A 72,089-nucleotide genomic window follows, 5' to 3' on the forward strand; every position below is an offset into this window, starting at 1 on the left:
CTATAGGATGATCATGGAAGATGCATCATTTGATTTATGCACCTGTATGCAAAGGCAACTTCTGGTGAAACTGAAGTCGATTAAAGAAGACAACGCCTTGAGATTTAAGTTTGGACAACTATTGGTTGGGTTGTTCTTCTACTTCCAAGGTTACTTCCCAAGAGTCAGAGATATTCAGTGGTCTACCGACCAACCGATTACAAAGCAAATCAAGGAAAGCCTTCAAGCAGTTGGAACCGGTTATCCAGAAGTTCTGAACAAATACTTTGATGAGTTCAGATGCAAAATGAGCCAAAGAGTGAGAATATCGGGTGATATTGTCAAGAAATATGAAGATGACATCTGCTTCACCATCAAAGTTGATGAGTGCATAATGGAGGCGGTTGAGCCTAGATAGGAAGAAGTGGAACCCATGGGATATGAGGTAATGTATGACATGCTAGATGGGTATGCCTCTACCCTACTCGCCTTGCCCCTTGACCCAAAGGAAAAGAGAACCGACACCTATTTGGAAACGGTTACACCGGTTGAAGAACCTTTAGTAAAGAAGGGAAAGGCAATGCCTTCAGTATCGGCACCGGTTACTGCATCAAGTCCCAAAGTGACCAAGCGATCACCAGCAAAGAAGAAACCAAAAGTTGCACCCGCCAAAGTGTTTGAGAGAAAGTGGAAGACAAAAGGCAACACATCGAACTCAGAGGACACTATGTCTAAAGAATAGCCTAAGAAAACTAGGCAAACGAGGAAAAAGACAAAGACAACCAACAATGAACCGACAACATCTGCACTGGTAAATATTGATATTTCCTCCTACAAACCTTTGACACATTGTCAAAGAACTATTAAGAATATTAGAAGAAAAGTGCTTGGTGATTTGAAAGAGTGCTTTGATGATTTTAATGATGATGAAAAGGAAGAAGTTGAATAAGAAGTCATTAATTATTTATGTATTAATGATCGGTGGCCATCAGAAATTAAATCTGAGACACTTGATTCTTTATATAATTCTTTAGATAACAAGTGGCGCATTGCCATAGAGAAGGAACAGGGAATAAGAGAGGAAGTATTTGCACAATACTTTCCTGATGTGCCTAAATCAGAACTTTATGAAGTGGTGGAAAGATATAAGGGCCTCTTCTTCATGAGAAGAAGGAGACTCCTGTTGCTAGAAGGAAAAGTCCCAAAAGTGGTAAAAGATACCCACTCCCTTGCTCAATTCACTCTAAAGGTGCACCAAGTGGCAGAAGCCAACATGAAAGTTGAGCAAGAACGAGAAATCAATAAACCGGATGAGGCGTATGACAGTGAAGGAGTACCGGTCACTGATCAAATGGAACCCATTGATGTTGATGCCTTGAACAGTGAAGATGTTACTCCGGGTACATCAATAGAAGTGGCAGGACAGGAAAAACACGCAGAAGAAGAAGAAGAAAAGAAGAAATAGGAAGAAGAAGAAGAAAAGAGGAAACAAGAAGAGGAAAAGAGAAAAGAAGAAGAAAAGAGGAAACAGGAAGAGGACAAGAGAAAAGAAGAGGAGAATAATAGACAAGAGGAAGAGAAGAATAAGAAGGAAGCAGAAAAGAAAGAAGAAGAGAAACGGAAGGAAGAAGAAAAGAAACAGGAAGAGGAGAAGAAAAAGGAAGAGGAGAAGAGAAAGGAAGAGGAGAAGAGGAAGCAGGAAGAGGAGAAGAAGAAGAAGGATGAAGATGAAGAGAAGTAGAAAGAAGAGGAGAAGAAGGAAGAAGAGAAAACGAAGACAAAGGAAGCAGAGAAAAAGAGGCAGAAGAGGACAAGCTAAGGGCTAAAGAGAAGGAGGAAGCGACACAGTGCACTCAAGTGGAGACCCCAAAGGCAACCAGTAGTCAACCAAACCGGCTGACATTAATAGTCCCATTGACCTCCAATCTGCAAATGAATCAGAGTTGTTGTAAAGCATTAAGCTTGCTCAAGAACGCCTAGAGTTGATAAGGAGGAAGAAGGAGCAAGATGTGATCCAAGTTGCGGTGGACACTCTTACCGGTTTGATACCTGGTACCAACCTCCCTAGTACCAATTCCTCTCTAGCTCAATTGAAGCTCTTATGCACAATTGTGGAGGATTAGGTACAAAGCTTGGAAGAGGTTGCTGAAGATCATGCCAAAAAGAAGCATCAAAAGGCTTTGAACACTGCCTTGGTGAAAAAGTTAAATGAGCTCCGGTCCGATCTGTAGAAGGCACATAAGGACATTAAAGATGTTCTAGATGACAGGAATCTATTACTCAACAAGATATGTCAACCCCATCTATTTTGTGATGATGTGCTTGCTCAGAAAGACAAACTGCAAACTGATTTGCAAACGTTCATAAGCACCTTCAAGACGCCATATGATTCCTTTACCACTTATGGGAAAACCGTTCACCGATTTCAACTTCAGGCTGCAAAAATTGATTTGGTGATCAGCAACCAGACCAGGGATTTGCAGGAACTACAACTGGTTCTACTACCAAGACTGCAAATACTTCAGAAATGCTATCTCAATCTGGATGCCTTGATGGTTACTCAAGAGATGAGTACCTTGGACGCCATGGAGGAACAGGTATCCCAGATGCAAACGGAGAGTGAGGTTGCTACCTCATTGCTTGAGTCATGGTCCTTATCCATGAAGCAATTTATGCATGACTTTAAATCTATTTTTGACAAGTTTCACTCTTTATTGTCATAAACATTTATTCAGCGAATAGAAACAGGGGTTATTCAGTTGTGTTTTGTCATTGTTGGCAAAGGGGGAGAAGTATTCTGGTATTTAAAATTTTGATGCATGCTATGTATACTCTCATGTTTATCTCTGTAAGGAAGTAGTATACATTGTATTTTCTACAAAAGGGATAGTGTCTATAGTGTATATGCTTAGGGGGAGTAATTTTGATTATGGCATTTTTTTTTTGTAAAACACTTAGATGTCAAAATTTTTCCTAAGTGTTGCCATCAATGCCAAAGGGGGAGATTGTTGGCATTTTTTATGATTATGTTGTGATTGTCATTGATGGACACACACTTGCTATGAGATCACTTTTTGAATGTATGAATTATGCTCAACTGGTATTTGTTCCAAACCGGTATTATGTTGTAGTCTTTAGGCTATCGGTGTTTTGCAGAGTGTTTACCGATCTCAAGCAGCATGAAGACCTCAAGCGGTTCGAGGATCTTAAGCGGAATGGAGCAAAGGAACTAAAAGCAACAGTTATCTTTTTCCCAGTCTTCATTTTTGTCAACCGGTAATTTGTTTAATAATTAAACCGGTATTACTCTGAGTTACCAACCGATAATCGGTAAAGTTGTATAAACTGGTAATACTCTGTGATGAGTTACCAACTGGTATATTTTTGTGATACCATCCACCGACACTTTGATGGTGATTTTATGCCGTGTTACCAAAAGTGTCTAGATACACTAAACCTAGGAACTTGCAATGTAATCCTATTGGACCGACATGAAATCAGATTCCTTTTCAAGGACATCATGTCTAGGGTTTTAAGAGTGTGGAGTTGTTAGGGTTTTTGGTGGTTGATGAGTTTTTTGTATGAGCGATCTTAATAGAGAAGGTCAAGTCCGTGTGTTGTAACCAAGTGTGGATTTACTGAAGACTGAAGTAATGCTGAAATGCATTAGCAATGAGCTATCATGGATCTAACCAAGTAGACTGTGCTATTTGCTAGATCATTCACTTGTTGACTACTCACATCTTCGACAAGTCTGAAACCCTTAATCGGGTAGGCCCAAAAAAGCCTTTGTAAATCCTCTAACAAGGTGGTTCACATCTATGGATCTGAAATCCTCTCACAAAGTAGTCTTTAATCGGACTTATCTCCTAATAGAGATTGAGATTCCTAATAGGATCTGTTCTGGTAAAGAACATTGTATGACCTTAACCGATCTAGTTACTATTCTGCAAATAGTTACTTGTGAGTTTCATCTCACCGTGGTTTTTCCCATTTGGGTTTCCACATTAAAATCTCTTGTGTTATGGTGATTGTGCTTCTGTGGGTGAATGCCTTACTTGCTATTTGGTTTGCATTTGTGTTAACTCGTTTGTTAGTTAAACTGTTATACCGGTTTACTGCTAGACTGTTAAAGTGTTTGAATTCAATATTTTTTGGTATACTAATTCACCCCCCCTCTTAGTATTCACCATCCACCAAATAGAACAACCAAACTGCTTCTCTACAAATGTCTTGAAGATTTGAAATGAATCAAAGACATTAGACTTGTACTTAAGAAAGTACACCCATGTGTGTCTGGAGAAGCCATCAATAAATGTGAGTACATACTTGGCCCCAGAAAAAGGAGTAGGGAATGACATGAGGTCATTGTGAATCCACTCCAAAGGTGCCAAAGCACGAGGGGCTCTTCCCTTTGGAAAGGGATCCCTGTGATGCTTGCCAAGCACACAACCATGACAAACACCATCAGTGTAAGAAATTTGTGGGTGCCCAAGAACAAGTGCTTGTGTACTCATCTACTAAAGATATCTGTAATTGACATGGCCCAAGCGCTCATGCCAAATCTTACTCACTGAATCTACATGTGCTATAAGAGATTAACCTGTACCCACAGAGGGCTCAAATCCATCAAATCTGTAAAGATGAGATGTAGTATCAACACTCCCAGTAGCCACAACCAAATCAGAGTCATGGAGGTCCTGAATAACCACATCATGTGGTGAGAACTCAATTATCTTACCAGAGCCAGAATGGCAAATCTAATAAGTGGACAGGTGGTTCGTCGAGATGTCAGGAACAACCAGAACATCCTGTAGAGTACCCCCATCCAAAGAGAAAAAACCTGAACCCAAGACTGAAAGCAAAACAGAGTCACCCACTGCAATCTGTGAAGTACCACAAGAGGCAAGAGAAGTAACCAACTGCTGAGTGTGAGTCATATGGTCAGAAGCACCAGAATCTAAAATCCAAGTGGACCCATAGGGCGAAGCTCGAGCGGTGAGAACATGACCTTTCCCTATGGAAGGAGAAGACTAGTGAGGTGAGGAGATGTGATGTTGCTACATGGCTTCCTCTAAAGCTTCTAAGTGTTTCCAACACCTAGAAATTGGATGTCCTTCCTTGCCATAAAAACTGCAAGTATCTCCTGATTTCTTCTTAGTCTTGGAGGAAGACTCACTAGACTGTGAAGATTTCTCTTGTTTCAGATTAAATGGTGGTTTAGAATCAGATTTAGGAGGTGGCTTGGAGGAATGCTCACTACCTGAAGAATTCTTCTTTGGCTTCAGTTTCTACTTTTGCTTCTCCTTGGATGACTGAGAAACCAATGCTTTGTTCTTGGACCCTGAGAGCATGTCCAGCTGAGAAAGGTGAGACTTCTCATGAGACAAACACTCACAAAACACATCAAAGGTAGGCATGGTAAAACGAGCACCCAAGCCATCCATGGTGGAGTAGAAAGTAGAGGCAAAAAACTCAAAAGGACCCTAAAGCTTCGAAATGATCAAGTGAATGCACTCTGGGTCTGTCTTGATCTTTCCACACCCCTAGAGAACAGATCTGGTAGTCTTGAATTTGTTCAAAAAATCCTCAATGGTGGGAAAGGAATCAGGTGACAAGGAAACCAACTCTGCCTCAATCTGTAATACTTGGATCTCATTAACTCTCCTGAAGAGAGTCTCAAACTTCAACCACATAGCTCGAGGAGTGAACAAAGCATGAAAGTGAAACAAAAGACTGTCAAAAACATGTAATGAGAGAAAACCCATGGCCTCATTCATCTTGTTTCTGTGCTGAAGAGTCTCAAAAGGATGCTGCAATAGAGGCTGAACCTCATCCAAACAAGACCACAACCCTCATGCCCTGAGAAGCCTCATGATGTGAGGCTTCCAGGTGTGATAGTTGTGTGATGTCAACAACTCAACTGAAGAATCTGCCATGAAACTCTGCACTTGTACCTACTTGTGTTTTTTTATTATTATGTGATCTTTCAGAATAGACAGAAGATGCAGAAGGATTTATTTGTTTTGAGAGTTTTGGTGTTCTATATTTTTGATATAAATGACAGAAAGTGAGAAAAAAACACACCCCACAAGAGATAAACCCAAACCCTAGTACATAGTAGTGAGAATGAAGCAGTGCATAAGCAAAAAAAATTCAAACTGAAATCTCATGTACTTGATGAAATATATGAGAAACAAGATAACATATCTAAATAGATCATGCTGAGAGATTTCTAGCGCCTATTCATTTTCAAAAAATGGAGTTCGTTTGCACATTCTTCGGCCCCAAAAGTGTAGAAAAGTGACCCCAATTTGACTAGAAAAAAGTACAGTCAAATAGAAAAATTGGAAAAAAATTCCAATACCATGAGGTCTGGCTCGGAGCTAGCTTTTTGATGCCTATTTGTTTTTGAAAAAATGACTCTGTATGCGCAAGATATGAAGAAAAAAAAACCCCCCCTACAAAGGCAAGAGAGAGGTTGTCTGGTGGTAGGGCCGGGCGGAGGTGGCCCGGGGGCAGTGCTCCGGTGGCAGAGGAGTGGAGCGATAGAGTGGGTGATGTAGGGGCGATGGTCGGGCAGTGCAGGGGGCAGTGGTCGGGAAGCGGTGGGCGATTTTCGGCGGGCACGGGCGGGAAAGGCCGGTGGGTGCGGGCGGTGGCGCAGGGCCCAAGCTGGCAGGGCCGGCAGTCGGTGGGGCCCAAGATGGCAGGGTTGGTGGCTAGTAGAGGTATGGGTCTGTTACAGGTAGAGGGCCCACGGTACCCTACGTACCGTGAGTTGACCCAAAAAAAATTGTTTTTTTAAAAAAACAAACAAACTTTTGCCAAATTTGTTGAATGATTTTTTATTTTTTTTAAGAAAAACAAATTTCGGCCTGCATGCCATAAAAAGGCAAAAAGTTAATTAATTTTAAAAAAAAAATTCTCGAACTGTGTGCTAGGGTCGTACGACCTGGTACAAAAAAAACCAGATACTCAGGTGTCAAAAATGATCAAGCTTTATCTGACCATAGGGGTTTTTGGGCCTTCTGAGCATGATGGTGAGGTCCATTTAGGCCCAAAGTGCACTAGAATAAAAGGCCTATCCCTAGGTGCACAAAAAAAACTTCTGAAACACCAGATCTGCTTCCAATGCAAAAAAAAAACTCAAAACAAGAACAGGTAGCTACAGATATGAAGCTCTGATACCATGTGAGAGTTGAGAAATACAACACCACCGGAGCTCAAATGATCTCTGCAAGCTGAATAAACCTGTTACAAGGAGAAGCAAGGAAGCAACAGAGAAAATCATAAACACAGGAAAATGCTCAAGAATATGAGAGCTCTGTATTCACAAAAATGTGTAATAAAATAATGATACAAAAGAAAGAATTCAACCTCTAATAGGTCAAAAAACCCTAAAAGGGAAAACCCTAGGCTTGCACATAATAATTAATAAAAGAATTAATTATTATGCACCTAATGTTAGGTTAAGTGTAAAAGAGATAAAGGGGAACTTAATTAATTAAACAAATATCGTTTAATTAATCAAGTAAAGACCCGATTACTCTAACAGTTGTTGTAACCGGTTACTGGAACCAGTGGACCTCTTGATCCTGCAGGGATATTTCTCCTTTGGTTCCATGCATGTCTCTGACTTCCATATGCTCTATTTCCACTTCCATATTGAGCATAGCTGCTACATTGGTTGTCATGTGACCAAACTTTCTTGTTCCTACATTCATGACTTCTATGCCCAAATCCATTGCAGACATAACATACATAATTTGCATTTCTTGAGGCAAAAAATGAACTCTTCTTATTATGCATTGGAGCAGATCTATGCATGTTTCTGCAACTTGACATACTATGGCCATATGCATTACCTCTTGGGCAGACAAAATTCTTATTTCTAGACCTCTTTATGCATTCATCTACCCTATGACCATAATCTTTGCAAGAGAAGCAGTAGCCGGTAAATGATGGCAAATGACTTACAAATTTATTCTGCCATGCATGTGGAGATCTTACCGGTTTAGTATTTCCATTTCTACTCCTCTGGGGATGGATCTTGGATTTTCCACGCTCTACAACTCTTCCATCCGATCTCTTCTTTTCCCACATTTGCTTTATCTTGTGGGCGGTAGTATTTCCTTGTCTTCTACCAGTAGGGGGTCTTCTATGTTGTCTTCTTCTATTCTTGCTTCCTTCTCCCATCTTTCCTTTTCCTTTGGGATCTGTATTGTTTCTCCTTCTTGCAACATCGGTCTTCATCCTTGAATCCATGTTCTCACTGGTTGTGGGTAGATCATTCTTATTTTGTGGAGAGTTCTAGACAGTGAAGGTCTATCCCTTGTTATCTCCATTTGAGAAGACAAACAAAATATCTTTGTGGGAGACATTCTTGCTGGTGGAGCATTCACCGACACCACTTCCTAATCCTCTGGTATCCTTGGAATACTTTTGCTTCTTCAACATTTTGTCCAAGGCATAACTGCTACCTTCAAACCAGATTCTTACCTTGAGCTCATCCTGACATTTCTCAAGGTCATTTTGGAGATTCTCTATTTCTTCTTCTAGCTGCTGAAAATCTTTATTCTTGGCCTCTAGCTCAGATGATAGATCATTACACCGACACTCCTTGGTGTCTTCTTGTTGAGTCTTGAACTTTGAGATACATTTCTCAGATTCTTCAAGGCATCTGATCAACCGGTTTTGTTCCACAATTGTAGCATTCTCAAACAACTTGTATTCATTCCTCACTCTACTAACTTCTCCGAGTGCACTTACAAGTTCTCCTTCAAGATCAACTTCTTCTTCATCTTCTTCTTCACCCTCACTATCATTGTCAAACACATCTTGGCAGTAGGAGTGATTTGCATGATCATTCTCAGAAATGTGTCTCTCATCTTTTGATTCTTGAGCCATGAAGAGGTGAGTTTCTTCTTCATCATTGTTGCGGCTGCTAACAGATCTGCCTTCATCATTTGCAAACACATGAGTTGCATTTCTCATCTTGTCTTCACAAACTAGTTCTGCAGTGGTAGGCTCATTTCCATAGAGCTTCTTTAATCTGTTCCATAGAATTTTTATTGATCTGCATCTGTCCACCTGTGAGGAGACATCACTAGATAACCCACAAAGTATAGCCTTCATTGCTAGATCATTACACTAGTATCTTCTTTCTGCATCTAAATCGATGGGAGGACTGACTTTACTAGGGCAACCATTAACAACCGACATCCACACATCAAACCCTAAAGAGGATAGGTAGACTTCCATCCTACAGCTCCAAACTGAAAAATTTGAACCATCAAATACATGAGTAGGGATTGACACTAAACAAACCATTTTGTTCAAATACCAGAATCTACCCAAGCTAGAGAAAGCTTATCAACCGGGAACCTAGGCTCTGATATCAATTGTTGAACATTAGATGCCACTAAGAGGGGGGATGAATCAATGGTTTGCAAATCTTTTCCCTTTTCTATTCTATGTGTGTATACCGGTTAACAGATCTAACATAAATCAAACATACCGGTTAGATGGAAAGATAACACAAATGCAACCACACATAAAAGGGACATCTCATAACACTAGATGTACGAGGAAAACTCAAGATGGGAAAAACCTTGGTGAGAAGTTTTGCTGGAGTCTATTGCTCCAATCTAGCTTCACAATGAAAACCTTAGTTACAACATTTAGGGCACCAACCCAAGGAGTACCACTCCTTCTTTAGGGAACCAAACCAAGGAGCACCAACCCTTGCACTGAGCTCCTACTCAGTGATCTATGATGAACATATATTAAAATAGAAGTAATTATCCTTGTTACAAAAGAACTTTATAACTCTCATGCAAGTCTCTCCACCGGTTCTCCTCTATCCAATTAACAGCCAGTTCTTTGCTCACCTCTTTGCTGCAACCTTATCTCCCACTACAACTCATTCTCTACTGCAACCTTACCGGTTCAACCTTTGGTTCTTCTTTGTCGGTACTCTTCTCTTTCTTGGTTCTCTTCTATCACACTGCTGCTAACCACCACCAGTCTTCTTCACTCTATCAGTCCTTTGCTATCTGATGACTGTTGCTTCTTAGGCTACCAATTCTTCATAGATTATGACTCCAATCTTCTATGTTGGTTTAATCACTACCGGTGCACTTCACTATCTGACTCAATGACAGTTTACCGTTACCTCACCCTCGTTGGTTGAACTCTTCTAACTGATTCTCTCTCACACACTCAGTCTCTTCTCTGATTGTCATTGAGCACTTGACTGATTATCTCTCTTCACTTGTTTCACTCTCTCATGCAATAAAATCATCTCTCCATCTTTGGTTTGCATACTTATATCCAGACTTTCCTGCCTAAACGTGAGTTTGAACATTGGCACGCTAGGGTTTCTGCCATGCATTGAATCTGCATCCAATTTGATCTCTAATCATTATGGCACATCATATCCAATCAGATCTCATGTCCTTGATTGATGACTTACAACTCATCAATCAACATCACCATACTCTTTACCTTTCAATGCACGTCTTCTATCTTTAGCAGTCTATAGCATGATTTTTGGCCTTGTGACTGCTCAATCATGTGCGTGATGCAGTTTCCTTCACCCACTTTGATCTGCAAGATCAGTCTATACTAGATTTCTGTTGTTTCCTTGATCTCGAGCCACAATCATCTGCCATCATTCCTTGAGCTTCGTAGTCATCTTTAAATGTTGGACCAATAGCCAACAACCTCACCGACACATCGCACTGACCTGTGCATGAATGCCACTTCACCTTCACATGGCACCTTTATCGACATCCACCTTGGCTCACTATGTCGGTTCGACTTGGTCACTGACTAGTAGCACACAACCGGGTCCATCTACTGGTTCACAAACCCTGTCGATTATACCCTAACTGGTTTGTCTTCAATCTTGTACTTTGCTTCTCTTCCTGTGGAACACCTAAACCGGTCAGCACACTTGCCAACCTACCTCATGCACATCTTCAACAGATGGAAGCCTCTCACTTTTGCACCTTGTTAGCTTTACCGGTGGACATACTTACCGGTAACCACCTTGATGACACCATGTCATCAACCTTCAACAAGCTCCATCTATCTACAACTGCTTCAACTTTTCCTTCTTCATTACTAGAACGATTCTCTTGTAAATTGGTTTATCAAAGTGACAAACATATCTTTCCTACTCTGTACTGACAACTCATCATGTCTACCCAGCTGATCCAGTGCATATCACTGATCACATGCACCTAATGCAACATAGTATTTCACTAGTTGATCCGGTGTGAGCCTTCAAGAACCTGCCTTTAACTCTTCTGTCTTATTTCGGAGGATTATGATGCATTCTATACATAATAGGAGATAAGCTCAGCTCAGTATTATTGCTTAACAATGGGAGAAGATCCTTGTCATCTCATTCTACTTCTGACATTGCACTAACATGCCTTGGCTGACATTGACCATATATATCTTCAATCAGACACACATAATCCGATTGAGCACATGCACTTTCAGACTTCTCTTAATTGGGTGGGAGTCCTACAGATTGACATCCAACAACATACCGGTGGCCTACACATACTTCACCTCCAGTGTTGATGTGATTTTTATAACATTCCGCCTCTTCATCACAATCAACAACACAACATCTTGCTCTCTTGCAGATGTCATTATTCGTCGGTTTCTATACCTTATGTCTTCAACTCAAGCCAATACTAGCTTGTGTATCGGTGACCCCACTGAACATACTGCAGGATGACACACTCTTCCTTACCGGTGACCTTCTATGCTAGTTGACATCAATGACACCATTTCCGGTATGCATCAATGACAACATTGCCCATCAAACTCCCTTATTGGTTGCCATCCTAAACCAGTTGACATCAATGACAACATAATGCCAACACATCCAACAAGAACTACAAACCCTAAAGACATAAATATCAAAACCAAAATATTATTATTCTATCGATTAGTCCATTAGCTTCTTATGACTAAGCTAGAAGTCTTCCTTCTTGAAAACAAACTTCTTGTTGGCTTTCTTAGAATCCTTGGGTCCCAACACTTGCAACATCTACTCCCTACTTTGTAAATAATCTTTTATATAGTCTCATCCAACTTGTGCTTCCTCTCAACATGCTTTCCTATCCATGTCTTCTCCCTATACAATGAATAGCCTCAAAGGTGGTACAAATTCCTGCAGAGTGTAGTCATTCACCACTTGTTGACACAAATGATTTGCTTGACCTAACAATGGTTATGAAGGTATTCAACCAGAGCTTCCACTCCTCCTTCACACACTCTCTCATCACCCATTCAACATTCTCCTTCGTGCCAAGTTCCAGACCCCAAGAAAGAAACATTGAGGCCAAGATTGTATTTTTCCTATATCTGAATTCTGACTCCATATACTTTCCCCAAGAGTACATCCATCATTTGAAAAAAATTTAGGTTCTCAATTTTAAAAATAATGCACATCCTCTCCTTAGAGATTGCCGCCATGAAGGCCAATTGCTGTATGGTTGTAATGAGGGATAAATTTGCCTCCATTGTAGCCCTATAAAAAACTAGAGACCCTTCACTACCTACTCTCAAAATAGTTACAAACAAGGAAAATAAATGAGGATTAATCCTTTCTTAAACTAATGCCAGCATGCACCACCAAAAATGTCATGCTAGCTCAGCTTGCCCCATCACAAATGCTTACATACTTCAACCATTAAGAGGCATTCAAGTACACACCAAAATAATAGTGCCTTCACCTTCGATGGAGTATTGACCCTCTTCAATAATCATGATATTCATCATGACAAGACAACCTTGTGCACAAATGTTGCCTCAATCTATTTTCTTTCCATTTAATTAAAATTAAAATTCATACACTAGCCTGCCTTGTCCTACCACCCACGACTACCTCCTCTACCTGTTAAGAGCCATGTAGGTCATCCCACCATACCACCTTTTTCTCATTTTGAGAGAAAATCTGCCTCACAGTCCCTTCGAATGTGAGAGACTTTAAAATCTTAATGAGCTTTTTTATTTTTCAACTTTGAGCTTCACGCTTCGAGATTGGATCAATCACTATCTACAAATCACATTCCAAATAAAGTTTGGAAGTTTAAAGTCTTCCCGCCAGATTGATTGCAAGAAGTGTTGCTTGGGCTTCAACTCCATTATTTGTACCTTTAGCCAATTTTTGCACACCAATTGCCAATATGTTCCCATGATCATCTCTCACAATACATCCTGCTCTCGAGGTCCCAGGGTTGCCTTTTGAGGCCCCATCAAACTTAATCTTAATCCAACCTTCTTTTGGTCTCTACCAATGTAACACATTTTCCTTACAACTCTTCATATATAGAATAATATAACAATGCAACAATATTTTTTATTTTTATATATATTTATGAGGAATATTAACTTACTAATCCTGTAATAAAAATAGTAGAAAATTATTAAAATAATAATAAAATAATGTTTTGTTTTGCATGCATTTAAGTGTCACAAACACATCAAATTAAATGCTTCCAACTTTTATTAATGGAGGTTTTTGCATGCATTCTGTGAGTGTAATATGTCTTCGACATAATTATATAACTAGTATACATATATTTTAAATTTATTTTTTATGTAACATACGATGAGAGATATCAAATATTAAAATATCTAATATATGAATATAAAATAAATTGAGATTAGTTATTAAATATAAATCTAAAAATTACTTATCATTTAAATAATTTGAACCTAAATTAAAAAATAACTTTTAAAATTTGAAGTTCATTACAAAAACTAAATATTTTCTTCTCTATCGTGCTTTACTCTAAATTGTTATTTTCATAATGATTACAAAAAGGACATATTTTTGTGAGAGGTACTAATTTAATGCATTAGTTTAAATCTTTTCTTACTAAATTGGTTGATAAATTCATAGTCTTACAAGAATTGTTAAAGCACATGGCAGTCATACCATATGGTCTTGGGAAAATATATATTTACTTGCTTTTTAGAGTAAAGCTTGAAAACTTGATATATTAAATTAAAGTATTAATGAATTAAGAGGGAGTAACTTTATCTTTATTCTAATATCTTGAATAGGGATATTATTAAGAAAAAATGTAAGAATTTTAGAAAACAAAAAAATTAAGCTTTTAAAGAGATGAAATTGATAGTTTTTATCTATAGCCCTAAATCGAAATGACTTGTACTAAACTTTACTAATTAACTGATGAGTAAATTTGTCTTTTCTATTTATATGTTACCACCACTAGAAACATTTCAAAATTGAAAATAGAAAGTTGCATTTTCAATTACAAGTGATTCCTTCTAAATAGAAATTGACATTTTGATTGAAAATTTAACATTTAGAAAGACACAACATTTAAAAAAAATCCTAAATTGAATTGCATCGTTGAAAACATTCCTAACTAAAAATAGAATGTTGCATTTTCAATTACAGCTATATAAAAATTTATTTCTAAATAGAAATTGACATTTTTGTTCAAAATAGAAATTGACAAAAATATTTTTTTATCCACTATCCAATATGAATGCAATTGGAATATGTTACTTGGATACAATTCTAACATGTTATTGATCAAAAAACTAAATAAGATAAAATCAAATAACATTAAAATGTTTAGAATGGTGCAAGGATATGTTTCAGAAATATAAAACATGTCATTCTTGTAAACATAATCATTCACAAAATTAATAGTAAGAGAAAATTTTACTAAAAATCTCAGTTTTAAAGAGAAAACAATAAAATTTGACTTGCTTTCAAAAAAAATGTTTAATATAATATGCATCAACTCTGTATGTGAAATATGAAATGATCATCTGTGTACTTAACTACTACTTAAGAGGATTGATATGAGAACATTCAGATGCATGTGCCTCACATAAAATTACAATTCCATAAACTTGGCTCCATATATATTAAATGTGTATTTGATGGAAATGAGGGGTTTCCTCTAAAAATCATTGAGGTCACAAGGAAGAGTGATATTTGTCCCAATTTTAAACTTGGTAAGCCACAATTATGATAATCAATGCTGCTAGGCCCAATATAGAAAGCTAATGTACTGAGAGGGGAGGGGTGATCAGTACTTCAAAACTTTTCCTTGATAATAACCTTACTGTTATGCATAAACAGAATAGTGCAGTAACATAAAATAAAACTATAATCAACAGATAACAATCATACATGATTCACTCCATAACACATATATTTTGGTCACACAGAAACTCTTTGTTAGAGAGAAAAACTGCGGTGGGGATGGCACCCACAACTTCACTACTGCAATAATAAAGAATGCTCGGTTAGAGCTACATTTAGCTATTTCTGATAGCTTACCTTGTTAGGAGTATTAAGATCAGTTAGATCTACCTTACTAAAGGATTTTTACAACACTATATAAGTGTAGCACCTGGTTAAAGGATTTACAATTTATAGACTTGGTTAGAGTCTTTTACCCTGTTAAAGGTTTCTCTTACAACTTCAAAATATTACAATATAATCATTACAAATATCTGCAACTTTACATTTGAAATGCTAAAGCAGATTCTATGTGCTTTGAATAAGATTACCTAGCTTGTAGCATACCTCGGTAACCCATAATGAAACTCGGTAAACCCTTTTGTTTACTCTGTTCTTCGACTGTTCACTAATAACCTTCTCGGTGACCTCTCTGTGTCTCTATAACAGTCTTCCTTCATGCATACACACTGCTATCTCATTGCATCTCATATCACATCATATCATCTCATCTTTCAACCCTAGAATCATGCTGTATATAAAGATCTCTTACAGCGGTGGTCTGATTCATTGCTTCGATCTTACAAAAAGACTCTTCGAATGAATAACTAAACAAAATATCTCATAGGTTAGATTGGCCATGTAATCATACACAATCTCATAGTGCAATTTCCAATGCAAAAACGGTTAGATGTGCCTCGATCTTGTAACACGTTTTCATGTGCATGTCCAGGTTCAATGTATCTGGTAAAATGTTTCACTCGGTGAATGTCAACTCGGTGAGTTAACTTTACCACTTGGTAGCCATGAAACTTTACTCGGTAAACAGCTCGGTGAATACTGTGTTCTGTGACTGCTTTCTTCAGTAACCGACTAGACTGTTCATATCGACTTCTCTGTGTGTATCGACTGCATGATTCAGTAATACTAACCAAGTAGAATATAGTATGACTTTGGATATGAAACTAATGGCAATTTGATAAGTAGTAACAAATGCATCTTATTATTATTATAATAATCAACGAATCATGCTTTTATTATTATAATAATCAACAAATCATGCTATTTTAATAATCAATGAATCATATTATTAAAAGTTAGAAGCCCCTAGATGGAGAGAATAAAGACAATAAGATTAAAATGGAGAGATGACTAATTCTATGTGTAGGGGTGATTACCTTGAATGTGTCCTTCAATACACTTTACTACCACAAGTGTAGAGAAGAAGAATCTAGGTTTACAAAATATTATAGTGTTACTAAATCATAAATATTGAGTTGTGTTATAATAAAGATAAATCAATTGATGAGGATCCTACATGGGAGGTCTTGGGTTCAAGTTTGTTCGAGCCCATGTGTCCCACACACATGCAATGAGGAGATAAGGTGATGCCTGTGCATGGAAGACAAGACACCACAAGGAGATATAAGAGTGTTATTGCCGAACAAATATGGGGATTAGGCCCCTCAAAAATATGGTCTCACTGGTTCATAGCTCTAGTCAAAAGCGATTCGGCTTCGACCCATTACCAAGCAAAAAAAATAAAAATAAATAATAATAATAAAAAGTTAAATCAATTAATAAACCAACAAGATTTTGGTATTAACTTTTAGGTATAAATTGCAAAGTAATACTTAAAAATTACAAAGAATTTGTAGTGCAAATTTACTTTTGAAATAACCTTACAAAGTGTAGTCCAAGAATAAGAATTATGCTCTCAAATTTGCAATACTTATGCTTAGAAAATGGACAGTTTCTCTCCAAAAATCACCCAAAATTCCTTGTCAGCAATGAGCCAAATGCTACGTGCTCAAATTGACACTTATCAACCTAAAAATCAACTCAAATGAATTTGTCATCTAATCAAGGTCTCATGGAAGAGGTAGTCATGTCCCATGCACAACAATTAGGAAAACCTCACAATTATAATCATCCCAAACTACATGCAATTTTCTTCTTGAAACCCTCACATTGAAATTTGATTTAATTCAATGAAATTCAATTCCAGACAACCATTTGCACTTATAGAAGTGATATAATGGCAACTATTGGAAACTAACTATTTCAAACTTATCATGCAAAACTTGTATCATTAAAAGCTAAAAAATTGAAAGCAAAAGTAATAGTAATTATAGGCAAACATCAATTTTAATCAAGAGAGTTTTTATTGATGAACATTCTCTTATTGACTAACATTCTCCAATCCCATGTGAGTATAATTATGCCTCTTTGTGTAATAATGATTTCATATTAGAGTAACATAGGTAAAATACACCAAAAGATATCATTCTATTAAAAAAATTATTATATTATTATTATTATTTTTAATTTTTTTTGCTCGATAAAAGGCCTAAGCCATATTTTATTAATAAATTTTATTACAATCTCCGCTCAGTGCGAGCGCCGATAGGAAAGAGCGGAGAGGAGAAAACCTTCGACCTTTCCCGGGACCATAGGTCTAGTTAGTGACTACTAAATTTGAATGATTTACATATAATATTTTACAAATTCTGCTCATAGGTAGGATCCTAGTTCACTGTTACATCCTAGTTCACTTCTGCCAAATTTCCTAGTTCACTGTTGCCATATTTGCGATCTTTTGATTATCCTGCAAAAACAGATTTTCAAAACAATCCTTCTGCAAAACCACTTTGTTAAGTGTTAGTGCCAAAGAAGAAGAGCCAATATTATCTCTGCATACTTACCCCTGTTGTTATTATAGCCTAGGTTTCTTTCATATTAAGTCAGCATCAGAAATTGTTGGCTATACTATGAAAGATTACCCAGTCTACAATAATATTAGGGGTATAAACACTGGTCAACAAAGGACTAATAATAATTCATCATAGAAGCAGGGTCATGAGTGCATTCAGGAATGTTTTCGGTGCTTCAGAAGTCCATTAGCATGGTTATTAAGAAAGCCTTCTACCGATGTGCCCGTTGGCATTTTCTCAGGGTGCGATCAGTAAGAAGAAGTTTGGCGAGTTGGTAATCTCTTAGGAAGAGCTACACCGATATCGTGACAGTCATCGATATAATGTTCACTATAGGTGGCACAGAGAAGAAGTTACCCTGATACCCGATGAGGTTGTCGGCAGACCCTATGCTGATATCGAATGGAATGGTCACTTGTTGGTGATGTCATTGGGTCATTGGAAAGCATTATCTTTTGTTCCCCCGATACCCGATGGACTAGGTGACAAAGGTAGTGTTATCGGCTGGACTTACTCCGATGATGTGATACCTAAGGTGAGTCATCGGGGTAACTTGAGCTATTGGGGAGAGGTGTTTCAAGTTATGTCGATACCTGATGAGAAAGAAAATCTGAGCACAGAGAAGGAGGCTATCAGAATGACTTACACCAATGAAGGAGAATGCGGAGCAGATGTTTTGAAGTCATCGGGACATCAGATAGTGTAGGAGATAGCTACCCCAATACCCGATAGGGTGAATATCATGAGGTTTCATCAAGATAGCCTATACCGAAAGAAGTGACTAAAAGAGCACCAAGATGATGTCATCGGGATGACATCGGCTATTCAGAAGAAGACTTTTCCGCTACGCCGATACCCGATGAAGAAGTTGAGGTAGTTGTTAGGAAGGAAATCTTATCGAGGGAGCATAAGCCGATAGACCTAAAGACAGACAAGTTTGAGCCCGATGAACAAGAAGGAGGTTTCATCGGGGAAGCGTATGCCGATAGACCAGAAAGGTAAAAAGATGCACAAGTATGAGGGCGATGTCATTGGGTCATCTTAGAAACATAAAATGAGTTGTTCTGATACCCGATAATGTGATGCGATGTACAAAATGAGATGCGGACTACAAGGAGGACTTATCAGAATAACTTTTAACCATCGAAGGAACATATTTGGAGCTATGCCGAAACCCGACAGTCTACATAGAGAGATCCCTATGTATATATGCCTATATGCATATATATATTATTTATATACTTATGTATACACATATGCACCTATATATATATATATATATATATATATATATATATATATATATATATATATATATATATATATATATATATATATATATGCCTATATTCATATGTATCTATATCCATATTTGTATATCTATATATATGCATATATATGTATGTATATATAGATTTAAGATACTCTTGTTATATGTGTATAGGTGAGCATTTCTGTCACATTTGTGAAAGTTCCAACCCTATTATGTCTTGTATTGTATGTTATTTTGTATATATACATATATTTGTATCCCTATATGCATACCAACATACTTTGTGCATATTTGTTTGCTCTTCTCTAAGAATACTATTTATAGGTATATATATGATTATATGCACATATATCTGTATATGTGTCTGTGTGTATCTATGTATATAGTTATATATGTATATGCGCATCTATATATGTATCTGCTACCATATATATGCACATGTGCACATATAATTATATAAATACAAATATATGTGTACATATCTACCGCTATCTGTGCATATCCATATGTATACCTTCCAATATGTGTGTGAAAGTGTTGTGCATGTGTTGTTTTTAGGATTATGTCTAAATCTCTGCCTGCCTATGAGTATCTTGGTCTGATTGCCTACATGTTAATGATGTGCTTCTATTTGTTCCATCTGCTCCTAAATTGGCTAGCTTATCTGCCAATGTGTTAGCTTCCCTATATATGTGATTGAGCATGTAATCTGAGAAGCTTTCCATTAGAGAAAGGGCTCTATCCAATAAACTTCTGAGCTCCCAGTTTGGCATTGTCCTGGTCCTTATTGCATTAACTATGATGGTCGAGTCCCCTTCTATTTCCAATTTGGATATTTTTAATTGCTTGCATAGGTTTAAACCCTTTATTAAGCTCAACAATTCTACCTTATTGTTAGTGCAATGCCCTAGATACCAGGATCTTGATTCAATACATATCCCTTCATGTGAGTGTATTATACATCCTGCCCCTGCCTCCCCTATATTGCCTTTGGATGCTCCATCAAAATTGGGTTTGCACCATCCAATCTCCGGGGGAACCCATTTGCATGCTTTTCTACCATCGGTCTTGTCTATGTTCCCCTTTCACTACTTTCTGATTTAGTTATCCCAGTCTGTAAATGTCTTGTCATGTTGTAGAATGGTCGTATTCCTATTATTGGAGGTTTCTGTGATGGAGGCTTCTATTTTTGCTATCAAAATTTCTACCTTCATTTCTGTCTCTTGGAAGATTCTCCCGTTCCTCTCCTTCCAGATCTCCCAGATTACTATTGCTGGGCTGCATATCCATAAATTATGGAAGATGCTATTCCTTTTGATGATTGGCCAACTTCTAAGCCAATCCTTTAGGTAAGGGATGAGGGCACCTAACCAACCTAGTTGTGCCATCAACCAATACCAACATTTTTGTGTGTAGTTACAGGTTGTGAATATGTGATCATTTGCTTCCTCATCTTTCTTGCATAAGAAACAAATTGAGGGTCCTTCGTAACCTCTAAGTTTAAATTTCTTTGCGGTTAGGACCTTCCCCTGAAATGCTGCCCATGCAAAGAAGACAACTTTTGGGAGACCGAATTTGTCCCAACATATTGTGCTAGGATATAGTCCTTAATATTGTTTGCCTCATCATATATGGTTCGGCAACCATCTTTGCAGTTGTATTGTCCATCCTTTGATCTCGACCATATAAGCTCATTTGGCCCATGTTTGAGTGTTATTAATACATCCTCAAGAATTTGCACCAATTCTTGGTCATTGTTGTCCACCAAGAATGGGAGCATGTTTTTCCATTTCCATCCCATTGTTGATTTTGGTGCCAATGTCGTATAATCCCTTACATGATTACCCCATAAAGATTTCATTTGGTCTTTTATGTCGGTTGTGTTCATTAGACTATCTATTGAGGGGCAACCCCCCCAGGAATCTTCCCAGAACAAGGCGGTTTTACCATCGCGAATATCCCAAGATAGGTGGTTTTCTATGAGCGATCGACTTTCTTTTATAAAGTTACAGATTCTCGATCCCTTGGGTGGATTTGTTTCCCTAAATATTGCCTCTCTCTGATTTTATGATATGTATTTGCTCCTAAGGATTCTGGTCCATTTGGCTTCTGAGGATGTGTACATTCTCCATGCCAATTTTACCCCTAACGATTTATTTTGCCATAGTAATTTTCTTATTCTCGTGCCTCCATCACTCTTTTCTCGACATATCTTTTCCCATGATATCGGTTTCATTTTATTTTTATCCTCTACACCATTCCAATAGAAATCTCTAATTATTTGAGTTAGTTTCTTATATGCCCCTTTTGGAAGTGGAATACATGATAGAAGATAAATAGGCATTGCTGCTAATACTATTTTTATGAGGGTTAATCTTCTTGCCCCTGTCAGCCATAAGTATTTCCAAGATGACAGGTTCTTCCTTACTTTTTCAATCAGGGGATCCCAAAGTTTATTGGTTTTGATACCTTTGTCCAGAGGCATCCCCAAATACGAGATTGGTAGATGACCTATTTTGTATCCTAGATACAAAGCTATCTTGTATTCCTCCCGTGCTTCCATATTAAAGAATAATATTTCCGATTTCTCCTTGTTTACCATCTCTCCTGAAGCTAGCCCATAAGATTGTAATATATTCTTAATTTCCTTGGCTTCTTTTAGTCGTCCTTTCCCCAGAATCATTGTGTCGTCAACAAACTATTGGTGGGTACATGGTTCTACCCCACCAGTGATTTGAATCCCCATCAATCTGCTAAACCTCTGTGATGCATCCAGGCTTCTACCCAAGGCTTCAGACATAATTAAAAATAAAAATGGGGATAAAATGTCACCTTGTCTGAGTCCCCTCGATACTTCAAAGAAGCCTTCCAGTTTCCCATTTAGTAAGATAGAGAATCTAGGGTTTGATATGCAAAAGTAAACCCAATTGATCCATTGTTTGTTAAAGCCAAAGGCCTTCATGTAGCTACAAAGGAAATACCAATCCACTTTGTCATAAGCCTTTTTGATGTCTAATTTTATCAGCATATTAGGTTTCCCTTGGGACTGACAGGAGTGAATGGCTTCTTGTACAATAATAATTCCATCTAGAATTGATCTATTGGGTACAAAGCCTATTTGTTCTTCTGATATTATAGAGGGCAATAATTTTTTTAGTCTATTGGCCATGACTTTAGCTAGTAGTTTATAAGTCATGTTACATAGAGAAATGGGTTTGAATTCTTCCCACTTTGAGGGATTCTCCTTTTTTGGAATTAAGGCCAAAAAGGTGTTATTGATCTCTTTTAGAAATTTCCCTGCATTGCAGACGGATTCCAAGGCATTAGTAACCTCATCCCCTAAGATATGCCAACATTTCTGAAAAAAACTAGCAGGGAAGCCATCCGGTCCTGGGGCTTTGTCTCCCTGAAATTGTGCCAAAGCTGTTTTAACTTCTTCATGGATGATATTAGAGTTTAACATTTTATTATCACCTGCTAGTTTGGGTATGTCATTTAATAAGATTCTATTGTTAGGGAGGTCTAAGTGTTCCCAGTTGTTGAGGATATTTTCATAATACTTGGTTGCATCTTTTGTGATCAGATCTTGACCCGTAATGATCCGATCACTGTCATTGGTAATTTGAGTAATCTTATTTATTGCCCTTTTCATTTTGACACTATTGTGAAATTTTTTTGTGTTTCTATCTCCATCTTCTAACCATGTCTCTCAAGATTTATGTTTCTAGTATCTCTTCTCTGGCCAGAATGCCTTCATATTCACATAAAAGCATTTTCTCAGCCTCGTATGTTTTAGAGGTCATCTCGTTTTGCATCACATCAATGTTTATTGTCTCCAGCTCTTTCTCAATTCTTGACTTCTTCTCGAAGATGTTTTTAAATTTCTTTTTGTTCCAATCTAATAATTTATGCTTAATCTCTTTCAGCTTGGATGCCAGACAATACATTTTTGATCCTACAAAGACACTCTCCTTCCACCATTTTTGTATGTTGGGGAGGAAGTCTTCATGTGTAAACCACATTCTTTTGAACTTGAAGGGACATCCAGTTTGCTTTGTTTCCCCCATAAGTTTTAAAAGTACCGGGTAGTGATCAAAGCTTGACCATGGTAATACTGTAGTTTTTAGTTCTCTTTTAAGATCAGTTAGCTCTCCTTTAAAAAAAAATCGATCAAGTGTTTCTGCAATGTTGGAGAAATCTTTTCTATGTTATTCCATGTGTGAAAACCCGTCTTAATTCTGATTTCAAGTAAGTTATTGTTATTTATCCAGTTTGTGAAGTCTCTTTGTGGTTGTCCAATGGTTTTTATACCACTGCTTTTATCAGATGAGTATAAGATAGTGTTGAAATCACCACCTATGATGATGTGTTTTTCATCCTAAGTATTTAAGTAGTGTTCAATTTCCTGCCACACTAATCTCTTTTTATCTATTGGAATTGGGCCATAAACATTAATAATAATAAACTCAAGATTTAGACTAAGGGCTCTTACTTTGCCAACAATCCAATTTTGCATCTTGGTTTGACATGTGAATGTAACTGCATTTTTTCTCCACATTACACCCAGTCCCCCCGATGCCCCTGTAGACTCCACCGCTTCCATCTGCCATTGGGTGAATTTTCTACTAAAATTGTTCATATCAGTCTTGCTTAGTTTTTTTTCTTGTATCATAACTAGGTCCATAGCAGATTTTAGTATGCTTCGCTTAATCAGTCTTTGTTTGTTAGGGGCTCCCAAACCCCTAACATTCCATGTAAGTATGTTTATACCTCTACGAGGGGGAGGGGAGATTTTCCTTGCCCCAACAGTGTTGTGATTTTGGCCCGCCCCTCCGCATCCTCGTCCATCTTCCTTTTGTCTAAAAAAGACTTTCGACCTCTTTTATTGCTCATGGATTTGCCACAGTCAGGAGTTAATTTCTCACCTCCCACTTGGAGGATACCTCTATTTTGTGGATTGATTGAGGTATTGTCTAATACTATGTTATTTTTCGCTTCCTGCATATTGATCAGTTCATTGATAATAATGTTTCCTCATTTGCGTTCAATCCTTCCACAATAGGGGATTCCTCCAGAGTGGGAGAGGTTGTGTTTGTATCCTCTTGGGCCACCTTAGTTGGGTTGGTGATTGGTGAGGGGGTTTTGGGGGGTCTGAACCTGTTCTATATTGGAGATGTTGACATTATCTGCTCTATTTGTCGGAGTATCAATGAGTACCTCCTCGACAAATTATTCAGCTAGTTTCCCCATTAAATTTTCTATAAAATTGTTCAATTCTGCTTGGATTCAGTCCTCATTATCATAAACCTGACTTTCTTTGTTGTTATCAGCTCTGTCTGGACTGCTACTTTAGACCGGGAAAGGAGGCGGGTTGGGATATTATCATTCTCTTGCTGACCAGTGTTTATAATGAAGCCACCCCTGTCATTATTAAATTGGATGCTTATCTTATCATTTGAAGCTTTATGGATGTCATTTACTATTTCCTGCGGCTTCTGCAGATTAGGGTTTGGCCTTTTGCAGAAAGCTAAATCTTCTGCTACCGGGCCAGTATACCATACCGGTTTTAGAATGTAGTTTCCATCTATTGTTTCTAGGATTATGTTTTTCAGGTCTTCCATGCCCTTGTTTACTTCTATTAGTAGTTTTATGTTAGATTTATCTGACTAATTTTTCTCTACGGCTATGAATTTGCCCGATTTATCCCCAATTTCTATAAGAATTTTAGTATGCATTAATTCTACAGGAACATTGGGGATTTCAATCCATTTTGATACCCTTTTAAATTCATATCCATTAGTGTCGAATTTAGGTTGCCAATCAATGAAATTGAAATTTGCACCTTTGTAAAAAAGATATTCTTCATGCAATAGTTTGGCCTTCAAAGATTTTTTGTAGCATTCAATGTATAGAAAATTATTTGCTAGGGTTGTGATACATACCTAGTCGTGGAATGTAGTTTTCCACCATTCCACTATTCCGACGAGTGGTTGATTATTCCCTCCCCATTTCACAAAGAGCCCGTGCCCTCTGCAATATTTATTTAAATCCATGGCTTCTCTGGGGTTCAAAATTTTGATGAACTCCAGGTCAGGTTTTGTTGCTGTTAGGGCACCTTCTTTCCTTGTAGTATGATGGAGTGAGTCCCCCAGCTTCTAGACTGGGCTTGAATTGGCTAATTTGGGGCCATGATATGGCAATGCCCTTCCTCCATCCTTAGCAGGTCTTCTGTAACCCTTCGCTCTATAGTTATGTGGACGGGAAAACTATTGAGGCTTTCAAAGGGGATGTCCGGGGCCTGAAGAATTTGCTCGAAAACCCAATGGTATGCTATTTTCTTTGGTGGCACAGTTGAGGATTCAAGAGGTGATGGGGATCACCCACATGCTTTCCAGAGAAGCCCTAGCCTCCCTCTTCTCTGCCCTAGTATTTTTTTTGCCCAATACCAATTGCCACGGGTGGTTATGTGAAGGTGCTTCCTTGTCGGATGGAGGCTTGCCAACCATGTCGCCGTTCCTGCCCTGGTGTGGAAGAAGATTGCCGAGATGTCGATGTGCAAAGCTCCTCATTTTTTTAATATTATATTATTATATTTTAATTAATATTAAATTATTATTATATCATGATATTGTAATATAAATAGGATATGATTATATTAATATTTTTATATTTTCATTAAACTCTTTACAAAAGTATAAAAGTTTTTGGTACCAAATTATTATTATATTTTAATTTTACATTCCTTCTTATCCTTATCCTCATCCTTTAGAAAAAAATGTATTTTAAGTAAGGACATTTTCAATCCCCAATAAATAATAATCTTAGATTGATATTATTACAAAGTTAGCTTATTCGAGATAGAAAAAATTGATTGGTGAGTCACAATTGAAAGGTGGAAGTGAAGATATAATTAACAATAAATAATTAAAAATTATTTAATTGAGTGCATGAGAGGAAAAAATAATAAAATTAAATTTAAAATATTTTTTTTGTTTTTCATGCATTTTCTAGTTTTTATTCATGAACATTTTTGCATCGATATGCGAGTATAATACGCCTTGGCATAATTATGCCAAAAGGCATATTAATACTCACATAATGAATTGATAGATATGCGAAACCTCTATTATTAAAATTGACACCCGTCATAATTACAATTAGTTTTATTATTACTTAAATAAAAATAATTTAAATAACTTTAAATAGCCTAAATTAAAATAAATGCATGAAAAACTAAAAAAATATTTTATTTATTTTCTCCTCTCAACTACCACTCACTCTGAGTTTAATATAATAATAATAATTAGTTTTAATAGACTTTTTTTTCTTTGGTGAAAAGTTTAATAGAAATATTAAAATATTAAAATATAGTAATATCTTAATAATAATATAATGTTGATTACAATATCTTAATATAAAAGTAAATTAATATTAATTATAATATAATAATATAATTATTTTTTAAGTGGAATAATAAACAAATATCTGTATGTGAATATTTAACATAATTATTTAAACATAAACATTTTCATGTTTTATATTTATGATATAACTTGAATTTTACATTTTAATTACATATACTTTACAAAGAAAGACAAATTAATGAAATAAATATTTTTTTAAAGTCTACCTTGCTAATTAAAATTAGTATTTAATACAATTGGTTTCTTGAAGTCAAATTTAATGTAAATCAATTATATTAATTTAAATCTTTTCATAAAAACTATTTAAAATATTTCAATTATAAATTTGCTTCTACATGCTTACAACTCTGTTAAAAAAATCCTCTTAATTAATTTTTATAGGGGACTATAAAGAATGATTAAATTTAAATTTTATAATTATGTCATCCTGCTTACATGCAATGACATTGTAAGCACTTACCAACTCTCATTATTATTAAGTTAGTTGTTGACCACGTTACACAAATCTCGAGTCAAGTGAAGTTGCAAAAAATATTATGTAAATTACCACTTAAGAACTACAATGCTTAAAATATAATCTTTTGTTTTAATAATAATAATAATAACTAAAAAAGTTACAATCATGCATTATACAGGAACCAATCAAACAAAAGTCTCACTCAAATCTGTTAAACATGTAGTTCACACAGAGTTAATAGCAGATGACAGAAAGAAGAACTCATGGTGGCATGGTCAAATCTGTCGTGCTCCATTGAGGGCCCCAAATTAGGTGTAAATAGCATTTAATCACAAAGTTGCCATGACATCTATAATGATTAATTCAATAGTAGGAAAGGATTGTGCACCACACGTTTAACCTACCTAGTCCGATTTTGGTACAAACTTTGAATTCACTTTCTCGTTAAATTGGGAAGTTTGGGATTATTTGAATCGTAGGCATTTGTGACAGTGGTGTAGAGTTCAGAGAACGCCTAACAATGGAGGAAGGGGGTCCCAGATTGCCTCTGTTGAATAGAGAAGCAGGGCAGAAGCCCAATAATGGATCTACTTGGACTCACACCGGTGATGATCTTTCTGCTGAAATCCCTTCTTTGTGTAATCCCCATGAGGTTGCTAAAGCGAGTTGGATTGAATCCAAGAAGCTCTGGTACATCGCTGGGCCTGCAATATTCACAGCCATTTGCCAATATTCCCTTGGAGCCATTACCCAGACCTTCGCCGGCCATTTGGGCACCATTGAACTCGCTGCTGTGGCTATTGAGAATTCTGTCATAGCTGGACTGGCTTTCGGAACCATGGTAAAGAAATAATTAGTAAATCCCGTCTGTAAATTTGGGTTTTAAGGTTCTTTAGGCTGAATTGTGGTTGCAGTGGTTGTCAATGTATATGCGCTTTTTGAATTGATGTTGAATGATATTTAGTTTTTGACGTAAGTTCTCCGTGGTTTTTGTGACTGCCATGATTCAGGATTTCATGAATTGGATATAACTACTGTAGTTTTGGGTTTATTGTACTAAGTGGTGGAGCATCTAGATTCTTGGGAAGGTCTTTTGTAATGGGTTCATTTCTCATTTAACTGACTTTCTCAAGCTGGGTGTTGATACAGTTTCTTTGAATGAAACAGTATCAGTTTCTTTGTTTTGTCATTAGGACTTTCTTAAGCTGGGTATTGACTGTTCTTTGAATGATACGGTATCAGTTTGGTCTTTGTTATCATGACTTTCTCAAGCTGAGTATTGGCTATTAAAATGAATAATGCTGTTTGTGCCAGTTGATGCTTTGTTTCGTCATTATGGTTTTCTCAATCTGGGTATTAGGCAGATTTCCAAAATCCATTATGTTCATAGTTCGCAATTTCTGGATGGCTATTCTATCAAATATTTTTGCAGACAATGATTAAGAAGAATATATCTCTTTATGCCAAGAGAATATGAGATTAATCTTTTCAAGTCCAAGTTTCTGTTAAGCACATATTGATATGGGTCGGTTGATTGTTCTAATGGGTGATAAAATTTTCAAACTCTGTTGGAATCTCTATGTTACGTAATGTCTGAAAGATATGTATATTTGTGCAATTTTCTTTCAGTATGTTTTTGGATAGATTGATCTCTGTAGAAAATGAAATGAACAAGCTTCTCAAATTTGATTACCATTGCAGCTAGGCATGGGCAGCGCTTTGGAGACACTATGTGGCCAGGCCTTCGGAGCAGGGCAGATACACATGTTGGGAGTATATATGCAGAGATCATGGATTATACTGAACGTCACAGCCCTATTTCTGAGCCTTGTCTATATTTTTGCACCCCCTATATTGAAGCTATTTGGGCAATCTGATGAAATTTCAGACCTCGCAGGGAAGTTTGCCATATGGATGCTTCCCCAGCTGTTTGCATATGCCCTGAATTTTCCCATCCAGAAGTTTTTACAGTCGCAGAGCAAAGTCATGGCTATGGCCTGGATTTCTGCACTAGCCCTTGTCTTGCACATTTTTCTGAGCTGGCTGTTTATATTGAAATTGGGATGGGGTTTAGCTGGGGCGGCAGTTACGCTGAATTTGTCCTGGTGGATAGTGGTGTTAGGGCAGCTGGCATATGTGGTTTCGGGGAACTGCCCTGGTGCATGGAATGGACTGTCGTGTCAGGCGTTCAAAGATTTGGGGGGATTTGTGAGGCTCTCCTTGGCTTCTGCGGTGATGCTCTGGTATGTCTTACAACTGCTCATTTTAGTGATTAAATTATTTCTTGGGATTCGTGAGTTTCTGTGATTGATATGTTTGTGGTTGTGGCAGCCTCGAGTTTTGGTATCTCATGATATTGATCGTGTTGACGGGTCATCTAACGAACCCAGAAATCGAAGTTGACTCCATTTCAATCTGGTAAGAGCTTTTTGAGATCTGATAAATGAATGTCTGGTACAAGCTTTTTGATATCTGAAAAATGAATGTCTGGTACAAGCTTTTTTGATATCTAATGCCTATGGACATAGGTAAATGTGAAAATGTACGGTGATTAAATGACCATTTTTTTAACAGATTGTTATCGTCAGTAAACAATTCTATTTTAGAGACTTTCAAGAATGCAATGTAAATGGAATCTTTCACTATCTGCCTTTTGCAAGCTTTTTTATTTCTTGGAAAAAGAGTAGGACGTCTGAAAATAGCTATTTTTGTCTTATACTGTTAAAACAAGGATAAATAGGGAAAAGGACCTATTAGCTGTGCACTCTAATACTTGTGCAGCTGATGTGGCATCACATGATTGGTTACTTTTCAAAACAAATGATACAAAAGTTGGACATTAAATCAACAAATATGGGGTATTAAATCAACAACTTCTATCACAAGAATTGGAACTTGCTCAACTACTAGATCCTTTCCCCTAATATTAAGGCAACTCTCACATTTGCAAAAATCAATGAACAGATAAACATTAGATATAACACTAAAGATACTTGTTTTTAATATAAGTTACTAGATATATCATTCAACCTATTCTTAGACTTGTACAACTTGAACCTAAACCAAATTCTAGGGTATTGTGAATGGGCCTGTCAATGCATAAAGATGAAATTATCTCTTAATATTCTATTTTCCCCTCACTAAGTAAAACGAAAAAACATGTACAGTTGGATTTTGCAATCAAATGTAAACATTAAGAACAGACAATAAATACCTTGAAGCATAATAGTGATTTTTTTTTCAAAAATCTCAACAGAGTGGTCATAATTCTAAGTACTTAAATGCTACCGTATTTGAGGTCTCTAAACCTAAACTACAGATTCGGGAATTTGATCCTCCACTCAAATGTAATTCATTTAAGCCATTTTGTCCTTTTATACCAATATAGCTAAATTGAAGAGTCTGAGTTTTGCTAAACCTTGAAGATAAATTCTGATCTTTGCTCATAATTATAAACATTTTTGTTTAAATGTAAATCAAAAGGTTTTTACATCCAGATGAATGAGAACGCCCATGGTGGCTATTATCACAATTTGACCATAATAGTGATGTGGTGATAATAGTGCACTCCATGAATGGAGAAAGGGGAGGCAGACAGAGCAAGGTGGTTTTGGTGTGTGGTGGGGGGCACTAGCGCATTTGGCAATAGTAGCAGTTTCGTAGAGAAGATGATGCAGGGACGTACTGAAGCCCATAAAAGAATTTGGGGTTGCATCTCTGTATTTAGGAGTAGATGCCTGTGAAGGAAGAGCATCATTTCTCTATTCTTCACCTGTATTGTAGCTAGCTATATTACTTTCCTTTTTAGTGGAGGACAGACATGTTCAATGATTTGGGGTGTGTGCACTTTTGGATGCTAGATGGGAGACATGATATGACTTAGAAATAGTATGAGAAGAAGATTAGAGGTTCCTCCTTGAAGTCAGTATATCAGATTAGAAGATCCAAACTTGTTGTATATAGATTGAATTTTTTTCCTGAGTATTTGTATGTACATAGAAAAAATGGGTAAAGTTTGCAGGAAAAATATCATAGGTGTTGTTTTAATTTTTCCTCAGAAAGGTTTCAAATCCCGTCATCTACAGAATGTGCATTCAGCAAAATTTGGGTGTTATCCAGAGCCATCTACCTTTTGTTTTTTATCTCCTTAAAACCCTTTTGCTGTCAATCAAAATTTCATGGGTCTACAGGGTTCTATCCCGCAGGCCTATGTTGTAGAATTGCAGAAGAAATGAGCCGAAGAATATAACAAAAATGAGAGTATTGGGCATGCTTACTTGGATTTGACCTGGAGCTACGTTGATGCCACTCGTGCAAATACAAAAACCTTCAGTCAAAATTATGCTTATCGAAAAAGTGTAGAGAGTGTGTTGGAAAAATATTAGGGAACCCTACTAAAGCAAAATTTGTTTAAGATAAGATGAATCAATACCAAAATCGCTACAGTTGAACAATTTCCAAGATTTAGCTGGTCTATGCAGCCTTATCGCAATCTGATTTGATTGTGTGAATTAAAAAAGTACTTTTGACAATCTTATCACAATCAGATTTGATTGTGTTAATTAAAACAAGTCTCCGATACTCTTCAAACTGCATACTGACGTGAAAAGGACAGTATTGTGTAAATTGAAAACTGTATACCAGCATGAAAAAGACCGTATACCGGAATGAGACGGGTTTGGAGTGAAAACCTCACACAATATAGCCTATCAGCGAATTATATGATACACATTACAAATTATCTACTAGTTGTTCAGGCTCCAAGGAATTCGGTCTTTGGATGATGAGTTCATTAGGAATAAGAATTAGAAATAACTAATATGTTGTGCCATGTCTTACCCTGTTGCAATACTAGATATTGCTTGGGGTTGTTTTTAATATGGATTGGTCTACCTTTATTGTGTTCATGTTCATAGATTAATGTTGTTGTTATATTTGCATTTAAGGATAAAGTGTTAGATATTGCTCTTATTGGCTATTCCTGTTTTCTTTTCCTTGCAGCATGAATTTGAATGGATGGGAAGTGATGATAGCTCTGGGATTCAATGCTGCTGTCAGGTCTGTTTTGAATGCCATTAAGTTTTAACGTTTTTGAAAACAATTCCACAATTTTTTATAATTTAAAAAAAATTGTACCATTTTTTTCTATCTGTTGCAGCGTAAGAGTATCAAATGAACTCGGAGCAGGACGCCCCTCAGCTGCCAAGTTTGCTGTAGTGGTGGTGACTTTAACCTCATCGGTGATAGGCGTATTCTTTATGATCCTTGTTTTCCTTACCAAAAATGATTTTCCTGTGCTTTTTACCGATAGTAAAGCAGTTATGGCAGCAGTAACTAGCCTATCCACCTTACTTGCCCTCACAATGCTTCTCAACAGTGTGCAACCAGTTCTATCAGGTCAGTAAAATCCAAACATCGTTTTGGTAGTTGTCATGGCATTGGTTCCTGCATATGTATTGTGTATGGGGAAGTTAAAGACAATATAATGTATATATGAAAGAGAAGCTTTTGCTGGTTCCACCTACTACTTTGGTCTAATTGATGGTTTGTAGTTGTACTTGTTATCATTACTATAATGATATCTAAACTGGTAGATTGGACATTCAGTATCTTAGCCCCCTAAACAATGTTATAAAATTTTGCCCAATAATCACAGAATATCTCACATAGGACACCTCTTTAGGTGTCTCATTTAAGATAGAACTGCATGACATAGTCTTTGCACATGACGAGTGCTATAGTTGTCCTCCTAACACCCAAAGCCACAGAACTACCGGTAGAGATGATAACTTTTAAGGGCATGCCTCAAATATTTTTTTCCCTATTGTAAAGCCTTTTTGTTTTACATCTGCTGGCTACTTCTTCCAAAAGTAATAGCTTACTGGTTGTTAGATAATGTAACTTTTATTATCTGTCATCTCAGATTATATCTTCCACCACTAGTTACAGATCATATTTGATCTCCTATACATATCTGAAAAATCAAATCCAGGTAAGCCACCTAACAAATACAAAAGTAGTCTGTTATGAAGGTTACAAAATAAAGCCTTACCCTAAGTTAGAAAATAAACAGGACTATAATTTCTTTTTGCTAAGGAGATGGGTGGAAACTTTTTCAAGAACCTAAATCACTTTTTTTGGGGGTCTCATATCAATCCAAAATTTGGTATATAAAAGATTTCTGGCCTCTGTGTTCAAAGTGTGTAACAATTGCATCTCAAGCAGATCCTGCAATTTCTTTATTGTTTATTATACTCGTCTCTTTTACTGCTGACAATGCACTTGAGATTTATTTAAATTTGACGTATACTAGACACCTATGGACATTCATATAAACACAACTACACTTGGTGTTATATATATAAATATCTTGGATTGATTCTTAGGTTTTCAAGAAAGTGAAGAGAATTGTTTGGTGTTGACATAAATTCAGGGGTAGCAGTAGGAGCAGGGTGGCAAGCACTTGTGGCCTATGTGAACATAGGCTGCTACTATATTGTTGGGGTGCCTTTAGGTGTTCTTCTGGGATACAAGTTCAACCTTGGAGCCAAGGTAATTGTGATTGCTAATTCTTTCCTTAAAAGTTGTGGCATTTTCTATAAGGTTTCGAAGTTCAAAATGAAAAAATCACAAATCCTATATGCTCTATTGGTGTAAAACATGTTGAAGTACTATTGTATTGTTAGACAGTATAAATTATCACTGAAAAGTGGAGACTGCATTGCTGGCAGGGTATCTGGAGTGGCATGATTAGCGGAACATTGCTACAAACATTTATTCTTCTATTTATCACATGGAGGACAGACTGGAACAGAGAGGTATTACCATATTAGTTTTCTGCTTCTAAATAAAATTGTTCTTTATTGCTCGTACTGGAATATGACTGAACTGCTTATTGGCATTTGGGCTTATTTTCAGGCCGCAGAAGCCGAAGATAGGATTAAGGTGTGGGGAGGTTCAGTAGAACCCATCGCAGACAGTTGAGTGAAGGTAGATAATGTAACCGCTGGTTAAATGTCCTCGCCTTGCCTTTTTCTCGCTGGCTCCTGCCTATTTTTCCTTTGTAACTGTCGTTTTGGACAGATTCTAATTTTTGGTTTTCGCTTTCCTTTTAAGTGGTGGGAGGGGGATTTTATTAGAGGAGTTTGTTTGTTTTTGGAGGAGATTTCTGATATGGAGTTTTGGCTCTCTGGACATTTTTTTTGCTGGGAAATTAATGAATAGCATGGTTCAGTTTTTCTGTAGTTCTCTTTTTTCCAATTCATGTGATATTCTGATTCTGCAAGTCTGAGTTTCTTTTCCATTTTAGTTAAGATTTTATTTGTCTTGCAATGGATAAAATACCCTTGATTGTATTTCTTTTCAGAACGGGGTTCTTGCTGGTTTTGTGACTATGAATTATTGAGCCCTTGATGGAGAGACCAGGGGCAGAGGAGACTTGAGGTTCTTTCTGCATCAGTAGACACGTTAATAATTTGTGTAGGTTATGAATGAATATGGGCTTGTTTTTATTGGTTTGAGGAACCTATGGCTAGATATGGTCAAGGAGTTAAGGAGAACAGCCTACCTGCGAAAATCTAAAAACAGGAGTGAGATGGCTGCCCTGCTGGGATTCTTTCCCCATTTGGTTGATTGTGCTTAGGTGGCCTTGTTGGAGGATATTAGCCATTTTCAGTTTACACTCTGGTTTGATTTTTAATTTTAATTTTTATATTGAACAAATCAATTAACTAAAAAGTACTGTAAAGAAAGCCATCAAAAGTAGCTGATAGAAATATCTGTCCAATAAAAAATCAGCCACATCGCTGCAAGAGAGAACCAAAAGTTATAATTTACTTTCATGGCTCTGGCTCTTCATGCCTGAGGTTGTCTCTTTGTATCCAAATTATCATGAAAATATTAAAAGAAGCAGATAAGGTTTATGATGACTTTGATGTTGTGAGGAAAAGGAGGGATAGCCATGGTCTCAAGTTGATTCTCATCCAAAATTTGGATAGGGAGAAATGTCATTATGATAAGGATTATGATAAGGTTTATGATCAATTTGATGGTGTGAGGAAGGGAGGGTAGTCATGGTCTCAAGTTGATTCTCATCCAAAATGTGGACAAGGAGAATTGTCTTTATACACTAACATATTGATAAAAGTGCTTTCTTTTGTAGTTGGTGTTATGTGTTATGAGCAAATGCTTCTAGTATCGATCGTCTAGTTTTTTATATGTATTAATCCTTTCTTATTTATTTAATTGTTCTTTAAAACTTTTTTTGTTTTTGTTTTTGTTTTTGTTGAGTAGATTGAAACTTAATATCTCCCATATGAGGGAATGTTCTGATTGTAAAGAGTGGCCTTAATATTATGTTGTTTTGAGTGTTAAGAAAAAAATCAATTTACTAATGAGACCTTCTATGATAAAATCAATTTGAAATCCACATAATTTATTATGGTTTGAAATTTATAGTACAATTTTTTTTTTAGTTTTTATGAATAGGTTTCTATACGAATGTTATTAATTCTCTTTACTTAATATTTTTTTAATTTATTTGTTTAAAATTAAATAGAATTAAAAATATACTGAACCATTTTATTTATCTTGTACCAAATTAAGTACCCTAATAAGCATATAATTTGTAAGGTATGGTTCTCCATTGGTTATCATTATCAAAGATTCATCACATGCAACATTTTGAAAAAAAAGATTACATATATAATGGAAAGACAAAAATTAGTCACTATGTGTGTGAAAAGTGGACCTGTATTTGTATATGAATTTGAATACACAACATTTCAATTAAGTCATTAGATGCATGGTTAGTAAATCAATAATCAATAATGAACAATAAACCATTGCAAAGTGACATATTGCCTTCTAGTAGCTGCGAGTTTAGTCTTGCTCTTAGATTTCATATGCAACACCAGTGACTAGACAACGCCTAAATGAAGGATTTAATCTATATGAGCATGAATTTGAGCTAAATGAATGCAAAATTTAAGCTAGATGATTACAAGATTTAAGCTAGATATGCATGATTAATCTAACATGATTCAAGTCATATTAAACTAGATGATTTAATAAGGATGCAATAACTAATATGTAATATCTCAATGCACAAATCTTAGTGAACCTAAAGCAAAACCAACATAATAAGAATATATTTTTCAAGATCCTTGAATGGGAGATGAGAGCCTAAATTTACAGAAAATTCAAAAGAAACCAATGGCTGAGATCAAATGATGATGAGCAGTCAAGATTTTCCAAGAGGAATCACAATCCAGGTGAATTGATGTGATCGGCTGCTTTTCTCAATTTCAAAGGAAATTGAATTAAAATTTAAATAAAATTAAAAAAAACTGATTTATTCTCTATTTCATTCAATTTTGATATTTAATTGTTTTAATTGTTAATTTCAAAGGAAAATGAATTAAAATTAAAATAAAATAAAAAAAAACTGATTTATTCTCCATTTCATTCAATTTTGATATTTAATTGTTTTAATTGTTTTCTTTGAAATTATTCTTCAATTTTTAATTTGATTTTCAAGATTATCTCCATTTCATTTCTTTTCTCAAATTTTAATTTTTTTTTGTCAATTAATTCTTTTTTTGATGATTTAATGACAAATTGATTTATTTAATTAAATATGCTAGGATATTCAATAAAATAAATATGATTATTGTTTTAAAAATGATTTACTTGGAATGACCAATTAGTTAAATAAATATTTAATTAATATTGGTTGATTAATTTGCCATGTGACATTGGTGATTTAAGAAATTAATTGCGTGTTCAAGATTGATTTAATTGCATTTGGTTAGGACCTTGGTGACGTTGTCGAGATTAGGGGCTCATGGTTTAGATGACCATTTTTAGGGTATTACATTTGCCCCTTTTTGAATTAATGTGCGAGTGGTGCATTGGTTCAAAGAAAATTTGATATCTAGGAGATACCAGTTCTAAACTTGATTGATCACGAACTAGATGAAGAGCGAGGTATTCAGCTTGTTTTGAAGCGATGAAACTGAACAGAGTGATTGAAAGGGAAACCGATCCTGAACTTGATTGAACTAGGACCGATGAAGAGCAAAGATACCGAACTTGAACTTGATTGATCAAGAAGCGGATCTTACTGATCTAGAACTTGATTGAACTAGACATAGTGAACGAAGATAAAACCTATCTTGAACTTGATGGATCAAGATACGATAAGCGAAGATAAACTGTCCAGCTTGATTCGATGCAATGAAACTGAACACTTGCTTAGAATGAGCGCGTGATCAAAGATGCTCTTTAAACCCTTGATTGAGTTTAAACGAATAATCAGCTTGATGAAAAGCGATGCAATTGATTAACGTTAAGAGACTGATTCAGACAAAGACAATATCAACTTGATTTGAAGCGATGAAACTGATATGCCCCTAGAGATTGATTTGATGAAGCTTAGCTGCTCAACTTGTAACGAAGATTTTGAAAGAAATTCTTGACTTTGAGGTCATGAGTATGCCCCCTCAGGAGTGAAATCGAAAGATAGCGAGGGTTGCGCAGTGATTTTTTTTTTTTTTTTTTGAGCGATGATAAGTTATTTGAGCACAAAGATTAATGTTGAAGAAGAAAATTAGAGTTAATGTGAAAATTAAATTGAGATTTAGCGTTGATTAATGAGAAATTGAGCGCAAATTGAAGAAGAGAATGAGCAGGTGATGAAAGTGCTAAGTGGTCTCAATTTGTGTGAAATTGACTAGGAAGATGATCTCAGATTTTTGTTTCGATCTCGAAAATGGAATCAAGACCGTCGATTTAGCTTAGGGTGCAAGTTTGACGTCTATCAGAGCAAGTTGAAAAATTAGGGTTTTGGCTATATAAGGGGTCCATGTGTCATTTTCAAGTCATTTTCACCTCTCCAAGTTTGAAATTTTAAAAGCCCTCAGCGAAGAAAAATGGCCATTTCGATCCAAGAGCACCATTTTGAGTGCCATAGACGTCACAATCGACTGCAGAACTACGACCCAATGGTAAGTGATCGATCTTAAGCCTGTTTGAGTTCTTAAATTTTGAATTTTGATTGATTTTTTTGCATTTTTGAGTCATGTAAGGTCGTGGCTCACAGTTTATCATGCGGTTTAAGTCCATTTATCGTATGATAAACTGTCTATTTTGTGGTTTATCATATGGGCATGTAAGGTTTGTTGTATGAAGTGGGCCCACGTCTCGTACGAACTTGTGCTCGAGTACCCATTTTTGTCGTGCGATATCTAATGTTCTTTCGTATGGAGTTAGTTTGTCGTACTAAATGTAATCCTGATTCGTACGAAATTCTGCCTTTCTGTGAAAACTCGTATGAAAAACAACAAGCATATTTTAAGGTCAAAATATCAAATTTTGATTTTGCATTTTGTATTTTTGGCTTCGTGAGCATGTTTAGCATATTGTAGCGTAATTTGGATCAAATTCTGACAATGTTTATGGTTGATTTTGCAGGTTTGGTTGCCAGATATCTTGTTTCGATGTGTGTATCCACCTATGATGGGATTAGTTCGCGTTTTATCATACACAGATAAGAATCATATTGATTTGTGTGGGTTTGGACACCTTTTGCAGATGCCAGATATCCGTGTAAATCATAGGATGTTGACCGCATTAGCAGAGCAGTTTCATTTAGAGCATAACACTTTCCATTTACCTGTAGGAGAGATGACTATCACACCTGAGGATGTTTACCAGATTCTCAAGATCCCATTTGCTGGTGATAAGGTCGATTATGATTCTGCTCAGTGGCCTGGTATTTTAGCTTTGAGATGTATATTTCACAAGGAGACTATTCTTGAGCGGGCCATTACATGGGATGTTATGATGGCTAGGTATAGTGAGCAGTTTTCGCTTGCATGTGTGTTAGCAGGTATCATTGGGTGTTTTGTTATGCCAAACAGGGGACAACAGGGCTTTCTATGTGGCTGGGCTAGGATGCTCGAGAGACTATTGACTCTTCCTGAGAGATTAGGGTGGGGATCTTGTTTGTTAGCCTATATGTATCATAAGATGCATGAGGTTGCATATAGGGATGGGAAGAGCATGGCAGCAAGAGTCTTAGTTTTACAGATATGGGCATGGGAGCACATCCCAGTATGCAGGTCGATAGTAGATGATGCTAGAGAGCCTCACCAGCCTATTGTATATTGCTATTCAGGTTATGTCACTCAACCCCATCTGAGCAAGACAAAGTACTAGAGGAGATAACTCGATGATTTGATCGTGGTAGTATGGCTCAGACCGTATAGGGTTCTGGAGCTATGGGATGACTAGAGAGGGCAGAGGAAGGATATGTTTATGATGCATCCTCTTATTGGCAAGTCAGTGTCCATCATTGAGCGGTTCATAGTGTCTTAGGTTATGAGGTAGTATGGCAGACCACAGGGTATGTCATAGGAGTTTACAACTTATGCCTGATATGGAGATGAGGAGAGACGGGGATGGGCTCCGAGGTTATCCTACGTGCTGAGCATGTAGGAGCTAGTCGGTTTACAACGATTGAGATGGGATTACTTGGAGGATGTTGCGGGTGTGGGGGTATTGCCCCAGTACAGGGATTGGTTCCATAGGCGTCCATTTCCTATATTCACAGATCTTATAGAGCATACACCTCTTATAGAGGAGGTTGACGATGAGGCACTAGCCTAGACACAGGTAATAGGTCAGATACAAGGGCGAGGACAGGTGCAGGGATGAGGACAAGTGCAGGGTCCGAGAGGAGATGCACCTAGGCAAGCAAGAGATGATCCTGGGGCTAGCAGCAACAAGATACCAGTTGGAGGGAGACAACGACAGAGAGGGGAGGGTGGATCATTAGGAGCTACTAGGGTTGAGTCTGGCGGTACCAGGGCGACAGAGGGTGGAGGGGAGGAGGAGAGAGTACCTCCTCAATAGGTGAGACAACGGAGAGATGAGCAGGGAGGCAGAGAGCCTATGAGAGAGAAGGGTGTTGGAGGAGGAGTTGGAGGGGGGGGGAGTGAGTAGGGGGTAGCAGATGCAACACGGTCTCTGAGGGCTAGATTAGGAGATTTGCAGTCACAGTTGACAGTGGCGCGAACACAACTTGCAAAGTGGGACTGACAGCTTGCTGAGGTCAGAGAAGAGTGAGATACTCTCCAGCGAGAGGTTTTGCATCAGACGAGTCGGGCAGCTTATTATGTTGCCATGTATAGCATAGCAGTCGCAGTGGCACAAGGGGTTGTTCCATATTCACAATATATGGCTCGATCTAAGGGAGCTAGGGCACCCAAACAAGAAGTCGGTTAGTCGACACCAGCTCCTCCACCACCTGGCAATGAGATAGAGGTAGAGAGATATCTTGTTATATCTCTTAGATTTTTGTTATGTACCCCATTTTTGTAGCCTATACGATTCTTGCTTCGATGATACATTGTATATGACAGTTGATATCATTTGTACTATGAGACTTTTATGATAATATACGAGATTTTGATTTGATTTCATCATACTTGTGTTGATTGATTATGAGATGTCTTTCTATATGCTTTATTCTATATGTATGCATAGCTTTCAGTATGGATGTATGCAATGGAGATGTGTATGGATGTTTGTTTTTGTTTCTTTTTCACATGCAAATAAATGATGAAAATGAGTAAATGCAAATGTTTATTTTTCTTCATGCAATAATATGAATGCAAATAAGTGATAATAAAATGTATGGATCTATATAAGATGCTTATGTATGCAGCTAACATCTAAATACACAAGTTCTCGATTGGAGAAATGATGATGAAAAAAAGACCACTTAGTTGAGAAATGATGATGCTTCAAACTCTCATTCAGAAGATAAAGATATCATTGTTATTATGTCGAAATCACTCGAAATGCATAATATTTAGAATGAATGCAACCTAAATCTAGTCACTAGATTTGGAATGCTTAATTTTCATCACTGAGTGTTTTACAAACACATCAAGCAGAATAGAGTTTCTTTCTTTTTATATGCAATATTAATTATCTTGTTTGCAATGACCCTTTTTTTGTTCATATCCTTGGGCAGATTATGCATGCATCCAGATTGCATATTAAAGAAATTCCCTCAACAGACAAAGAAATGACTCCAACCTCCTTGTAGCATACAAATAAGCGGAGTCTAGGTATGTGTGGCGATTTCACCTTGATGTGAAGGCACTTATCACAAACACCTAGTTGATTTAGATGTTTTCAGATCATCGGATTCATTCCTACAAGCAGAAAACAAAGAAAAGTATTATGCCCCCAACCCTTGTTCCTCTTAGTCAAGATAGACTTCCTCGAGTTACTCAGAGGGAATAATAAGTGAAAGTCAATGTAAAAGACAACACACAAAGAAAATTTCATGCATATCTCAAATGATTTAGTGATTGTTTTCAGTAGTCCTGTTTTGCTTGTGTACTCAGTGATAAAACTCTTCAGTAGTTAGGAGATAGGTGACTGACTCAAAGTGGATGAATGGATACCACTGAAAAAAGGATGACTTGGTTGATACTGCTTAGGACATGTAAATTGCTCAGTTGGTTACCCTAAGACTAGGACATTGATCAGTGTCAAGCCATGAGGGTTCCAAAATAACCAAGGTGTCACACAAGCAACTAAAAGATATGTATAAGCGAAAGCAAAGATGCAGGAAAGTGGGAGCGAAAATGGGAAATGCTAACGTTGCGTTGATAGATGGAGCGCTTGAGTACAAGAGGCGCCTGTTTACCAAGTTTTCACTTGCTTGGCAAAGATCCTTTTTCCTTTTTTTTTTTTTGGACATTTTATGATTTTTAGGATTTCTTCAAGAGATTTAATGATTTCTTTAGGACATTGTTTTTGTACAAGTTGCTGGAGCAGAGAATACCAAGTGCATAATTTCTTCAAGTGGATGGTGTTGATCGGTTCACTGAGTTGTTCTCCTTCTGATGTTGAGAGTTGATAGGCACCAGAGCCAAAGACTGCAGTAATGATGTAGGGACCCAACCAGTTGGGTTCAAACTTCCCTTTGTTGTCTCGAAATTGTTGATTCTTAGGATTTTTTCTCAGAACAAGGTCACCAACCTAAAATTCTCATAGAAAATATTCTGTAGTCCAACAACTCGAGTTCTTGCAATCTAGATATTTTGTAGTCTTCATTAGTAACAAGACCTTGCAAAGAAACTCTTAAAGATGGCATCTCCACCTCAATAGGTAAGATTGCTTCAGACCCATACACCAAAGAAAAAGGTGTTGCCCTAGTAGGTGTTCTAATACTTGTTCTATAAGCCCACAGGACAGGATTGAGCCGCAGATGCCAATCCTTTCCAGATTTATTTACTGTTATGTGCAAGATAGTCAACAGATTCTTGTTAGATGCTCCGACTTGTCCATTACCTTGAGGGTAGTATATGGATGACTAGTGCTGTTTTATTTTGAATTTTTCACAGAGTTCATCTAGATCTTTGTTCTTGAACTGCCCTTCATTGTCACTCACAATGGATGAAGGTATACCATACCTATAGATGATATAGTTAAGGACGAACATAGCTACTTATTTATTGATTGATTTGATGAGCGGAACCGCTTCTACCCACTTAGTGAAGTACTCAGTGATAGTTATAATAAACTTGTGTCCGTTAGATGATGCAGGATATATTTGGCCAATGAGATCAAACGCCCATTGTTGAAAGGGCCAATGTGTAACAAAGGGTATGAGATCCATTGTTGGAGCATGTATAAGGTTCCCATGTAATTGACACGTATCACAATTTTTAGCAAATTTTATAGCCTCTTTCTCCATGTTTGGCCAATAGTAGCCAGCCCTTAGTAGTTTCCGTGCTAAAGTTAGACCATTGGAATGAGATCCACAAACACCTTCATGAACCTCAGATAATGCGCATTCAGACTCTTCAGTTTCTAGACACCTAAGCAAAGTACTATCCAAACCTTGCCTAAATAGGTCATTAGCGATGATAACGTACCGTGAAGCATTTCAGATTAGGTTCCTTTTCTCATTATAGAAAATATTAGTAGGGATAACTTGGTCACACAGGTAAGAGTAAATATGGTTGTAGCGAGATGAGTCATGTCCAATAATAGAATAGACCATTTGGGACTCAAGAGAATCATAGGCAGGATAATGTAACTCTTCCACCAGGAATTCAAAGCAAAAATTAGATTCCTGTAGCAGTGGCATAGATGCCAAGGTGACCATTGCATCCGCTGCTCTATTTGCTAATCTAAGGATTTGCTGAAATGATACAAAGGTAAAGTATTTCTTGAGGTCATCCACCATTCTCTTATAAGGCATCAGTTTCTCATCTCTAATATGATATATATCATTGATTTGGTTGATGATGAGTTGAGAATCTCCATAGATGTGTAATTCAACAATCTTTCATTTGATGGCCAACTTGATCCCATTTACCAAAGCTTCATATTCTGCAATGTTGTTTGTGCAAGGGAAAAGAATATTGTAAGCTTTTGGGATTGTATATTTTTTAGGATTAATAAAAAGTATGCCGACACCAGAACCATGTTGAGTGAAAGACCCATCAAAGAACATCTTCCATGATCATTGAGTAAGGTGCATGATTGATTCATCTAAAAATTCTGTATGCAAAGGTTGTTTGTCTTCAAGTGGAGCATCAACAAGTTGATGTGCAATAACCCGTCCTTTGATGGCTTTATGTTCTACATATTCAATATCAAATTCTGTAAGAACCATGACCCATTTAGCCAATCTTCTTGTAAGTGTTTCTTTGCTGAGAAGATATTTGAGTGGATCAATTTTAGCCACCATCTTAATAGAATGTGCTAGCATGTAGTGTCTTAATTTTTGTGATGCAAAGACTAGTGCCAAACAAGTATTTTCTATGATAGCATAGTTCATTTCATAAGACACCAAGGTTCTGCTGATATAATATATAGCTCTTTCCTTTTTATTCTCATCCCATTGTGCCAGAAGTGCCCCCAGTGATGTATCTGTAGCTGATATATATAGAATCAATGGTTTATCTTGAATTGGTGGCATCAATATGGGTGGATTAGAAAGATAATCTTTGATTTGTTTTAGATGTTGTTTATAATCTTCTTTCCAATTGTATTTGACTGATTTCCTTAATAATTTTGTGAAGGGTTGAGCTTTGTCTGCTAGCTGAGATATAAAGTGCCTTATTGATTGGAGACGTCCTTGTAAACTTCTCATTTGATATTCTTGGGCAGAGGCATTTCCATAATGGCTTGGACCTTTTCAGGATCAACCTCAATTCTTTTCTTTGAAATTATGTAACCAAGCAATTTCCCCAATGTTACTCCGAATGCACACTTTTTAGGAGTTACCCGGAGCTTGAATCTTTCCATTCTATCTAGTATGAGACCTAGTTCTTAGATATGTGTGGATCTCTTCATAGTTTTTACTAGGGTGTCAGCAACATAATCTTCCATGTTTTTGTGCATCATATCGTAGAAGATAGTGGTTACTGCTCTGTGGTAAGTCGCTCCTGTATTCTTTAGGCCAAGTGGCATGACATTCCAACAAAAGGTTCCCCATGCACATGTGAAGGTTGTCTTTTCTTGATCTTCAAGAGCTATCTTGATCTGATTATAACCAGAGAATCCATCCATTAATGAGTACATCTCATATTCAGCAATCATATCTACTATCATATCAATGTTGGGCAATGGAAAATCGTCTTTCGAACATGCTTTGTTGAGATCCCTGAAGTCTATGCAAACCCTAATAGATTTGTCTGCCTTTGATACAGGTACTATGTTTGATATCCATTCTGCATACTTTATAGCTTTGATAAATCCAACTTTTAGCAATTTTTCTAGCTCAGCTTTGACTAGCAGTGCCACATGAGGATGTATCTTACAGAGTTTTTGCTTGATCGGTTTAACTCCCGATGTAATAGAGAGATGATGCATATTGAGATCAAGATCTAGTCCTAGCATATCAGAGTATGTCTATGCAAAGTTGATCTTCTTTTCTGAAAAGCGATTTCTGAAATCTTTTAACTCTTCAGCTGATAGTTGAGCTAAATGAATGATATGTGGCATCTCTTGACTTCCAATATTGACTGGTTGAGTTGGTTCAACCAATATTGAAGACCTTTCTTGGAAGTGACTTGGCAACATATCAAGTATCTCACCCTCAGGTGCCTCAAAGAGGTTTTCACCCTTAAGTACGTCCTTTATTTTTACTTTTCTTTGTTCTGACACTACCACAGTGTGCTTTTCATCATCAGAACTTTTATTTTTCTTTTTTTTTGAAAATTGTGACTGAGATACTTGATGTCTGTCTTAGTCATTTTCTCACTTTTCTCACTGGTGGAAGAGTTCATTGGTTCAACTGCATTAATATAGCAGGCTAATGTGTAGTCATTGGTGAAGGTAGGTATATTCAAAGGTTGGTTGTAAAGAGTATAGTCAATCAGTTCAAGAAGTATCAAGGATAAAGTTGGAATAGGTTCAAGGGAGTTCATGGTATTATCATCATAACTTCAGACCGACAAGTTGAGTTCTAGAAGACTACCTTGTGTAGGTATCTCGAGACCCGGAAGAGTTACAACACGATTATCAAAGTTCATGTTAGTATTTAGTGGACCTAACCCAACCGACCTACTCCTAGCATCATCCCCTACTTCAGACTGGACTACATATCGTGGGGTGGCAGTAGTAGGGTCAACAAGAAGCATCTCAACATTCATGACGAAGTAGTCATAATATGATGTTGAATAGTTGTTATAAATAGATTGTGTGTCTGAGTTATCAGAGTCATAAGATGAAGTTTCTAACTCATCTTCAAGTGATTTAGTAAAAGTATGTATAGTACAATATCTACATCTTTGATGTTGCAAGTTCCTTCGTGATTTGGTTCATTGATCACTTGTATTTGACACACCTATTGACATAACCTTGATGGTTCTGTTAGTCCCTGTCGTCTTTTCCATTCAGCTTCCTCTGGACTGATGACTGGTCCTGCTTATGTAGCTTCTAATTCTTCTTTTGTAGTTCCATATATGATTTTCTCTATCTCATTAGAGGGAGAATTTTCTTGTGCTCTTCCTTCTTCTAGCTGTTGTTCATAGTCTTCTTGTCTTTGTAGTCTGATTTCCTCTATTTCCTTTTGCAACTTTAAGCGGATTTCCTCTTGTTCTTTATCTATGATATCACTAGATTCTTGGAGAGCTTATGTAGTAGATGTATCTAAGAGATGATTTGGACCCCATTCATACTCATTCGAGTCAGTTTCAGAATCATCTACTTGTTGTCTACCTGTGTATGTAACTGAAATATTCATTGGTGCAAACAATTCTCTGATTCTTTCTACCTCTTCTCTCATATCCTCTGGGACTTCTACTTCTTGTAGCATTATAGCTGATACAATCAGAACTTGCATACCATCTGCTTCTTCTCTCCTGATTGCCAATTCTTCTTGTTCATTTTCATACTCTTCCCAAGTTTGTTGAGTATTGATTTCCTGTGATGTTGAAGGTAGAATATTTTTCCTCCACTTAGGTTGATGGTGAGAAGTATGTTTCTGATCTAATGAATTTCTTGGATTGTATTCGAGTCCAACTTTATCATTTGTAGACTTAGTTTGTAGCTGAATAGGTTCGACAATACCTTCTTGATGCTTGCCTAGAGGATCGATACCTGAATATCCCATGCGTTGAAGCATCTTATAGCCTGAACCATATTGTGTCTGGGAAATTTCACAATGTTGTATTTCTTTGTTCGTACTATCTTCTTTGAAAAGCCATTTGAGAACAAAATCCTCTTCTATTTCATCTGCAAGGGGAGTAGAGGACTATACAAAGAGACCATCATAAATGACATTTGGAGTTGAAGTTTGTGGCTTCATAACCTCGAATGGTTTTCCCGACTGTCTTGGTGATGGAGGAAGATACATTAGTGAGAGTATAGGATCTATTTTGTATCCATCCATGCCAATATTTGTGATTTTCAATTTCTTCTCTAAATCTTTCAACAAAGTTTATGAACTTTCAATTGTAGAGGCTTCTCTATTATGAGGAACAAAAGCATCAACACTCTGCGTTAATGCTTTATATGTATAGCTTGTATCCGTAGGAACACTGACTTCAACTCTGTTCTAAAGAAATTTCAAGCACTGATGATATATAGATGGCACTACTTTCATTTCATGAATCCATGGCCTGCCTAGTAAGATGTTGTATGAAAGAGGAAGGTCAAGGACCTGAAAAATAACATCTCTTTCGACAGGTCCTACCCCGATTGTTAATAGTACCAGACCTTTAGAGTTTCTTTCTTCTTCATCATAAGATTTGATCGTTACTTTCTTTGTTGGATCAATGACATTTTCAGAAAATCCCAGCTGTGTCAGTAGATTGTAGGTACAAATATTCAACCCAGTGCCTCCATCTATCAAAACACGTTTAACTTGGTGTTTATGGATCATAGCTTCGATGTGTAATGGCTGGTTATACGGGTAATTTAGTGAGTTATCATCTTCTTTAGAGAAAGTGAGGTAATGAGGCGAAGTCAAGTGACCCACCATAGATTGAAACTGATCTACATATAAATCTTTAGGAACATTAGTAGTGAGAAAAGCTTTGTCCAGGATCTCTCTACGAGCAAAAGAGATCTTAAGCAGTTATAAAATGGAGATTTGAGCATTAGTTCTTTTCAATTGTTTGACAATGCTATAACCAGGAGAGGATGATGAAGCCATCTGCTTAGATTTAGCAGTGATTGTATCTGTTTGTTTTTTTAAAGAATTTGGTAGATTTGATGTTGTTTGAGTAGAAGTTGAGGAACTAGCTTCTTTGGAGAGTAACCTTCTTTTGAGCGCGGGTCACAACATTGGCAGTTTGTGCTTGATTTTATTTATCTTTGATTATAATCACATTTCAATATTTAGGTTGAGAAGATTCAATCATGTTGATCATGTTGTCATTGTTAGTGTATGTGTAATTGACTTTAGCACCTCCTTTAGATTTTGAGGAATCACCTTGTTTATAAATAGGTAAGGGATCTTTAAAAGCCTTGTGATCAACATTAGTCGTGTGATTTCCAACAACAATTTTGCCAACATCGATGAGATCTTGAATTTCATGTCTAAGCTTCATGCAGTTGTTTGTGGTATGACCCTTGTTTCGATGGTATTCACAATATTCGTTTTCTCTCCACCATTTGGGTTTAGCTTATGGATCATATGGTCTAGAATTGTCTGGAAATGTTATCAGATCATTTGCCAATAAAGTTTTAAAAGATGATTCATATGATTTGTCTAGGGGAGTAAAGTCACGCTTAGGCTTTGAAAGCCAAGGTTTCTCTTTAAACCATTCTTTTGATTTTTTTGGAGTTTTCTGCTGCAGTTTCAGCCGCTTTGAGTGCTTGTGTGCTGCTGGCCAAGTTAAATATTTTGGATTTTGATTTTTCTTGAACAGTGTCTACCACTCCATCATTAACAACATTTTTGTTGTTGTCTTTGCCATATTTCTAGTATTTGTTCTTTTCTTTAGAACTAGAACCTTGCGATGTTTATTTCCAAAGTGATATATCTCCTGTAGCGTCCTAAAATTGCGACACTTGCAATTTCGACTACATTTGGGTCTTCACGATGGCGATGCAACATAGAACCTCAATGGAGACCCCGAAACTTGTTCATGACATCAAAAACTACATTTTTTGCACCTTGGCCTGATCCCTCCTTGCACCCTGCTGTCCCTGGAGGTGGGACCATGGTGCCCAGCGCCCTGGTCCCTGGCCCTATTTTGGGCCCAGTCTCTTTTGGGTCTCGGGTCTTTAAGTTTGCAAATTGGAAAATAATGTTTCCTGGTCGGCCTAAGGTCGGGAAAATCAGTCTATCAACCCTAATTGACAAGTATATAAACTACATTTCCTCTCCCATTTGAGGAAGATGAAAAAAAGGCGGAAACGATATTCAAACATTCAAGCATTCAAGCATTCAAACATTCCTTGAAGCAATTGAGCATTCTAAGTCTCCATTCAAGGCTAAGTGTTGCATTCAAGACAAGGATTCAACCATTGAAGAGGAGATCACATACAACATACAACATACTACATACATTACACCTTCGCATGTAAGAATACAAACATTCTTACAACAAGGTATCAGTACTTGTTTACATTACAAACATTTACATTTACAGCATTCTCATTTCTTGGTTAATTCCAAAACCGGGGTTTGACCTAAAGGCAAACCCCTCATCCCTAACCCCCCAATCGTCCTCTCTTTTCTGTGTGTAGGTTGCAGGTACGCGGCTGTAATTGAAGATCTGGAATCCTTGTGCAGAGATGAACAGATCCACCTTCGTTTCGCGGATTTTTCGGAGGACCGTGTGCACGCCGGGTGCCATCGTCCAGTCAACTTTCGCTCAAATTTGCAGAACAACACCGTCTCGACATTTTACTGCTAATTCCAGGTCCGCGGCTTCATCCCATATCCCTATCTCTGTTTATAAGCGAATCTTTCCTACTTTACATGCATTCCTAGTTCAATCTTTCTATCTACATTCTTTACAAAAGAGGGTATCCTTGATGTCTTAACCCTTGAAACTCATATAGAATCCAATATTGCATTGCGTGGGATTGGATCTTGTGGGTTTCAACCCCTCTTTTGAATGTAAAGTCTCCCCTAAGTGAAAACCATCAACCCTAGTGACTCTCCCTTCTCTCTCTTTGGAGTTGGGGAGGGGAGAACAACTAGGGTTCGATTTTTCCGCTTTACATCTCCTTTCTTTATGAGCACATCTTCCATTCCGATGACACTATCTACTATTTTGTTGAATGAAGGACACACTTGCATTTGGATATTATATTTCATTTCAGGTTTCAGGTTATTGACAAAGATATCCATTTTCTCATAATCTGGAATAGGCTGTGAACATCTAGAGAACATCTTTCTCCAATGTTGAAGAAAGGTGAGAAAAGGTTTTCCTGTTTTCTGTTTAGTGTTGCAAAGCTCAATCATAGTGACTAGATGACGAATGCTATAGGAGTATTGTTGTAGAAACAATTGGATTAATTCCTCAAAAGTTTTGATTCCCATAGGTATACTTGAAAACCATTCCATAGCTTGTCCTCCTAAACTTCTCAGGAAGAGGCACATAAGGTAAGGTATGTTTGTTCATGAATGAATTCCATACATAAAGCACAAAATTCTCTAACATGGTCTTCAGGATCTGCATTCCCATCATATTTTTCAAACTTGGAAATCTCTACTCTTGAAGGGAATGGAGGCATGTAAATGTTCTTGTCAAATGGGAACACGCATATCATGTCCAAAGAATATTGCTTTGATGTTTTATCCTTGTTTTTCAGTTCTGTGATTTCTATTTTTAACGCTTGTAATTGTTTGTTTACCAACACTAAAGGTGTCTCTTCCTCTTTAGTGATGAGGGTTTCAATGCCATAATTTATAGGAATTTTAGCACCTTGCTTTGCTAGCTCTAGAAAATGCTCTTCCTTTTCTCTAGACATGACGATCTTTATCATTTTCCGAAAATGTATCATTTAGACATTTATTGATAACAGTTTTTGTAGGTTCAGAGGCTACAGATTCGTCTGATGAGGAATCATTGTTAGTAGCATAGTTGCTGAGGTTGTCATAAGTATCTCGTTTAGTAGCTTGTCTTTCTTTCCTTTCTCTAGACATGGTGGGAGATAGGGGCTGATAAAAAATTGGTATTTGTGTCGATGAAGGTTTATTTGGGGTGAGTTCTTCAAAGAATGGATTGTCGTTTGATGAAAAGGATACTCCTTTACCTTTGTCATCTTTCTTTTGAGAACTTCTAGTTTGAGCAGGCATTTATGACTGATATGACCAAGAGCTGGATGTGATGCATAAGTCAAGATCAAATTGAAGCTAGTTGTTCGTTTAACGTAGTGATTGAGAGGAGTAACTAAGATCTAGTCTGGTTTCAGGAACGATCTATCCTGTATAAGACGTTATCTAAGTTAACTTAGGTTTGATAAGATGTTGATTGAACTAGCTGGAAGATGATCGACAAAATCGTGCAACGCAATGGAAATGGTACACTATCAAGATTGTTTTATGCTCAAAATTATGATAACCAGTTTTATACTTGTCGTAAACTGATCCGGGCAATTTTAACTGTTTTGACTGACAAGATCAGGAATTCGTACGACAGGGTTTTTAGACCCAGACGATAGTTTAGCTACTTAAAGATGATAAAGACAGTTTTTTGTACGAGTTGCTGCCGAATTTTGTATGATAGTTGGGCAGACTCCAGACAATAATCTACTAATTGTGATGTATATTCGTATGATAATCTACTGACTGTGATGTTTGAGTGAGATTCTTGAGTTGATTTGTTTGTGTAGTGAATAATGGATAAATGCATATATGTATATACATTTTCTGTATGTTTGTAGAGTGTTCTTATTGGTATTTAAATTTTTATCTGGGTATTATACTCCTTGTGAACTCTTGGTTGTAATAGGGGTTGTTTTTGCTATGTCTTGAGTGTTTTGTGTCTATGTAAGAGCCCATGAAGCTCCCTATGACTATGTATGACATGTTTCAATATATTTTAATCATGTTGTAGCATCCTAAAATTGCGACACTTGCAATTTCGACCGCATTTGGGTCTTCATGATGGCGATGCAACACAAAACTTGAATGGAGACCCCGAAACTTGTTCATGACATCAAAAACTGCATTTTTCAGCACCCTGGCCTGATCCTCCTTGCACCCTGCTGTCCCTGGAGGTGGGACCATGGCGCCCAGCGCCCTGGTCCCTGGCCCTATTTTGGGCCCGGTCTCTTTTGGGGCTTCGGGTCTTTAAGTTTGCAAATTGGAAAATAATGTTTCCTGGTTGGCCTAAGGTCGGGAAAATCAGTCTATCAGCCCTAATTGACAAGTATATAAACTACATTTCCTCTACCATTTTAGGAGATAGGAGGAGGAAAAAAAGGCGGAAGCGATATTCAAACATTCAAGCATTCAAGCATTCAAGCATTCCTTCAAGCAATTGATCATTCTAAATCTCCATTCAAGGCTAAGTGTTGCATTCAAGACAAGGATTCAACCATTGAAGAGGAGATCACTTACAACATACAACATACAACAACATTTACACCTTCGCATGTAAGAATACAAACATTCTTACAACAAGGTATCAGTACTTGTTTACATTACAAACATTTACATTTACAACATTCTCATTTCTTCGTTAATTCCAAAACCGAGGTTTGACCTAAAGGCAAACCCCTCATCCCTAACCCCCCAATCGTCCTCTCTTTTCTGTGTGTAGGTTGCAGATACGTGGCTGTAATTGAAGATCTGGAATCCTTGTGCAAAGACGAACAGATCCACCTTCGTTTTGCGGATTTTTCGGAGGACCGTGTGCACGCCGGGCGCCATCGTCCCGTCAATTTTTGCTCAAATTTGCAGAACAGCACCGTCTCGACATTTTACTGCTAATTCCAGGTCCGCAGCTTCATCCCATATCCCTATCTCTGTTTATAAGTGAATCTTTCTTGCTTCTACATGCATTCCTAGTTCAATCTTTCTATCTACATTCTTTACAAAAGAGGGTATCCTTGATGTCTTAACCCTTGAAACTCATATAGAATCCAATCTTGCATTGCGTGGGATTGGATCTTGTGGGTTTCAACCCCTCTTTTGAATGTAAAGTCTCTCCTAAGTGAAAACCATCAACCCTAGTGACTCTCCCTTCTCTCTCCTTGGAGTTGGGGAGGGGAGAACGACTAGGGTTCGATTTTTTCCACTTTACATTTTGGTGAACCCGACATGAACATCCTCATTCTGATTATTCATGGTTAGATCTAAAAATTTTTGTTTCCTTAATTACATTTCCATGTTTGATCTTTTGCAAATTTTAGAGGTTAATTGCATAAAAACCCTAAAATTTTCTTTTTAAGTAATTAAACTTGTGAAATGTTTAATTGTTAATGCTTGTTTCAGATCTACCCTTCTATTGCAAATTGTCAATTCATATTTGTGCTTTAATTCTGAAAATTAAGTGGTTAAATGTCAAAACCCTAATTTTTAAGACCTTCTCGATTCAACCTTTGACTGATAATTTCACTGATCAAAACACCTCCAAATCAGCTGTAACTTTGGATTCCGCAATAAAATCACAATATCTTTCATCCCTGAAAATTTGGAAAAAAGTTGCGAGGACCGTGTGCACCCCGAGCGCCATCGTCCCCGACATTTTTTCCGAAATTTTGGGAGCTAGATCTTACTGTATTTTTCTGCTAAAATCCAGAATTTTGGTTGATTTTATCAATTTTAACACTTTCAAAATTAAAGTCAAAGTTGGTCTAGCGATTGCTTGGATTGAGGCTTCTAATCATTCAAAAATTGTTGAAATTGAAATTTGTGTCAAAATTGTGTTTCTTACAGTCCTAAATCTGAAAAGTGTGTTAGCATTCATTCGAAATTTCAGTGTTTTATTCAAATTTTTGCAGTTTGTGACTTTTGAAATTAAGTGTTTAATTGCAACAACCTTGATTTCCATTTTCAAAATTCGAATTTTGCATGAAATCGAGTCAATTTTTAAATTTCAACACTTGCATTACTTTCAGCATTCCCTCTAAAATCATAAAATTCAAAATTTCAGTTTCCCTCTCTTTTTCAAAATTCAAATTTTGCATTTTTTCAACAATCTGGGTAGGGTTCAATTTTGAGATTGCAACTTTAATTTGGCCTATCTACAGATCGTAAAATCACTCAATTTTTTTAGATTAGCTTTAAAATCATCATAACTGTCATCCCTGAAAATTTTGAAAAAAGTTGCGAGGACCATGTGCACTCCGTTCGCCACGGTCCCGGACATTTTTTCCAAAATTTCGGGAGATTGTCCTGATTGCATTCAACAGCTTAAATCTAGGAGATTGGCTAGTTTTATTGAAATTTTCTACCTCTAAAATTCAAAATCTTTTCTCTCTCTTTAGTGCATGAGTTTTACAACAATAAGCCCTACTTATACTATTCCCGTTAGACGAAGCCTTAGAATTAAGTCTTTCCAAGGTGTAATTACCGAGGAGATGGAACCTAATTTGAATGGCCTATTTAACGAGGACATGGGTAATTCCTCTAATCCTCTTAATGATGAAGAAGCTCTCCATGAGGTTTCTGAAGAACAACTTTCGAAATTGGATAACCAATTTGATGATTTTCGACAATGGATGTCTCAAGAATACCCCGATAGTCAAGCTCTTCCTTTAATTGAGGGTCTAAAACGTATGGTTCAAAGTGATAAGAATGGAATTGATATTTTGCGTGGTATTGCACACATTGTGGGTTCGAATGTGATGCCTATGAAAAGTTGTGCCGAAACTTTAGGTTATACACAACCTCCTACTCAAGTTAATCATTCTATTCCTTTGACAACTCCTATTGCTAATATACCTACTTTTACATCAAACATAATGACTACTTCAATACAAGACATTCCTCCTATGATCACCAGTCATGGGGGCAATCCTTCTTCTTCAATCAACCCTCTTCCTTCATTCAATCCGACTTCTTCATTCATTCCTTCAATGAGTGTCCCTATTATATCACCACAAATGAACATGACACAAGGGGGCAATTCATTTAACCCTTCCATTCCTCCTTGTAGTGTTCCTCCTTTCCAATCATCTCCTATGACTAACTATCATAGTGTCCCACCACCTTACTCTCTACCTTCTTTCAATAACATAACACCTCCATCACAATCTAACACGTCTAATATGAACTCTTCGACTGAAGCGACCATTAACAATCTTGCACAAACTCTCTCTTCTTTACAACAACAAATTGCCTCTATGAATCAATCTAAGTTTAGTGTGCCCACATTTGATGTTGCAAGCCCACTTTCTCTTGACATTGTTCGAGCTATCCCCCCTAAACATGTGGAAATTCCACATTTGGAGCTTTATAATGGTAAGGGTGATCCTCTAACACATGTTAAGACCTTTCAAACAATATGTACTGATTTTGCTTATGACCAAAGGTTGCTTGCAAAACTGTTTACTAGAACACTAAGAGATAAAGCCTTACAATGGTATTGCTCGTTGCCTTCTTATTCTATTACTTCTTTTGAACAACTTGCAAATGCTTTTATTCAACAATTTCAAAACAATATAAGTCCTAAAGTTACTTTGATTGATTTAATGCATTGTAAACAAGGTGTTAAAGAAAAAGTGACTGATTTCATTGGTAGATATAAGCATTTGTATGCTCAAATTTCTTTTCCAGTACCTGACAATGATATTCAAAGAATCTTTATTTCTAATTTACAAAAAGACATTAGAGAAAAACTCTTGTTTTCTGAGTTTACTTCTTTCCAATAGTTGTGCGCCACTCTTCACAATTATCAACTGACTGTGAGTCGAATGGAACATGCAAATCCTATGACTCCGAGTGATAAGGGTGATAGTAGTCAACAACCATTTGGGAAGTTTAAACCGAACAAAGAGTCCATTAAATTCAATGAAAACGTCATCAACAACAATGTGAATGCGGCATCAGGTGTGCCTTCTATTTCAAAGTTTTTCAAGAAAGAAAGAAAGTTTACTCCTTTGAATGAATCATTGCATAGTATTATGAATAAGTTATTGGAACAAAATGTGCTTACTCTTCCTCCTATAAGGCAAATAGATCCTGCAAAGATTAATTCACCCTATTTTGATAACAAATCTTTTTGTCAATTTCATCGTCATCCTGGGCATGATACTGAAAAATGTTTTGCTTTAAAGGGTAAAATTCAAGATTTGATTGATAATAATACTATCTTTGTTTCTGGAGTGAATGATAAAGGCAATACATCTGTAGATCCTCCTAACCAAAATCTTCAGATTTTTACTGATCCATTACCTTCTCATACCTCTAATGCGGTTGATACTAATGATTCCTCTATCTCACCTGATGATCTTGTGTCTATAACTCCGAATGTGATTAACTTTGTAGAGCACCAGAAAATCCCTAAAGAACCTTCCATCACCTTTGATTCTAGTGAAACTATCAGGGCACCTAATGGTCCTTTATATATAGTTGCAAAAGTCAAGAATACACCTTGTCGTGGAGTGCTTATTGATCCTTCTTGCATGGTTAATGTTATTACTGAAGAATTTCTTTTTACTTTGCAATTGAATCAAGTGATCTATGACAAAACAAATGTGGTTGTGAAATTATTTGATGCATTTTCTTCTCCTGCAATTGGTTCTATTACATTACCTATTGAGGTCCATAACAAATCCCTTGATGTGGACTTTGCTATTATTCCATCATCCGAACAATTTCGTGTGAAGCTAGGCTATCCTTGGCTATCTTCCATGAAAGCTATTGCTTCTGCTATTCACAAGTGTTTGAAATTTCCCCATAATGGTGAAGTTGTTACTGTCAATCATAGTCTCTTTAAACCAACTGAAAGAACTTCTAGCGTTCCTATTGATTACTTTTGGCCTAAACAATTCCAATCTCTTCCACCGCGAAGTGATCATCTTTTCAAATCTTATCAAAAGTGGAAAAAAGATATGATCCTATCTCTAAGTGAACCTAGAACACCCAAACTTGACATTCCTATCGTTCTTGAGAAGGAAGTTCTTCCTTTGAAAGATAAAACTAATGTCTTTCCTCAAGAAGATTCCCAACCCATCCCTATGGATGTGACTATGTCTATGCCTAATAAACTTCCTAAAAGTAGACCTATACCTCCTCGTCATGATGGGCTTGGTCTCCTTCCTAAACCAAATATTCCTCCCTTATATGGAGCAGTTCCTCCTCCTTCCTCTTATGGAGAGAAGAGACCTTCCTCTTCTCCTATTATTCAACCTAAGAGACCACAACCTAAACACCCAAGTGAAAAGGATGAGAACATTCCTCCTCCTCAATCTTCGCAACTTCCTACTAAGACTAGATGAAATCGTTCTGCACGTGAACACCGACGAAAGCGTTGTCTTAGAGCTCAGGCAGTTGCTTCTCAAACTTTGCAATCCCCCAAAACACCTTTAGCCAATATTATTCCATTTTCTCCTCAGCCGACGATTGAGCCGAAATCTCCTAAACATAAGATGCATGATGGTCTTGATCCTGTGCGAGTTAAAGATCCTATTTTTATAAATCTTGATGATGATATAGATGAAAATGTTATTCATGATGAAAATGTTACTCCTGTTCATTCTGATAGTGAATATGAATATGTTGATGTTGATAACCATTTATCTAACGAATTTTCTAAAGCACTTATCCTAGCTCCTAGACAAGAACACCGTGGCTTGGGATATGAACATAGCCCTTGTTTGGATCTTGTGATAGCTCCATCTGCTATGTTGGATGTTCCTCCTCTAGCGTGTTTCCTACCTTCCCAAAATATTGATCGGCAAGATCGGGGGGTAGATTACGTGCTAGACTAGTTCATTAGCATAGCAGACTCTCTCCTCCTCCCTTTTGTCACTTCTTCTATGTGTTATTCTCATTCTTCTATTCATTGTCCTTAGTGTTGTCTACTTGAGGACGATGCAAAACATTGAGATCTCTTTTGGTCTCTCTCATGTTGACTCAAAAGACACATGTGTTCCCTTCTTCTAGGTGACCTTCCTTGATTGGGGAATGAAGAACAATTATGCATACATACATATGATATACATGAATTATCATACAACATACTGACCTCGAGGAAAGCGAAGTTACCTTGTGCTTTGTGTTTTGTGTCTATTATCCTTGGGCTTATCTCACACTTGGGGGCTAAATCCTTGTGATAATGTGCTCCTTTCTCATTTCTTATATGTATCACTACCTTAAAGCAATCACCCCCGGGGAGGCGTGTGCGATCGATTTAACGTAGGGGGGCATACATCCCGTTCATATCTTTTCAAGATACTTGAAAATTTCTTAACAAATTTAGCTTTGCCTTGAAATTTTTTGATATGTTTCTTGCATGACTCATAGTGAGGGAACCTTACTACTGACAGTCATGGTTCTCCCTCGTGATCTTCCCTTTTACTTTGTCAATCGAAGTCGTAAGATCCTTAGTCCACTGGGGGCTTGGTGTATCTTGCCTCCTTGACGTGGTGAAAGTCTTTCAATGTTGTTTCCTTTTACTTTACCGGAAGTATGAGCGTACGCTTATACTCCCGCTAAAGTGGGGGCGAAATGTAGCATCCTAAAATTGTGACACTTGCAATTTCGACCGCATTTGGGTCTTCACGATGGCGATGCAACACGAAACCTGAATGGAGACCTCGAAACTTGTTCATGACATCAAAAACTGCATTTTTCAGCACCCTGGCCTGATCCTCCTTGCACCCTGCTGTCCCTGGAGGTGGGACCATGGCGCCCAGCACCCTGGTCCTTCAGGACTAGGGCGCCCAGCGCCCTGGTCCCCCAGGACCATGGCGCCCAGCGCCCTGGTCCCTGGCCCTATTTTGGGCCCGGTCTCTTTTGGGGCTTCGGGTCTTTAAGTTTGCAAATTGGAAAATAATGTTTCCTGGTCGGCCTAAGGTCAGGAAAATCAGTCTATCAACCCTAATTGACAAGTATATAAACTACATTTCCTCTCCCATTTTAGGAGATAGGAGGAGGAAAAAAAGGCGGAAGCGATATTCAAACATTCAAGCATTCAAGCATTCAAGCATTCCTTCAAGCAATTGATCATTCTAAATCTCCATTCAAGGCTAAGTGTTGCATTCAAGACAAGGATTCAACCATTGAAGAGGAGATCACTTACAACATACAACAAAATTTACACCTTCGCATGTAAGAATACAAACATTCTTACAACAAGGTATCAGTACTTGTTTACATTACAAACATTTACATTTACAGCATTCTCATTTCTTGGTTAATTCCAAAACCGAGGTTTGACCTAAAGTCAAACCCCTCATCCCTAACCCCCCAATCGTCCTCTCTTTTTTGTGTGTAGGTTGCAGATACGCAGCTGTAATTGAAGATCTGGAATCCTTGTGCAGAGACGAATAGATCCACCTTCGTTTCGCGGATTTTTCGGAGGACCGTGTGCACGCCGGGCGCCATCGTCCCGTCAACTTTTGCTCAAATTTGCAGAACAGCACCGTCTCGGTATTTTACTGCTAATTCCAGGTCCGCAGCTTCATCCCATATCCCTATCTCTGTTTATAAGTGAATCTTTCTTGCTTCTACATGCATTCCTAGTTCAATCTTTCTATCTACATTCTTTACAAAAGAGGGTATCCTTGATGTCTTAACCCTTGAAACTCATATAGAATCCAATCTTGCATTGCGTGGGATTGGATCTTGTGGGTTTCAACCCCTCTTTTGAATGTACAGTCTCTCCTAAGTGAAAACCATCAACCCTAGTGACTCTCCCTTCTCTCTCCTTGGAGTTGGAGAGGGGAGAACGACTAGGGTTCGATTTTTTCCGCTTTACACATGTTTCTAGTGTTTTTGAGTGTATGGTGTTTCATTTATTAAGTCTATTTGGCCTATGCAGAGTTAGAGGTATCTCCCATGCATTTAGACTCCCAAAATGCAGATTTAGCCATCAAGATTGTGCACTGAGTTGCAAACTCATTCTTGTGAGTTGCATTTGATGCGTAAACCATGTGTACACCCTTAATGATGCTTATACAACCTCCTAGTCATGCCCTTGAGGTATTTTTTGTCTCCTCAGTCGATCTGGGCAGTTACCTTACCTTCAGGATCCTTCAAACTTGAGATTTTGTACTCTTTACTAGGAACGCCACCAAAACTACCAGAAACACCACCATACCAACTAGGAATGCTATCATATCAAGTCAGGATTCCATTATTCATATCAATAATTCCATAGTTCAGACCCAAAGAGCTGACAAACAAACCAAGAGAGCTAACCTTCAGACTGAGAAAGCTGACCTAGAAACCCAAAATGATAACCAATGGACTAGAAAAGTTGTGCAATCAAACCAGAATGCTATGCAATGTACTAAAAATGTTATTCACATACTAGGGGTGCTAAACTTCATACCAAGAGAGATGAAGTGGTCTGGGAAGCCCAGAGAGGTCAATTTTAGTGTTGTAAAGTCATAGTTTGGATTGTGTGATGTTCCCAGAGGCATGTGAAGTTTATGTTGAGTAATTTAAATTGATTCATGATGTTATATGATGTATTTTTTACTCTGGTAAGTGGGATCATAGCCTACCATTGAGGAGTTTCCTTATGCAAAGTTGCTCCAGCAAGAGGTGCTTGCCTTGCTGTTTGACGATTATTTCTAGGACTCCAGTGGGATGTTTTGTACTTTGATGTTGAGTATTTACAGTAGTTTATGATTTTCTTATGTTTCATGTTCTTGCATTGGTACTATGCCTATGAGGTATTGGTGAAGGCTTTATGCTTGTAGTGGTCCATATGTGTGCACTATGTGCAGTATGCTCTCAGTGATTTTATGTGTTCTTGCTAGTCTTTTGTGAGCATTCTTTATGTGTTGTGATGTCATTTAATGTGTTACCCTATGTCTTGGCATATGATTAGGGGTAGTGGGATTCATTGTGATGACCGAGGTCACATGAGTTATGTTTCTTGGCACCTAGACCACCAAGACACAATGGAACTTTTCCCTTTTTGTAATTCAATGATAACATTTAATAATTTATTGGGTTTTGGTTTCACCTAATAAGACAATTTTATTTGGTTGGGCCATATGAGATGGCAAGTCAATCTCCCTTGTACTCATATAGGTTGAGATGGCTCCACATGTTTGTTAAGGGATTATTTTCACCCTTCTTTTGTGAGGGTAGCATGTGTAACAATTAGGAGCATGAATTGCTCTTCTTTGTGAGGATAGAATACATGTATACTATGGGTGAATATTCACCTTCTTTGTGAGGCTAGCACGTAGGAGTGTGACTAGTAAGGATGGCCATATTCCCTTCTATATGAGGACATGTGATGACACTCCATTCCTACATGTGACCATGTCCATATGCCATGATTTATTGTACGCCTCTGGAAGAGTTTATTGTTGATTTCAGCCTTGTGTTGTCATGTGATTATTGTTTAGTTGAGTTCATTATGTGCTATGTTGAGTCCCATGGTCATTAGGTGTCAACCTAGGTCTTGAGTGAGTGTTGGAACCCCATGTCATCTCCTAGTATGAGGGGTGGTTCCTATTTGGTTCCACATGGTCGGGTGGTTTGATGCCTTCTTCCATTGGGATGTTCTTCATTGGATGTTGCGTGCATGGACTGAGATTTCTATTATATCTTCAAGTGGATTTATATTGGAACATAATCTATGTAATTGTGATTGTTATCATGCAATATGTAACTCAAAGGATGTAATTGTAAAGGAAGCCATGTAACCAATATCTTGGAATATGTGTAATGAGACTTGTAGAAGATTGATTTCGAAATGAGATATATAAGATAAGATTATTGGAAATGGATATTCATGATGAATGTAATTTCTAGCTAGTAGGAATTAAATGATTGCAATGATTGTGTATATCTTGTGGATGGTAGTGAATATAATAATGATCATGTATGCCTTGATTTGAAGGATGTTAATCTTTAGTATCAGTTACCCTTGGGATATGCAAATGAATGAGTAGTTGTAGATGTGTATGGATTCAATGATTCTCTATTATGTGTTTGAGCTATGAAGATGATTTATATCCATTAGGGTCAATATTGTATCATGATGATTTGCTAAATGTGAATACAAAATATGTGCTCTTGTGATTTGTAATATCTTGTAATATGATGTTGGAAGATTGTGACCTTAGAATGTATTAAGATAATGTTATGACATGTGATCTATATTGTGGAAGTGTTCATTAGGAATGGGTTTGAGTTAGATTATTTATGTGTTAAGAAGGGTTATTACTTGTTGTTATGATTTGTGTATGAGCATGTGGCTAGTAATCTTGATGTGATGATATGTACCTTTATGAAATGATCTAGTTCCACTTATAGAGTTGTATATGTGGTTTCATTGCAAGTTAGATGATTCTTGTAAGAATGCGAAGGAGTAACATTGTTAGTGTCATAAATGATCTTAGAGGTTGAAGTTGAATGGAAATTGTAATAGTGTGTTGTTGACATTTCATATGGTATGTGTTAAGAGATGCTATTATGTATGGATTAGATGGAAATGATATAGGTATATTAGGTGGAATCATGCACCTAGAATAGTTAAGGATTGATGCTATACTTCCTGTACTTGTATATGTTAGCAATCCTATTAATAGGCATTATGAATCTTAGATTATGATCTAGTACTATCTTATGAAGGGATATGCGTTTAGATTCATAATGAATAGAATGGATGTGTAATGATGGGGATTTGGAACATTTGAATTGGGGCTCTAAAATGAACTTAGTTTATAGGATCCTACTCTTAAAAGTAGTGACAATGAGATACCCTAGGGGAAAAGATGATATGATGTGTTATTCTACTTGCATAGATGTGTTATGATGTTCCATAGTTTGTTGTAATTAGCAAAAGATGTAATTTGTAATGATGCATTTAGTAGATGATGTATTTAATATGCATTAGATAGATGTTATAGATGTATGTGTTGTTTAGTATATGAGCTTTACATTCTTTTTCTCTATTTGTAGTTAGATTAGGTGTATTTATCTAGGGTATTTTGGCGGGCATTACATCTGGTATCAGAGCCCATGTTGCAAACATTGGGATCTCTGGTTAAAGTTGTTGCTCTTAGTATTGCGCGATGTACTATAATGTTCTCTTGAGTTGAGTTGTTCTCAAGATTTGTGATAGAAAATGTTATTGGAATATTTGGAGATCTTGTATGTTTATGCCTTGTGTTTTTCCCCAATTCTTCTTATAAATCATAATTGTGTGCAAAATGTGTATTCATTTTTGATGCATTCTTCTTAGATGAGAGTGAGTCTATATGATTCTATGCGGTCTTACTTGCTTGTAATTTTTTTTTTAATGCTTACTTGAATATTGGAAGTTGTTCTCCCTATGTTAATAATCATGCTATAGGATGAAGAGAATTGTGTGTGTTCTCTTAACTAATGTTATGTTTATAGGATCAACTTGTTGTGTTAAGCCTCTTATGAATAGTAACTTAGAGTGTCTGTTTTACACATATGAGAACCATTTGTGTAAATCATGATTTTAAATTGAAGAACTTGTTTGTTATGCACTTGTATAAGAAAATAGTAGTTGTTGATTCGCTTCTCTTTCATGTATTATTATTTGTCAATGTAAGGGGATTTAGCTAGTGAAGTATGGGTACCAAATATAACTTTTGGGTGTTTTTATATGTGTATGATTTTGCATTTGAGAAAAGATTGCTTGAATAAATCATATCTTCTAGTAATGGCTTGAGATTTATAACTTCATTTGTAATATTAGGAGACCTCATGGAAGTTGAATTTGTATATCTAGGAAAATGATGTGTATAGTTGCATAGTACGACAAACATGACACATCTAGGAATTTCGTATTGCTCGCGCATAATTCTTGTGTGCATACATTGGTTGATTGGCAAGTGTTTTTCCTCCTCTTCTTTACATTTGGATAAAAGGATCATAGTTCTTAGGAGTTTATTGATAATGAGTAGAAGCATTGGATACTTATTGGTGTAGTATAGTATTGCATTTATTTAAGGAAAATATTGGATAACTAAGATTGTTTAAAGATTGAGATTTATGCATTGCAACCATGATGTTGCTTAGAGAAAGAATTAATTAGATAGAATGCATATTGCATGGAAAGTGTAGGAAGTTTTATGAGTCAATGGATTAAAAAATCATGTTGATACTCATATATTGTTGGAAATATGCCTCGAATTATCCTAACCAGTGTTTGGGTTGATCGGAGTAACCTATCCCATTAGAACAGTCATTAGTTTGACTCTTGCAAATGGACTGGTGGAATCCTCTTCTTGTGATTAGCTATCGAGTGAGCAAGTTGACTAGATTTGACACTCGGGTGAAAAGATCCAACAGTTGTCACTATACTGCGATGGGAAACTACTCGTTGGAATATCCCTCACGACATGGTGACTAAGTGATGGGTCCCGACAAGAGAGCACTCAAGCGAAGTTAACTGGTGAGCAAGTCCAGGATGATCAGACGGTGATCAAGGTTGATCCAACGGTGATCGCTAGATCGCGATGGGAAACTGCTCGTTGGAATATCCCTCACGACATGGCAACCAAGTGGTGAGACCCGATAGGTGAGTGGCCTAGGTGAATTAAAGGTCAAGCAGATCGAAATGATCAGATGATGATCGTAGAAGATCTGACGGTGGTCGCTAGATCGCGATGGGAAATTGCTCATGAGACTTTCCATCGCGACCCAGCGACAAAAGAATTCTGGGCGGATAGTGAGGTCATGCTAAGATGTCAAAGTAGGGACTTGAAACCAATCAGGGGGTGCCACGTGGTGGAGCGCAAAGAGAAAGATTAGACGTTTGGGATAGCTGATTGTTTGTCTTCTTGATACCCAATGGAATCGCCTTCGGCGATTGGGTTGATGTCACCTAGACCGAAGACTACTAGGTGGACACTTGGAATGTTTCTGTCGGTGTAGTTGAATACGAATCGACCCGTCTTCTGGATGACTGTGGGATAATATGTTTTCCACAAATTCATGAATGGACATGCTGTTATTGGATGGTTTTGGTCCAAGACCGATTGGTTTGGCAGATGGTGGTTTCCAGAGATGTAACTGACAAGCAGATGGGTGTGCATAAATACTGTGGTGGTAGCTGAAGAGAAGAGATGGAAGTTGTAGAAGCTTAGCCAAGTAGAGGTGTCTGCATGTTGTGAGAACAGAGTTCCCAAGAATAGAGTCCATAAAAGAGGATTTGAGTACTTTATTGTAACCGTGTTATTTACTGAATAAAGGGATCTCTTTTTTGGTGGTGGTTTTTTTACCCATAAGGGTTTTCCCATGTATATCTGATGTCTTTCTCTGGTGCTATTCTGTCTGGTTAATCTTAATCTTTTTTTTGTGTTTTATCTTAATGTATTGCAAATTGAAATTAAAATACTTCCTTGCTTGCAAATCCCCTTAGAATTGATGTTAGGAGAGCGTTTTCCGCGCACTGGTTTCCTTACAAGTGGTATTAGAGCCATTTAGTTGTGTTATCCTTGTTGGGTAGGGCTATTTGGTGTCAATTCTGTTTTAAGTGGGAGTCTAGCAAACTATTTTGTTTTCAGATTGAGATGGTGAACAACTCTGGATGAGTGGAGATTGAGAAGTTCAATGGTTCAAACTTTGAGTTGTGGAAACTCAAGATGGAAGATTTGCTAGTTGATCAAGATTTGTGGTTTGCTGTGTCTGGACAAAAACCTTCAGGTGTGAGGCAAGAAGACTGGGATCTTGTAGATAGAAAAACCAGAGGATTGATCAGACTCTATTTGATAGACTCTGTTCTATTAAATGTTCATGAGAAAAAGTCTACACATTTTCTACGGAAGAAAATTGGAGATATTTATCAAGGGAAATCTCTAGTAAACAAGTTGTTCCTGAGGAAGAAGTTGTATTCCTTGAAGATGGACGGGGGTACATCTGTTGCAGATCATCTGAATGTTTTCAACATGATGGTTTCTCAGATAACCTCCATGGGAGTCAAGATTGATGCCAAGGATCTATGTATGCTTGTGTTGTGTTCTCTGCCTGACACATGGGATCATCTGATAATGGAAATTGGGAGTACAACAACCACTTTCAAGATGGAAGAAGTGGTTTCTTTATTGCTATCAGAAGAAACACGAAGGAAATATTATGAGATGGTCAAGAAGGCCCTTGTTGTTCATGGCAAGATAGAGAATAAGAAGTCTAAATCCAAGTCAGAGGATAGTTCTGCTCCTGGAAAGAAGTCCAAAGCGAAGTGCTGAAACTGTGGGCAGGTTGGTCACATTTGGAAGGATCACAAAGTGAAGAAGAGGAAAGAAAACAAGAGTTCTTTAGATTTTGGGTCCTCACAGAATGAGGATGGAGATGCCTTCTGAGCTACTTTGGCAAGACATACATCTGATGGTGTCTGGTTCAATCACAATGCCTTGTGAGACTAGGTACCATGGGTCTTTGGCAGTGATGCAGATTCATCATTTGATGGTGGATGATCTTCATGTGACTGAAGATGCTAACATCTTGAGGATTCACAAGTCCTTGGTAGAGATGTTGTTTATGTCATATTTTGACATGTTCTCCTTAGTTAGGATGTGTTATATTATCTCTAGGTACACTCTTGAGATGCATTTAGAGTTTTGACGTAATATGGTTATGTTCATACATAGCATGCAATCTCTTTGGATGAGATGTTTTAGATCATGTGTGTCATGTTTATGTTCCCGATTCTGCAGTTGGAACTTTGGCATTGATCTTGGTTTTGTTTCTATGTTTTGAGTACATTTATCATTTGATTGGTACTTCATGATAATGTGGTTATGCATTTGAAGTTTTGGTATGGGCTGATTAGTTACAGGGTGCTCATGGATACATGGAAACAAAGATGGTGCTATCTTTCTCTTGTGGCTAGAGATGTATGTGTTGGAATGATTAATAGGTCCAACTGAGATGCATTCATCTGTTATAACACAATTGACATTTAAGAGGTGGTTATAGAAGGGCATGATACAGGGTGCTATGAAGACTTGTTTGTAGCAGTATTGGGAAAGCTCTTGGTACAAAGATTTATTCATTTCTATGTGATGTTGTAAACAGTTATTTTTCAACTGACATTATCTGTATAGTGGAAGCTTCTTGGTGTATATTGCATGTGAAGCTTGAGTAACAGGTTGTACATGTTAATGTTCTAAAATTCAGTTTGGTATATCTTAAGGGTATGTGTAGCTGGATGTGCTAGCACTTGCTGTGAGTGCTATTCTAGCTATGTTTATGACAAATGTTGGTACATTCGGTTAGTTTTTGGATCATGAGTTTTGTGTGCTCAGAAGACATAGTTTTAATTTTCTCAGTGAATAGCTTCTATGTACGTCCTGTGGTAGTGGCATGGTAGAAGGTGGAAGTATTCATGAAAGAGATGAGACTGCTCTGCATAGGTGCACATGTTAATTTCTTTTTCCTGATGGTTTCTAATTGAGTGGTATATCAGCATTGATGGGATTTAGAGTCCATGGTTCTCAGTGTAATCTGTAAGTGTTTGTCATGGTAGACAGGTCTAGTAAATTCCTCAACAAGTGGGAGATTGTTGGAAATTGTTGGCATTATGTGAATCGGTATGAGGACATAATGACATTGTATATTGTCATTGATGTCAATATGTTGAAAGAGGTGTGAACTGGCATATGTGAGAACCGGTATAACACTGTGAACTGACATTTGTGCCAAAGTGAAGCGACATGTTTGTTCAAGGTGAACCGGCATATGGTTATGGGAACCGACACATGGAAGCATTGTATGACTACCGGTTGGTAGTCTCAACTTTAGGGTTTCCGGTTGAAGTGCTTCAAGCCCATGTGGCTCAACCGATGACATTGTGTGATGAGTTAGCATTGTAATGAAGAATAGATCATGTTGCCACATCAGCCTTGTGCGCGTGAAGGATCTTGCATGAAGGAGATTGTTCCTATCTACCTCGGGAATGTGCGAAGTCTGTAAAATGATGATAATGTATGATGGGTTATCAACCGCCATGAAATTGGTAGAAAATGAATGATGGAGATTAATGCAGTGTGCTCAATGGTCAAGATTGAACCGTTTGAATTCCTTAACCTGATAGGTTTAGGGTTTAAGTTTTATGCTACCGACCTAACTATTTTCCTATAAGGTTGATGTTGTGACTCTTTTTCAAGTTGTTGGCAAAAGTTGTGTCTGTGTATCCAAGAGAAGGGATACATGATTCATGCTAGACCAAAAGGAGAGGAGTGATACCTATAGAGTGTAAGTGCAGAAGGTGAATAAGAGCTTAAGCAGATCTACATTGGCATTGAGTGTTGTTACCAGATCATTGTAATACCTGTTGATCTCTAACCACCTCAACAGTTGGAAAATCCCTTAATAGGGTAGCCTTAACCGACTTGCTATAAATCCTTTAATAGGGTAACTTGAAGCTATTGAGTTAATGAAATCCTCTAGCTATTGAGTTCTTGAAATCCTCTAACAAGGTAACCTTTAATAGGGTTTAACCCTTAACCAGGTATTGTAGCCATCCCTTAACCGGGTGATCCCTAACAGGATCGGTTCCTAGCAGAACCTATTGTAATGTCTCTAACCAGACAAGGCTTCTAACAAAGCGGACTTCCAAAGAGTTCAAAACAACTTGTGGGTATTCATCCCCATCATGGTTTTTCCCAGTTGGGTTTCCACATGAAAAATATGTGTGTCATGTGTGATGCTTTTATCTTGTGATTCTTTTCTATTGTCTGTCAAGCATATGATGGTTCTGTGTTTTATGCCTATCAATAAAACATGTTGAACTAGCTGTTATTATGATCTGATGATAGATTACCTGTTTATGCATAAGGGTGAAATGGTAGTGTAGTCTTGAGTTGAGTGAAAAGCTAAGTGAGTAACCAGTTAATGCTTGTCTCAGACATTCTTAGTGTAACGTCATAAATTGTACGCACTTGCTAAAAGCGGTACAATTTAACACCTAGTTTAGCACCCGCCTTGGCGCAATTGCATTTTGCATTGCATTTCCCCTTTAGCACTTAATTAATCAAATTAATTAGGTCTAAAGGTTCTATTTCACCATTTTACACATCACAAAGTTGGGCCCTTTCATTAAAGCGTGCCCCTTTCATTTTATTCCTCCAATACATCACTTAATCAAAAACCCTAATTAGGCCCTATTCTGAGCTTGGGGGCTTGATTTCAGGGGTTAAAACATCTTGAAATCACCTGTAACTTTGGGATTCTCTCTAAAATCATCATATCTGACGGCCCTGAAAATTTGGTGAAAAGTTGTCGGGACCGTGGCGCCTGGAGTGCACACGGTCCCGGACATTTTTCCCAAAATTTTAGGAGCGCGATCCAATCATAAAATAAAGCTTAACCCTAAGAAATTGGCGGGATATTCAATCTCTAGGTCGGCCAAAAGACGAAATTGCGACCTAGGGTTTCATACATAAGAGCTCTCTTTCTTCATTTGAAAAGATCCAATTTTTGTTTTCAGGAACTTCATATGTAGCGAAAGAGTAGATCTTTGAAGACTTCAACATCTTACAACATCCCTCTATCAAGCATTTATCAATTCCATTCATCCATTTAGGGCTTGGAAGACATTGAAGAACAATAGGAGATTACCGACTGAAGATTGGCTTGTACTCCTCCCTCGAGGGTTGGGTATGATTTCATGTTGTTTTCATGTCTTTACATAAGCTTCAATACATCATTTATTCATGCTTTAGATCACTTTGCATCTTGATTTAGAGCATTTACGTTATCATTTACAAGCAATTAGGGTTTACTTTCTAGGTTGCTCTAGTTTTCTTTCTTGCATTTTAGGACCTTGCACACACACTAGGTCTGCACACACAATACATTTTACAAAACAACTTGGCTATTCGTGGAGGTGGAAATCACTGAAGCGGGGGTTTGACTAAGGCAAAACCCTATATAGCCACCCATACACCCTTTTTCAGATATCATTGCAGGTTTCGGGATTCGGACGACGCCGCGGGATATAGATCCAGAGAGAGACAGCACTCTGTATCAAATTGCAGAGCAGAAGACTGGGACAGGGGCGCTGGGCGCCCTGGTCCCTGGGACAGAGGCGCTGGGTGCCCTGGTCCTCCGGACAGACAACTTTCAGACAGCTTCCCGACAGTGTTTCAGAGTACAGAACAATAGTTTCCAGTGCAGTTTTCACGACAATGGCACCCGCGCCCCCGTCCCGAACATTTTCAGTCCGATTTTGACTCTGGGTACACATCTGCATTCTTATTTCATCCTTGTATTTACAGCTGTTCATTGTTTAATCTCAATTCTGCAATCTTGTTATTAGTTCATACTTGCATTTTGGGATTAGGGTTTGAACTTGCATTACTTGATCTTACAATTTCAACAAGGGAATAGAAATCCTAATAGATATCCCGTGGCTCTCTCTTTCACCAAAAGAAGTAGCCAATTGTGCGATATCTCTAGGATCTTTCGTATTCCGTAATGTGTGTCAAAAGGTAGGATTAGGGCATGTTAACCTAGTCTCACTTTTTCCCCCACACATTTTGGTGAACCCGACGTGAATCTATCATTGCTTCCTCTTGCATTACATTTGTTAGATCTAGATCTAGATTTAGTGTGTTTTCATTTCATTTTCATTAAAAAGAAAAAGAAAAAAGAAAAAAAAGTGTGTTTCTTTGCATTGGGTGTTTAAGTTTTGTGTAATCTTTTCAAAATGTCAGATTTTTATTTGCAAAATGTTCATGCTTTCGATGATTATTATGAGTATAGCCAAGACGAATTAGATGAAGCTTTAGATGAGTTTTTAAACCCTAAAGATGCCAAACCTTCATTTTACCAAAAACTCATAAGCCTTGTTACTATGCCATTTCGTTGTGATGAGAAAGATAAGTTGAATGAGTCCTCTCAAGGGTACATTCCTATCAACTCTTCCACTAAATCTAGTAACATGGTTGTTTTCACCAAACCCCTCTATGAGGAGATGTCTCCTTTTGAATCAAAAGATAAACCTTTCAATAGATATGATCATGCTTTGTTGGATGATGCTCTTGATGACTTTGTGGCTTTATCGAAATCTTTAAACAAGATTCTAAATTAGTTAACATGATAAACTTGAATGAGCATAAAAAGCCTCTCTTTGAAGTCCAAGGAGCTTATCCTTCTCCCACCTTTCAAGTTTCTAAGTCACCTCTCCTTACTATCCAAGGAGGGTATGATCATGATTCCTTTCGTACTCCGAATAAACCAATCATCACTGTGCAAGGAAGAAAACCTATAAGTCCTTATAATTATGCCAAGCAAATAACTAGAGAGAGTTATCATGCGGTTGCCCATACTTATCATACCAGAAATAATAGGTAGCCTAGTCCTCCTCCTGTTATCCCAGTTTCCCTTCTGAATCCTCAACTGGTTCTTCCACAAGCTCCCTGTATTTCACAAGTTCTTGGAAAGGAATATGATCTCATAGAACAACTTAAAGCTACCCCTGCTAAGATATCCCTTTGGGATTTGATTCAAACTTCTTCCACTCATCATGGAATGTTACAAGATGCCTTGAAAGATTTGAATGTTCCTCCACCGAATACATCTAGTAATATAGCATCTTTGGTTAACTCTGTGATGAATCCTAAAGCTCAAATTGTGTTTACCCAAGATGAGTTGCCTACTAGTGAAATCCAACATCAATATGATCCCTTGATGATTGTGGTTATCATGAAAGACACTGCTATAAGGCGAACACTAGTGGATAATGGCTCTGGTCTTAATGTGTGTAGCATTAATCTTTTGCATAAGATGAATGTGGATACATCCTTAATTGAACCGGACTCTCGTCCTATTTGAGGCTTTGATAATGTGGCTAAAACTTCATTAGGTACTATCACCTTACCCATCACAGTGGGGCCTGTTACTTTGCCTACACCTATCCATGTTATGTCGGGAAATCTAACGTACAACTTGCTACTGGGGAGACCTTGGATTCACAGTATGCAAGCTGTCCCTTCTACATTGCATAGACAAGTTAAATTTATTTATAACAATAAGACATATACCTTGATAGGTGATACTAATTTTCAAGCTTGTTTGCAAACATCCACTTCTAAGGGGGGTTCTTCTAAACCGTCCTCATCTAGTGATGAATCTTTAAATAAGATACCTATCGGTGAATCCTCGCTCTCCGATGATCAAAATTCTTTGGATGAGTCTGGAGCTCTTGGAGAAGATTCTTCTCGACTTGAAACTACACATAAGAAGGATTTTGATCCTGGGAAGATCCTCGAAGACGACGATTGGGGATCCCTTGATTTTAATCCTACCTTTTTGGGTGAATATAAGGTTCCTTCTAGAGAAATTAAAGTTGAAAAGAAAGAAGAAACTAAAAATCAATCAACCTTACCTGAATCTATGAGTAATAATTTTGTGGCCGCCTCTCAA

At 37.3% G+C, this 72,089-nt stretch overlaps 2 protein-coding genes across 3 annotated transcripts; both read left to right on the forward strand.

The window, feature by feature from the left end:
* The first annotated feature begins 27,386 nt into the window (after window positions 1–27,386).
* On the forward strand, window positions 27,387–35,266 carry LOC131079045 (protein DETOXIFICATION 33). Of its 2 annotated transcripts, XM_058016922.2 has the most exons (9): window positions 27,387–27,944; window positions 28,805–29,346; window positions 29,435–29,521; window positions 32,105–32,161; window positions 32,262–32,500; window positions 33,537–33,655; window positions 33,835–33,921; window positions 34,022–34,093; window positions 34,470–35,266. In XM_058016922.2, the coding sequence occupies exons 1-8, from the start codon at window positions 27,624–27,626 to the stop codon at window positions 34,085–34,087; spliced, it is 1,518 nt and encodes a 505-aa protein (XP_057872905.2). In that variant the 5' UTR covers window positions 27,387–27,623; the 3' UTR covers window positions 34,088–34,093; window positions 34,470–35,266. The 2 variants fall into 2 exon arrangements, with proteins under 2 accessions (XP_057872905.2, XP_057872904.2); XM_058016921.2 differs by lacking the exon at window positions 34,470–35,266 and having other exon boundaries at window positions 27,390–27,944; window positions 34,022–34,347.
* Window positions 35,267–38,034: 2,768 nt separating this feature from the next.
* On the forward strand, window positions 38,035–39,322 carry LOC131875269 (protein MAIN-LIKE 1-like). The gene is made up of 2 exons (XM_059219343.1): window positions 38,035–38,109; window positions 38,576–39,322. The coding sequence occupies exons 1-2, from the start codon at window positions 38,035–38,037 to the stop codon at window positions 39,320–39,322; spliced, it is 822 nt and encodes a 273-aa protein (XP_059075326.1).
* Window positions 39,323–72,089: the final 32,767 nt, after the last annotated feature.

This window comes from Cryptomeria japonica, chromosome 4 (assembly GCF_030272615.1).
Source record: "Cryptomeria japonica chromosome 4, Sugi_1.0, whole genome shotgun sequence".
Classification (NCBI taxonomy): Eukaryota; Viridiplantae; Streptophyta; class Pinopsida; order Cupressales; family Cupressaceae; genus Cryptomeria; species Cryptomeria japonica.

Bases quoted from the DNA above. Each gene is read 5' to 3' on its own strand.
- LOC131875269 (XM_059219343.1), top strand. From the start codon at position 38,035: ATGGCCATTTCGATCCAAGAGCACCATTTTGAGTGCCATAGACGTCAC. The intron at 38,110-38,575 runs GTAAGTGATCGA...TTGATTTTGCAG, and splicing joins TGCAGAACTACGACCCAATG to GTTTGGTTGCCAGATATCTT.
- LOC131079045 (XM_058016922.2), top strand. From the start codon at position 27,624: ATGGAGGAAGGGGGTCCCAGATTGCCTCTGTTGAATAGAGAAGCAGGG. The intron at 29,522-32,104 runs GTAAGAGCTTTT...TTTTCCTTGCAG, and splicing joins GTTGACTCCATTTCAATCTG to CATGAATTTGAATGGATGGG. The intron at 32,501-33,536 runs GTCAGTAAAATC...ACATAAATTCAG, and splicing joins TGTGCAACCAGTTCTATCAG to GGGTAGCAGTAGGAGCAGGG.